This window comes from Notolepis coatsorum (assembly GCF_963971535.1).
Source record: "Notolepis coatsorum genome assembly, chromosome: 2".
In the NCBI taxonomy this organism is placed as follows: Eukaryota; Metazoa; Chordata; class Actinopteri; order Aulopiformes; family Paralepididae; genus Notolepis; species Notolepis coatsorum.
This window is the reverse complement of record NC_140166.1, coordinates 202,840,251-202,910,064: the sequence shown is the minus strand read 5'-3', so window position 1 is coordinate 202,910,064 and position 69,814 is coordinate 202,840,251. Positions and strand designations below refer to the sequence as shown.

At 43.7% G+C, this 69,814-nt stretch overlaps 2 protein-coding genes across 3 annotated transcripts; both read right to left on the bottom strand.

The window, feature by feature from the left end:
- Nucleotides 1-20,953: 20,953 nt before the first annotated feature.
- On the bottom strand, nt 20,954-27,668 carry ptger3 (prostaglandin E receptor 3 (subtype EP3)). 2 transcript variants are annotated; one of them, XM_084307854.1, is made up of 3 exons: nt 27,592-27,668; nt 26,082-27,085; nt 20,954-23,428 (listed from the first exon to the last, which is right to left on the bottom strand). In XM_084307854.1, the coding sequence occupies exons 2-3, from the start codon at nt 26,955-26,957 to the stop codon at nt 23,090-23,092; spliced, it is 1,215 nt and encodes a 404-aa protein (XP_084163980.1). In that variant the 5' UTR covers nt 26,958-27,085; nt 27,592-27,668; the 3' UTR covers nt 20,954-23,089. The 2 variants fall into 2 exon arrangements, with proteins under 2 accessions (XP_084163980.1, XP_084163979.1); XM_084307853.1 differs by having other exon boundaries at nt 26,082-27,088; nt 27,592-27,627.
- Nucleotides 27,669-29,807: 2,139 nt separating this feature from the next.
- Nucleotides 29,808-42,447, bottom strand: zranb2 (zinc finger, RAN-binding domain containing 2). Its single transcript, XM_084307921.1, has 10 exons — nt 42,313-42,447; nt 41,571-41,623; nt 41,351-41,459; nt 41,161-41,243; nt 38,751-38,827; nt 36,793-36,912; nt 33,147-33,433; nt 32,444-32,497; nt 31,338-31,610; nt 29,808-31,004 (listed from the first exon to the last, which is right to left on the bottom strand). The coding sequence occupies exons 1-10, from the start codon at nt 42,378-42,380 to the stop codon at nt 30,938-30,940; spliced, it is 1,191 nt and encodes a 396-aa protein (XP_084164047.1). The 5' UTR covers nt 42,381-42,447; the 3' UTR covers nt 29,808-30,937.
- Nucleotides 42,448-69,814: the final 27,367 nt, after the last annotated feature.

Here is a 69,814-nt window from a genome sequence, read left to right as displayed (position 1 = left end):
CAAAAACACTCTCCCGGAGTTCTAAGCTAGGCTAGTGGTCCATATCTGCTTCCATTTGATTTACGCTAAGCTAGGATGTCGGGTGTTTTCACAAAGCAGACAAATGCTCATCTTTGCAATTTTATAATTCCTTTTTGCTTTAACTTCACGTTAGCTTTCCGCTGACACGACGAGTCAATTGGTAGTTCGATCAGAAAGGAGAGGAGAGGAGAGGCCATCAGGCTGCTAAACGAACAATAATCGCTAACGAACAATAATCACTATGCAACAACCATCAAATGCACACAGCACACACACCCACACGCACACACTCACTCAAACAAACAACACACTGCAGCACCCACTCTCCACACTTTAGATCACACAAACACACTTACACTTTATATTTATTGATAAAGGATTTGCACTACAACTCGTACACCTACTGTGAATTGTACCTAAATTGCACCTCGTCCCATTTCTCCATTTCTGCCTTGCACTATATAGTATTGTATATTAGTACACTGCACAGTATTGTATATTGTATGGTAACTACGTCTATTCTGCATCGAACATTGTACATATGTCTAAACTGAACACTGACCTCTTTTTTTTTACTTCTAATTTTACTATGTTTTATTTCATACTTATCTTGTCTTGCACAGTCTCTGGAGCGCAACAGTAAGAAGCATTTTGTACAAAAGTATTCTGTACTTCTGTATGACAACTATTAAAGAAACTTGAAACTTGAGGGAGGGAGGCGTCCAATTTGTATAGCTCGGTCCTTCTAACTGATGGGAAATTAAGTTATTATTATTATCACTACTGGAAAAATGGGCTGGTGCAGAATCAAAGTGGGCAGAGGACGCGTCACTCTCAACGGGGCTGCTCAAACCTAAGAGAGAGTCTCCTCCCAGCAGTGATGCCACAGATTACTTGTAAAAATTATCTGATTACTGATTACTGATTACTCCTTTAAAAAGTAATCTAGTTACTTTACTGATTACTTGATTATCAAAGTGTAACTAGGTTACGAAGTTGTCGTCTTTTTTGCTTCTGCGAAGCAACATCACACGTCTCATTAGGTAAGTGATTACCGTTATCCAGTCTCTCTCTCTCTCTCTACCTCTACCTCTCTCTCTCTCTCTCTCTCTACCAAATCCATTCTGACACAACGGACTCAGTGCATACTCCGCAAGTCACGCATAACATGAATCTCTCTCTCACTCTCTCTCAAGTAGCCAAATTACACTATAAAACGATAGTTGATTTAACTTCATGCTGAAGCCATTCTAAAATCAGCTATAAACGTAAAACGTGTGTGCGTGCGCGAGCGCACGTCCCATCTCCGGTCTAGCTGACTGTACCCCTGGCTCTCTTATCATCAGCATTATGAGATAGTAACTAAATAGTAATGCACAGCCACTTGGAAAAGTAACTGTAATCAGATTACTGGCTTGTAAAATGTAACAAGTTAGACGACTATTTACTGAAAAAAGTAATCCGATTAGAGTAACTAGTTAGTGGCATCACTGCCTCCCAGTGACCTCCTGGTTCCTCCTAACAGCGCCCCTTGCACTATGACCTCTCTGAGGAAATGCAGAATGTGTGGGGGAACAAATATGCAGTAGACTGCAGTTATCATCCATTCAACCAGAACTCATACACACAGACATACCCATGTTGCACACAGATATGTATACACAAATGTGTGTTGTTTATACATGCACCCGTTTGCACACATGAGACACACACACACACACACACACTCAGACACAGGTTTACACATAAACTAAGTGAAAGGACGGTCAGATTTGTCCGATAACATCAGTCAGTCGGGTGATGAGAACACTATATGCTCTGGTCATTCCTCCACGGCATCTCTACCTCACAGGCTCTAGGAGCCGCGCCGCACGGGCAAGATAACAGAATCGAGCTAAGATCTATAAGACAATACTTTCTGGGAGCGTTGGAGGGTTTGCAATCTGTTGAGGTTTATGATGCCCTTTCATTGAATTCATGCGAGTTACCAGTTAAACATCCCCCCGTCCCGCCCCCCCCCCCCCCCCCCCCCCCCCCACACACACACACACACACAAACACATTCACACGCACACACACACACGCACACACACACACACACACACACACACACACTAAGAAGCGGCCTGCACCACCTCCCTACACACACAAGATCCTTTACTCTCCTGCTACTTGGCGTGAATCACTCCCTGACAGCCTAACCATGTAGACCATAATGGTTTTTGAAGGAGACAGGCGCTGTACTAATGGCTGCCATCTCCTACACCCCCCCTCTCTCCCCCCCCCACCCCCCCCTCTCTCTCTCTCTCTCTCTCTCTCTCTCTCTCTCTCTCTCTCTCTCTCTCTCTCTCTCTCTCTCTATCTCTCTCTCTCTCTCTCTCTCTCTATCTCTCTCTCCGAGTGCTCATAGAGTATTTTTCAGAAGTTACCCCAGTTTGTTATTTTTTAACTCAATATGATGTAATTGCTACTCGCGGACACCTTCTGCTCTCTCCATTTGGCTTCGCAAGTTCACGGCAGGAAGCCAGACAATGCCGCTGAGCTTTGGAGGATATTAGTCTTGATCTCTGCGCCGCTTGCTGTTGTTGTTCGGCGACAGAGAATACAGCTCCCATTGTGTCACTTACGACTTGTACCACCTATTAGGAAGAGCAGGGGTGTATTTACAGGCGAGGGAATGCAGTGCGCCGCCGGTCTCCACGGGACAAACACAAGGCGCCTCACAGTTGTCTGGGCTGAACTAGCATGTTCCTTCCCCCACTCTCTCTCTCGTTCTCTCTCTACGTGCGTCTCACAGTGGTCTGTCCATTCCAGTGGTATCGGCACACCCATTAAATCTTGGAGAAACTGAATTATGGATGCCAAATGGTCGATATATTATGTAAAACAAACTGGGACTGGGCGAAACCGCGAGGCGATTGGCCGTTTCAAGAAACGATCAAACTGCAGACCATAAATCAACAGCGTATCTGATTTGGTTACTGTGTACATGGTCAGCATGTGGGCCTTCCATCGAAGCCCAGTCCTTTTCGAAGCACGTTGAGTTGCTCATTTGAAGAATCTCTCGCCACGCTATTAAATGACGTCTTGATATCTATGTTTTATTGAAATTGTTTTTGTACAAGAACAACCCTCCTACAACGAAACAACAGGTCTAAATGAATTCTTAACACATTCAGCTTCGGTGAAACGTACAGCCCTCCACTTTGTTTTGAGCGATCGATACATTTGCGCTCGGCGCTCGTGGCTTGACATGTCATTTTAGCTCCACGTTTCGATACGAGGTCAGCTGTGCGAGCACACATCGCTCCACGTCAAACCCCCAAAGTGAGTCGGAGAGGCGCACCAGAAGCGCAGAGGAGGGGCAGAGGGCTGTTATGAAGATATATAGGCGGCGTGATGTAGCCCCTTAGCCCCTCACCGCCTGGAAGACGGCAGGATGTCGAGCTCATCAAGTCGGTTCCAGAGCTGCTCGCACTGCACATCACAGCACACAAGCGCGGGGGAGAGCGCATGCGGAGGAGAAGAGTGCGGGGTATACGTACAGTAGGACTGTTTGAGGGCAGCCAATTTAAACATCTAACAGATGGTGAAATGAGGGAGGGCGGGACGGAGAGGTTATTTCATAGGAATCGAGCTGGAATGTTCTAGAAAGTCAGACAGCGTTGTGGGGAAGGATAATTATAGCTTGGAGCACAGTATTGAATAAAAAGGTTGAATCAAATGAGGGTGTTTATTGCAGTAGCCTCAAGAGAGACATGGCGGTTGGAAAATAATATCGTCGATTCTCATGTTCTGTTCACATTATGTTAACTGAGCACCGAGGATCCATAACTGTAAATTTGTATGATGTTTTCAGTTGCTCTACTATTTTCGCTGCATAAGAATCTGTCAACACAGGCTATGTGTTTGATATGGATTGTTCTAGGCGTCTTAAAACTTTATAACCCAAATGCATCTAGATACACTACTCATCTGTTTTAGTCCTTATTCACAAAATGCTCCATCATGAAAATGCAAATGTGGTTGTGTGTGTGTGTGTGTGTGTGTGTGTGTGTGTGTGTGTGTGTGTGTGTGTGTGTGTGTGTGTGTGTGTGTGTGAGTGACGTGTGTGTGTGTGTGTGTGTGTGTGTGTGTGTGTGTGTGTGTGTGTGTGTGTGTGTGTGTGTGTGTGTGTGTGTGTGTGTGTGTGTGTGTGTGTGTGTGTGTGTGTGTGTGTGTGTCTGTGTGTGTGTGTGTGTGTGTGTGTGTGTGTGTGTGTGTGTGTGTGTGTGTGTGTGTGTGTGTGTGTGTGTGTGTGTGTGTGTGTCTTTGGTGGGGCTCTCCATATTGACCACAAACAGTATTCAATCCATGCATCAGTGAGGAGAGGTGAGTGATTGCAGAGGTCTTGAATACAGTAGCAGTTGGCCGACCCACAATCAATTGATTACTTTATCTTTTTTTTGTACTTATTCAAGTCTTTCCTTCAATCATCTCAGACAATTATCATTCAATGATGTCATAATACATCTTCCTTACTTTGAGAGCTCATTAATCTAAAGTTTTTTTTAGAATAAGCCCCCCCCCCCCCCCCCCCCCGCCCCCCAGCAGAGTTCCCCCTTAAAATTGGAAAAACAAAACACAACATACGCTGTGGTGCATTATGAACGAATCCATCTTTCCTCAGGAATTGGGAATCATTTATTTACGTAAACACTAAATAATGTATTTACCATTTACGTCAATGATGCCAACGCAGTCAAACTTCCGTGCAGGGTGGCATGAATGAGTTATTTCACTGCCGGTAACAAACGAGCGGCGATTACCATGGCAACGGACCACAGCGGTGAATTCTGCCGTTGTGTTGTCTCAGAGCAATGAAGTGAGAATGTTTACTCTAGCCTAATCCCATTAGTGCTCAGCCCTCACAAACCCACGACGAGGGACAAATCATCCCGTCTCCTGTCTCATCATCATTCCAGCTTTGATTCGGCATCACCGCCGTGCTGATGTAAGTGACGGAGGGTCACGGAAAGTTTTATTGGCAAACAAATAAAAGACAAACAAACACGTATCACCTTGCACCCTCCCGTGATTATGCATTATACAACCCCATCGCCTCTGAATACCGACTGTCATTTGTGCATCACATTGAAATGTTGTTGATGCCCTGTGAATAATAAGGTCACCATAATTTGTAGCTTTTCGTGTTGAAACTCTGGGAGATTCTTCCCATGGTGAAGCTACTGTATTGTCAACAATGTTCTTTTCAGGGGTAAGGGTTTTGTTTCTCCAATCACATCCCAGGGTATCGACTTAGAGTTGGACAGCATAGGAGTGTAATATTCTATGTAATAAATTGAATCAAAGCATTGAGAAACAGTTGAACCGAAGAGCTTTAAAACATTACCTCTCAACTCAAAATGCACAGTCAAGAAGTGATAATGATAAGTGGTTTGTCCACTTCGATAAAAGTAATAAACAAACAAAAACTAAATAAATGTCTACTAAACTGTGGGTGATTTAAAAGGCCAGATTGGATTGTCAAATGCATTATGGAGGTTGTTCTGCTATGCAATCGGGTTTTACTTAATTTCAAACTAGATTTTTTTTTTTTTTTTAACTTCATTTTTTAGCGTTTATCGCTTTTCTGGTCAAGCATGACCGACAGATGTAGGGTGAACCGGGAGAGAGAGCAGGGGAAGACATTCGGCAAATGACGGCGAGTCCGGGAATCGAACTCGGAGTCAACCAGATCCGTGACGCAGCACGGTATTCCGCGACGCAGCGCGGTACATGGTGTGCTACTGGAGCACCCCAAACTAGATTTCTTACTGATGGTGTAAGCTGTCTCCGGCAGCACCGCTGAATAATATGATTATAAAAAAAATAGAAACCTTAAAACCACCCAAGTCGACATCTTTGCTAAGGCAGGCTGAGATTGGTTCATAAGACCCTGATGCGTTAAAGCCCATAACACGCTCTGCTCAGCCCACCAACGTCATTCAAGTTTCATTCAACCCACTGATGCATGTTGCCTTCCACCTTCTACTGTCTCTTTCCCCTCACAGATGGCCTGACTTTCTTTCTGAGAGATGGAAACTTTCTCCTCGACATGCTCAAAAAGAATTCCATTCAGACGTTGTGGTTTGGGTTAGCTAGCCATCCATCCATCTTGTGTTTCCAAGCTACTGTAAACTGCTAACGAGTCAGTCGCAGTCAACCAGCACCTCCAGTTTCAAGTTTGTTTATTAATTATCACAATAAAATACACGTACTTTACGGTGAAATGCTTGGTTCTGTATGAGCCCCTGAGAGTGTAGTAAGTAAGAAAGTAAGTAAAGAGGAATATACAATATACATATATACAATCTAAAGTACAACCTAGGTAAAATCTAAGTACAGTGAGTAAAAACGGGTCTGACCCTTTAGCTCAGCTGGTTAGTGCGGCCGCCTGTGGATCCTATGGTCCCAGGTTCAAATCCACTCGCTTACATTGGTGACAGCGGTGGGATCTCACTGCCCTGTGAATCTGTATCCAGGTTCACGTAGCAATGGGGGTGGGATCTCAGTGCCTTAACCCTGGGAAAGTGTGCGCATGGACGAAAGAACGTGCAAGGACATACTTCTTGGGGGAGAGGACGACTGTAAACTATTAACGAGTCGGTCACAGTCAACCAGCACCTGCTAACTTTCTGTGTGGAGTTTGCATGTTCTCCCCCCGTGCTCACAAGGGGAAAACACATGCAGAACAGATCGCTAACTGCTGACGAAGATGGACAGAAGCACTTGGATTGGTCCCCAGGTGCCGCCCCACACCACAGCCCATGTCTTTTCCCGGCTGTCCTTGGGGGGAAGGATGACAACCTTCGGGAACACTTACCTCAGTGTGACTGTCCTCCACTCCCCAACATTCGGGAACACTTACCTCAGCGCGAGAAGCTCCAGGATTTTCAGGTGTTCGGATTGAAGAGGAGTGCGGTCATGAAAGGGACTGCCATGAAGAGGATGCTGATGAAGAGGAAGGTCCGCCGTCTAGTCCAGCTCCTATAACAAGGACCCATTCCACAGGGAGTTTATGGAGATGAGATGATGTCTAGAGCCGTTTCCAAGTATTTTATGGCCTGACCTGTCCTGACATCAAGGAGCAGGTTCGGATGTCATTCACAACAAACAGTTGCCCACTTGATTTTTTTTAATAAATTACACATACTGTATGAGAACAAAGCCATGGCTATGGCTTGGAAATAAAGGTGGAGTATTTTATCAAATCAACACAAAGTTATATATTTCATTAATATCCTATCCTTATATCCAGCTCCTCTGGTCAGCCATGATCCTCGTCTCCCTCACTCTGGAATGTGACAAGCTACAAATAGATATTGACCACTGGGTACTACAGATTATCTAAGATAATCTAGTACAAACATACAGTTAGACTTGCCGCATAGATTGCTCCATTGGTATATAATATTTAATTAATATCTTACACAGAAACCATAGAAGCATGCAATATATTTGTCTTATTCTCCCCAATCAAAAAGATACTCGGTCCAACACATTTCCACACCATGCACCCAGGAATACATTGACATTGGCTTCGGTAAGTCAGATCACGCATCAATTTTTCTTACACCGAAGTACAGACAGAGAATTAAAAGTACTCCCGTAGTCTCGCGAGAGGTGCAGAAATGGGATGTGACGTCAGAGGATACGATCCGGTCAGTGTTTCACAACACAGACTGGAATGTGTTCCGCGACACAGATAACATTAATGCCTACACGGAGACAGTGCTGGACTATGTTTGTACTAGGGTGAAAGAAACAATCCCCACTACCAAAATGAAAGTTTACCCAAATCAAAAACCCTGGGTAGACAAATCCGTCCGTGAAGCTCTGAGAGAGCGCACCAAAGCATACAACGACGGCCTAGAGGCAGGCAACATGAATGACCACAAGGTGGCGCGATACAACGTAAGGAGGACTGTGTCAGAGGCCAAACGACGCTACAGGGATAAAATTGAACTCCAGTTTGAACAAGCTGACTCTAGAGCTATGTGGCAGGGGCTCAAAACGATGACAGACTACAAAGGCGCCTCCCTCAAACTGAACAGTGACATCTCCTTAGCAAATGACCTCAATACCTTCTATGCGAGGTTTGATGCTGGTAATAACAACACCAGCTCACAAGCCTCGGCAATGGGGGGGGGGGGGGGTCGGCTGCTGATGGAGGCGCAGTGTTCAGGGTAACAGAGCATGAGGTGAGGCGGACCTTTAAAAAAGTGAATATCAGGAAGGCAGCAGGTCCAGACGGCATCCGCATTTTTACGATGAATTGGAAATGGGGGACCCTGGTGGAAACAAGACGAAAGTCTTTCTCTGGTCTGCATCCCCTTAACAATTGTATGTATTGAGCTGTACTGCACTGTACCCATTCTGCAATCTGTTAATAAAGTTTTCATTCATTCATTCATTCATTCATTCATTCATTCATTCATTCATCCCCGGCCGCGTCCTAAAAGTCTGTGCCGACCAACTGGCCCCAGTATTCACTGACATATTTAACCTGTCCTTAGAACAGGCTGTCATCCCCACCTGCCTGAAGAAGTCCACTATTATCCCTGTACCCAAAAAAATCCAAGCCTGCTTGCCTCAACGACTACCGCCCTGTAGCTCTCACCTCCATAGCCATGAAGTGCTTCGAGAAGCTAGTAAAGGGCTACATCTGCTCCTCCCTCCCCATCAACATGGACCCCCTGCAATTTGCATACCGCCCCAACAGGTCCACGGAGGACGCCATATCCCATGTGCTGCACACAGCAGCATCACACCTGGACAAGAGGCAGGGGAACTATGTGAGAATGCTATTCATCGACTACAGCTCGGCATTCAATACCATAGTCCCCTCCATACTCATAGCCAAGCTCAGGGACCTGGGCTTGGGCTATGACCTCTGCCAGTGGGTCTTGGACTTCCTGACTGGCAGACCCCAGGTGGTGAGAGCAGGCAACTGCACCTCCTCATCCATCACCCTCAACATAGGGGCCCCCCAGGGCTGTGTTCTGAGTCCCCTCCTCTACTCCCTGTACACACACGACTGTGTGGCTCAGCGGAGTAGCAATACAATCGTCAAATTTGCTGACGACACAGTGGTGGTGGGCCTGATCTCTGCCAACGACGAGAGGGCCTACCTGGAAGAGGTCAAGGTCCTGGCGGGATGGTGCCAGGAGAACAGCCTCTCCCTGAACGTCAGCAAAACAAAGGAGATGATTGTGGACTTCAGGAGGTCGGGGGTCAAGGACTACAGCCCCCTCAGCATCGACGGGGCACCGGTTGAGAGAGTCAACAGCTTTAAGTACCTCGGAGCCTACATATCCGAGGACTTGACATGGACCACACACATTAACAGTGTTGTGAAGAAGGCACGACAACGCCTCTACTTCCTCAGGCGCCTAAGGAAGTTCCAAGTCAGCCAGAAGATCCTTAAGAACTTCTACTCATGTACAATAGAGAGCATCTTGACCGGCAACATCACCTCCTGGTTTGGGAATAGCACTGCACAAGACCAAAGCAGACTACAAAGAGTGACACGTTCAGCCGAACGCACAATTGGAGGGGGGCTCCCCACCCTCCAGAACATTTACTACAAGCGTTGCAAGGGCAAGGCTAAGAGAATCATTAAAGACTCCAGTCACCCGAACAACTGCCTCTTTGAACTGCTGCCGTCAGGCAAGCGATACAGGAGTCTCAAGGCGAGCACAGAAAGACTCAGAAGAAGCTTCTATCCCCAGGCCATCAGGCTGCTAAACGAACAATGAATGAACACTACACAACAACAACCACCAAACGCACATAGCACACACATCCACACGCACACACTCACTTTAAACAAACACACTGTAGCACCCACTCCACACACTTATAGCACACACCCACTTTAAACAAACACACTGTAGCACCCACTCCCCACACTTTATATTTATGGATGAAGGATTGCACTACAACTCGTACACCTTACTGTAAATTGTACCTAAAATTGTACCTCATCCCATTTCTGCTTTGCACTAGATAGTACTGTACATTAGTACACTGCATAGTATTGTGTATTGTATATTATATGGTAACTCAGAACATTGTACATATGTCTATACCGAACACTGTGACCTCATTTTCTTCTTCTAAATTCATGCTATATTATGTTATTATGTTATTTGATACTATCTTGTCTAGCACAGTCTCTGGAGCGTAACAGTAAGAAGCATTTTGTATGAAAGTATTCTGTACTTCTGTATGACAACTATTAAAGAACTAAAGAACTTGAACCTGATAACCTGTGTGACCTAACGACCGGTGCCTGTATGGCGCCTCAGGCCACCAGCCACTGAGGAGGAGCAAAGATGAACATAATATCATATTCAGCGCCCGCTCACATATACCCCCACATATGACCATCTACGACCAAGCCTGTCGGATCATCAATTATCAACCAGTCAGCATCCTCTCTAAAAATGGAACTCCCAGAATGCATAAAGCCGTGTTTGTTTCTGTTTATCATTGGCCTTAGCCCGTGGAGGGCTCTGGTCAGAGGACTGTATTCTTCTCGTGTGCTCCAGCAAATAAACCATCGATTGAATTTGCGCCCCGGGCCTATTGGGCGCAATATAAATAAATGTATCATATCATATCATCATATCAATTTCACCCTTGACTCCTGATTCAATTCCTACTCAGCCGCCTCATAATCACCAAAAGATCTCAGCGTATATTTAAAAATCTATCATGTGTGTGTGTTCCTGTGTGTGTGCCACCCCATCGCATGTGTGTGTCACTGCATGCCGAATAAAGACTTCTTCAAAGTCCAGTTATTATTATTACAATACGATAGAAGAGCTATGAACTGCATTGCAGTTCGTTCATCAATCCACATCCTTTCAGGTCGTGATTTGGCTTGTTTCGTTTGTATACTGACACTCTCATTATTCAAGCTGTCTTTATGAGTCTTAAAGTCCCTGCCTTGTTGGGTCAGCAATGCATGATGAACAGGCTGCCGGCTGTAATTAGTCAGCAGGTTCAAGGTGGATTTACGGCTTTCATTTGCTTAGGTTTGGACAGTCAAATTGGAATAATGTCTTCAGGATGCAAACGTTCAGATACGGATCTCTGTATGCAAATACTGTAGGTAGCAATCAGCAAATATTGCATACAGTGCATACAGGTGTTTTAGCTAGTGAGTATTTGAGGTACACTGTACTGTACTCTGTACACTGTTTACATTTAATTAATTGTATCCTCATTGTCCTCATTGACACAGTAGATGGCCAATCACAGGCCAGCACAACACCCTGGCATGCAGCCTGATGATGTGGAATCATTTCACCAGATTATGCATAGAGGCGGAGTCTTTGATTAAGGGTAGAGTTTACTGACAGATTGACATGTTGCAACATGGAGACATTTTGTAGAAGGGAGAGCTAACAGACTATGAGTTATAGATATGATATGCAGACTATGAGAAGGCTATGTGGACAGCAGGCTGTGTGTGTGTGTGTGTGTGTGTGTGTGTGTGTGTGTGTGTGTGTGTGTGTGTGTGTGTGTGTGTGTGTGTGTGTGTGTGTGTGTGTGTGTGTGTGTGTGTGTGTGTGTGTGTGTGTGTGTGTGTGTGTGTGAGAGAGAGAGAGAGAGAGAGAGAGAGAGAGAGAGAGAGAGAGAGAGAGAGAGAGAGAGAGAGAGAGAGAGAGAGAGAGAGAGAGAGAGAGAGGGGGGGGGGAAGAGATTGAGAGAGAAAGTGTGGTGGCTGAGAGGAGGATGAGGAAAAAGCTAGAAGCCATCCTGGAGAACCCCTCCCACCCACTCTATGAGGAGCTAGCCAGAATGAAGAGCACGTTCAGCGAAAGACTCATCCCCCTCGACACACCACAAATCGCCTGGGCTCGGACGACCGGCTCTCAAGTCAAGTCAAGTCAAGTCAAGAGTTTTATTTGTCACGGCATACGAGTATACAATGAAATGCGGGTGGTCTTGCCCGCAACGATGTGCAATACAGTGGGTACAACATATAATAGAATCCAGTACAAAAAAATTGTGCAATAACAGGTAACAGGTAACATGGTGTGACATCAAAATTGGTATCTGTACATAGTTATTTACAGAGCATATAGGACATGCTAGGTAGCTTTGGTAGTGCAATACACTGTTACTGTTGCTAATACTGATTTAAAGTGGCTTTTCCTTTTGGCAATAAGTGTGAGTGTGTGCGCATGAGTGTGTGCCCGCTCATGTTGAAGTGTTAAAGTGGCTGCTAGTGTGTGAGCGTGCACAGCGTGCGTGTCGTGTGTGTGCTCATGTGTGCTTATGTGTGGATAGTTCAGTGTTCTGTGGTACTCAATGTTCATTGTTCAGGACTCTGATGGCCTGGGGGAAGAAGCTAAGCCTAAGCCTCTCTGTCCTAGTAGCTGGGGTTCGCAGGCGTCTGCCTGACCTCAGCAGCTGAAACAGGCTCTGCTGCCAGAACTATCGCTGTCAGAACTCGGGACATGATAACTCATATCCACGTGCACTCATTGTACTTTTTGTATTTTGTACTTTTATATTGTATTTGTATTTATATTTTATATTGTATCTATAGTGTATATAGATACTGGACTGTATAGGACTGTGAAGCTCTGTATCCCCTCCCCCCATGTATCCCCCCCCCATGCTGCTTTGACTCTTGAATTTCCCCAAGGGGATTAATAAAGGATCATCTTATCTTATCATCTTATGTGTGTGTCTGTGTGTTATGGTTATGTAAAATATGGGAAGGTTATGTTGATGTAAGTGTGTGTGTGTGTGTGTGTGTGTGTGTGTGTGTGTGTGTGTGTGTGTGTGTGTGTGTGTGTGTGTGTGTGTGTGTGTGTGTGTGTGTGTGTGTGTGTGTGTGTGTGTGTGTGTGTGTGTGTGTGTGTGTGTGTATGTGTGTGTGACAGAAAGAGAGGCAGAGAGTGTTGGAGAGAGATACGAGTGAAGGCTATGTATCATGTGTGTGTTAGAAAGAGAGAAAGAGAGAGAGAGATGAGTGAAGGCTATGTAGTATCATGTGTGGGTATTAGAAAGAGAGACAGAGAGAGACAGATAGGGAAATATATATGAGTGAAGGCTATGTATCATGTATGTGTTAGACGGTGAGAGAGAGGGAGAGAGAGAGAGAGAGAGAGAGAGAGAGAGAGAGAGAGAGAGAGAGAGAGAGAGAGAGAGAGAGAGAGAGAGAGATGAGTGAAGGCTATGTATCATGCATGTGTTAGATAGAGAGACAGAGAGAGACAGATAGGGAGATATATGAGTGAAGGCTATGTATCATGTATGTGTGTTAGAAAGAGAGAGAGATGAGTGGAGGCTGTGTATCATGTGTGTGCTAGACAGAGAGAGAGAGAGAGAGAGAGAGAGAGAGAGAGAGAGAGAGAGAGAGAGAGAGAGAGAGAGAGAGAGAGAGAGAGAGAGATGAGATGAGTGAAGGCTATGTATCATGCGTGTGTTAGATAGAGAGACAGAGAGCAGTGTGTTGGTAAATCTCCCTGTCACAGCCACAGCATATATTACCGACCAATATGTTTGGGGGGCATTACATATCCATCTCCTCAGGACAAAGATTCCAACATCACCCACAGCAATCCGTCTGATGGCACCATTCTCTGGTACTCAAATCACTGCGCCGCACCATCTGTGCACTCGCTGGATGACAACGTGTGACCCACGTTTACCCCGTCCTAAATGGTAATATGGTAAATGGACCTTCAGATTGCCAGACGACAGCCCTACTCTCCTGAGCCCCTGCCGCCCCCTACCCATCCTATTAGGAGAAGGGGCTCCATATCCGAAGAGAGGGTGCACCACTATAAGATAAGATAAGATATTCCTTTATTGATCCCCTATGTGGGTCTTTTCAGAGATTTACCTCCTCCATTCATTTCGCAACCAAGCCCATCAACTTTGCCTTGTCATACATACAGTACAAAGTGTTTATTAAAAGCATGAGCGACGTAAAGCAAAAGCATACGTCAACCAAGTTGATTAATTCAGTTCGTGGCGTGTCTCCACTCCTCAGCGAGGGCCCCCGGAGGAACAATTATACCGTTTAGACTCGAGGACGGGGACATCCATCTCCGTTCGCTGAATGGTCTGTGGAGCAACGATAGGAAAAGTAGTCTGAAGACATCTTTCAAACCTGTCTTGACGCTCAGCTAAAAAGTTAACTATAGGACTCTTGTGTCTATTGTAATTTAGCGCTCTGCAGATTATAGGGACCTTAGAAACATATCGTCACTCGTCTGAGTATAGCCCTTAATGTAGAGCACTTCTATTGCCCCACCAAGATAGAAGACTTATATATGAGAATATATATAATATTGCCTTTCCATCGAGGTGAATCGCCACTGTTCAGCAATAATGTGTATTTTTTTTGCATTTTCATGGCAACATTTCACATATAGAAACACTTTGTGGTAATTGACAATGCTTTACATCTGTCCTCTGCATTTCCTGTCATTGGACAAGGACACTATAAAAGAAGGAAAGGTCATCACGTCATTGTGTAGCACGTGAACGCACATTGGTGCCAAGTGTGGAAACTTCAATTTCGACTGACATTGAGTTTAATGGGATCAGCCATCTCCTCGTTTATGATCCATCATTTAAACAGGTTATTACCTCGGATGTCAGAATCATCGCAAATTGTTGCAATGTCAACTAGCAAATGTTTTATATATTGGTTGATAAATATTTCCTCAGATAGCTGGTATATTTTGAATATTAATACAGGCTTCAATAGAACTGGCACCAGAGTCTGACACCATGCAGAGCATAGATCACTGATATTCTGACGTGATGACCCTCCCTTCTTTTATAGTTCCCTTGCCATTGCAGAAAGACCCTTTTGTTAAATCAAACATTTAGGAAGATCTTGGAACTCTAAACTGGCTGCTTTAATTTGTTGTTTTCGGTGTAGGCCAATTGAAAAACCTGAGAATGTGACCCCATTTACCCTCAAGCTAAATTAACATATAAGGAAATCTGTGGCTATTTACCAGCTTAACACATCCTTGTTTGAACACTCATGAATAGCTATTTACTTATATATTAATACCAATTTAACAAATATCTATATCATAAGTTATGATGAAGATGGTCTTCACTCACACACAAATATACATCCTCGGTCTATGGAGCTGGACATAAATGAATGATGGAATAATAAAAGGATTAAAACCCTTACCTAAGGATTAAAATTCGTCTGGTGCAAGTCCTTATTCAGCAATAAAATGATCCAATGATGTGCAGAGCCAAGAAAGAGGCAGTCAATTTATAAAATGTGCTAGTAATTGAATTACCTTGAATTGAGTCTCTCCTTCCCAAACTCAAAACCTACAGTGCTAAAACTCAAACGTGTGGTGTCACCAAGTACTCCAGACTTTATACTTGATGACATCACAAGTTTGAGTCTTACTTCTCTTGTTTCTGGCTTTGGGAGAGAGTAGCTCATGTTCACAAATATTGATTGAACTTTCCTAGGCCATGGGAATAACATATTGGAATTCTTAATGTGGGTGTTGTTCTCTTCTCCCACTGCCACGCTGTTTTCCTATCTCTACTCAATGGCGCCAGCGTTATTGACCATTTTCGCGATGTTTCCGGACACATTGTGTGTTCTGTATTATAGCTATGGAGACAATAGTTTGGCTCATTTGACAGGCATTGTTTATAGTCCAACACTGAATAACCAGTTCATTTCTACATACTTTAGTTTGTGCGCTATTCCATGCTAAACATCGCCCCTTTCCAAAATAATCCAGTATTTTTTTTCTAGATTGCGAGATATGACGTGTTATGTGCATTATGCCCAAATCGTTCAGGTTGCTCGCCTGAAACTCCAAATATTTCCAAATCAAAGGTATATACTATATATATATGTTTCTTCACAAAATCATCAATGGGGGGGGGGGGGGGTCGTTTTACCTCGAAACTGTGATCGGTACAAAAACATGTTTTAGGTTAAATACCAGCAGGTTACCTAAAATAGACCTTACCTTAGTCAGAAGGTGCTCCAAAATGAATAAATCCCAGTCGTCCCATCGTGATCGCAATTACTCGTGTATTGGGCATGGCTATCATACGGGAAACAATAGGTTTGAGGCAGTGGTGCCCAACCAGTCGATCGCGATCGACAGGTAGATCGCGGGCGGATTTCAAGTAGATCTTGATGAATAAAATTTGATTATTAAAAAAAAAAAAAAAAAAAAAAAAATTTTTTTTTTTTTTTTTTTGCTAAATCAACTCTTCCTCTCCTTGTTAACTACAACAAGCAATGCTGTTTGTTATTTAAGATGAGGTCGGACTCGGCACTGACAGATTTGTGTTCATTATGCTGCTTTTATAAAGCCTCAAATGACTGCTTACAATATACAATTTTGGCTGGTAGCTCTCGGGCTAGGTGGTAAATAAAAAAGTAGATCTTGGTTCAAAAAAGGTTGGCCACCCCTGGTTTGAGGCATCAAATCTCCGACCGATTGCGATGTCCTGATTCACTTCCTGATTCACTTCACACTGAGGGGGAAGCAGCCGGAGGTACCTCAGTACTGAAAGACAACTGATATCCCCAGTTCAAGAGGTCTGCGATACTGCCACCTGGTGGGATTCGATCGCCATTGCAATTTTTACGTAGGCAGCGGTGCCAGGGAGACACAGGGGATCAAAGGAAACAAATCAAAGGATCTAAAAACGAGAAAACTCGTTTTTGGCGCTGAGGGGTTGGTGACGAAACACGAGAATACTCGTTTTGGCGGCCAATGAGTTAAGACTGTTTCTTAGCAATTCGCCTGTACTTCAATTGGTAAAACAAGACTTTAGATAGACATGTATTATTTTAAAGACTACAAAATGGATCTGCGTGGGCATGTGTGAAAAGTGAGCACCTACATTAAAGGGAGCACCTATCACACACCAGACCATCCCGGTCGAGGGTTCTCTCTTACCACCTAAACTGCACGGACTACAATGTATAATGTATGACGTATATCATGCCAGTTAGGGTACTGCACCTGTGTATACTGTTTACTTTATTTACTCATAGTATATATTCAGATTCTAAGTGTTTTATTGGCCATATTTATTGTAACATATAACATAAATGATAGGCCATACAGACCCTCATCTGCACTGTTTACTTGCTCATATTCTTATATTCAGAATTAATGCTGCTGCTTATTTTTATCTGTACTACAATTTTATTGGCTATATTTATGACTTCTACTATTACCCTGCCCATACCTGTACCCTGTAACTCAAAAACCTTGGTGTGATATTTGACCAGCAAATGCACTTTGATCACCACATTAGGTCTCTCACACGTACTTGTTTTTTCCATCTGCGAAATATTGCTAAACTTCGATCTTATGCTTTTGTTTCATCCCGCCTGGACTATTGTAACTCCCTGTTCACTTGCCTCGATGCGTCCACTTTGGGCCGGCTACAAATGGTCCAGAATTCAGCCGCAAGGCTGCTGACTAGGTCCAGAAAGTCTTGCCACATCACTCCCATCTTAGTTTCCCTTCACTGGCTCCCCATCAAATTTAGAATTCACTTTAAGGTTCTGGTCATCACCTACAGAGCACTCCATAGTCAGGCACCTGCCTACATCTGCAACCTACTGCGTCCTTACATCACGAGTAGATCGCTCAGGTCGTCTGACCAGGGCTTGCTGGCTGTCCCCCGGTCTAGATTAAAGACAAACGGTGACCGAGCTTTCGAAACCGTGGCCCCCAGGCTATGGAATGCTCTGCCCTTGGACCTAAGATCTGTGGCCTTGGTAAACACCTTTAAAAAGCAGCTCCCCCATGCTGCTATGACGCCCGAATTTCCCCAAGGGGATCAATAAAGGAATATCTTATCTTATCTTAACATATCTTATCGTAATATACAGTATACTATATATATATTGTGACGAGCCTGGTGGTGTTCAGGCTCGGCACAGTTCAAACCAAACAAATTCAACTGTCCACACAAGCACAATTTCAACTAATAAAATATATTTATTGAATAGAAGCTAAAATTGTCCGATGGGCAATTAGAGTAGTCGGATAACAGTCCAGGGTCAAAACACGTATCAGGCTCTCGTACAAAAAGGGAATGTTCAATACTCAGGGTTTGTCTTCCGGTCCAGGGTCAGTTTCACAGCCAGTCTAGGGTCCAGTACCACGAACACCTTCTCACTTTCTCCTCTCCTTATAACTACCTCTCACCTCACAAACTCTGTATCTCACTCTCTCTCTGCACTCTGCTACTTCCTCACCTCCACTCAACATTACTCTGTCTTACCTAGGGTTTTATGTTATGTGTGTCTGGTGTGTGTGTGTGTGTGTGTGTGTGTGATGTGGGTGATCACGTGGTGCACAGGTGTGTTCTATCAGTCCTAATCAGCTCCCTAATTGACTCTCCTCTGCCCGTGGCAGTAGTATCTCCCTTCCTCCACGTAGCCATGGAACGGGGGATGATATCTGCCACAATATATATATATATATATATATAAATCTGCATTGTTTATTTAATTGAAGTATTAGTGTTGTATCCTGGCTGACACATAGGGCCATCCTTCAATTCTTTGTCGGCAAATTTGCCAATAAGCCAGACAATAAGCCTTCATTCTGCAAAACACTGGTGAAGCACAGAACAACGTGCTCAGGTAGATAACATCTGCATGCTGCTGCGGTAAGATAGACGACGGGCTGCAGTGCAGATACAATTCCAGTCCACAATATGTAATGGACCAATATTCTGTTGTTGAATTAGCTGCCTAACCATACTATAGCTGCCCAAGGGGTGGTAGTACTATGCAGCCAGTAACCTATTTTAGTACAGACCTAGTCGTTTCCAAAATAAATAAATACATACATAGATAAATAAATAAATCAAAAAACAATATTGTCATATTTTAATTGTATTTAATAGAATGTCCAATAGTACACACAGACATAAGCCATAAGGCCATAACATAGCATGGAAATTAATCAAAAGTGCCTGGCATGTCTATTTCATATCTACACAAGTAAAGTAAGAGAGCAAATGACATCAAGTGCCTAAAGGACACTTTGATGCTGGGTAGGTGTACCCTTCTCCTCACTTCATCAACACGTTACATAAGCCTCCCCACAGCAAGATATCAGGCAAGACAACAGTACATCGACATGACCTACAGGCAGAAGACGTGAGGCTGCATAATTTACAGCATTCCGCACCTCGTGTACAGGGTAAATGACACATGGGAGGACACATGACGGAACGAGATACACGTGTGAACACACCGTGTCTCAGAGGAGGAACAGGTCACTCGTAGTGCTGCGTGGCATTCCTGTTCAGAAGCAAAGAGACAAAAGAATGATGACGTCTCCCGATAAGCGTGTGGAATTGATCTACATTCACGGGTGGAGCGCTGGTCGGCTGGTGGACATCCCAATATGCAAGCTGAACTTTGCTCATGTCTATTGCATGTGGCTATGACTGTGATTTACTCTGTGTCCATGTGTGGAAAATGTTTTATTGTTAAACAACTCCGACAGTGTGATTATAGTTTTTCCTACTAAACGTTATTGAATTAGGTCATAATTGCAATAAAAACCACAATAGAAATAGAGACCATATTATTTTTTTTCTTTTCTTAGCGCAAAATATTGTTTGCTAAATAAATCCATTATGCCAAATCACAAATCCAAAACGTCTCACCACAAGCTACGTTTTCTTTCTTATCTCTCCTGAGATCCTTGAAGTATTTCTGTCAGGTGATTGGTGAACTCACGAGGTATAACAGTAGATCAGCTCCATCCATGCATGAGTGACCTTGAAGGAGCAACATGGAGCCAGATGGCAGGATTCTCTGGGCCTCATAAATAAGCCATATTCACAAACAAATTATGTAATTGTGCTATCTCTGTGTCTTGAAGACTGGAGCAGGACTCACTGGCAGGTAATTTCTGGGCCAAATGGCTCTGCCCCTTGTACTGTACCCATGTGTGAATCAACATTGACAGGCCTGATAATCAAAAGCTTGGATAATATTCAACATCAAAGTAACACTTCTTGTCTGTAAACGGTTTAAATATTACATTTACAAAGAATCGACTACCGACCATGTGGTTTGAATGATTCATTAAAAAGTATACTTTTGTCAAGTGTAACCAAATCTTGCAGCACGATATGAGTGAAAACAAATTAAACACAAACACAGATGTAGCTGAGTATAGCCAAAGGTTAGCCGATAAATGCTGTTGACTGCATCTCGGTCAGGAATGAGGCGATTTCATAACACCATCTCTCTGCTTCTGTGATGCTGGTGCTATTCTACATTCATATTTTATGAGTGCAAATTGTGTACTCCAAACGCGTATTTTCCAATGACGTGAACGCAGGCCATTATTGAATCCATTAAGGAGAGTTTAAATGGACAGTGCTCCATCTAAAAGCGGGGATTACTTTCTCACTGTGGACTGTGTGGAGCAACACGGCTGCTGGTATTAACCTCTTCGGTGTCTTGAGGATGTGAGAGCGTGAGGCCTTGGACGAGTCAACAACAACACACATGGCAAATTAGTGAGCATTAGAGGATGTTCCTTCACATAATCACTTGTTCTCTTGTGCAGGGCGGGAGGCCTCAAAGTCTGCTGGAGAAGAACTTTAGCTAATTACGTGACTTGAGTTCTATTGGATTCTAATTATGTTCATCTCCCAAACAATCACACCCTGTGACAAATTGTGAGTGAAAATAATCACACCGTTATGCATGAAAGTAACCCTGGATCTAGTCCTTGATTACAAGTTAATTGCACATTAACTGTCGCATAATGCAAACATATGCTTGGAATGAATGCAACAACACAAATACGGCTAATCAGCCATCATTAGATTGAACACCTATCACATACAAATGAAAGAAAATGAGTCCTTGTGAAAGAATAAATTAATAATTTTATATTAAACACCTATTTACAAGCAAGGTACATCATGTAGATCTGATTTGCTTATTCATACAATAGCAAGCGATGCGTTCAGGAACAACAGGAAACTGAGCAAACCTCCCCTGAACTGAAGAGACTAATGCAGCACAGCTACCACAACAATAACAACTGAATATTTTTTTATTTCTCGTCTCTCACCTGTCAAGACTAAACCTTTGAGCTGGTTACTGAGGTGATCTAGCTAGACAGTTGTTGGGGAAAAAAATTATAATAAACATTCCACATCTGTACTATCACTGCTGGCGGGTAGACAGCAATCGCTGACATGGAAACAATCGAAATAATAAACACAATCTCCACATGGCGGTCTTAACGAGCTTGTGAGTATTCTCACATTTGAATGGCATGATAAGGCTGTTGTTAGCTGAGGCAGTAATAAACAGATGGGGAAGGGAGGGGGATTGTTGACTTACTACAGTACTCTGTGAACCGTGATCTGTCAAAGAGAAAAACTACTAATTTGACAATAGCTCATTCTTCAGGCGAAGAACCATATAAGTCTGTCTTAGGTTCTCAGACGAACCGTGTTTTAAAATCTAATTATCTAAAGATGGTAAGTTGGAGTGTACATTCATGAGGCTAAACACTGTGGGTGTGATGTATCACATTCAAATGTCAAGTGATTTGGACTGACTTCACAACCGCAAATATACGTGCGAGCCATTCCGACGGGTTCCAAATGTACTTATATGGTTCTTCATCTGAGGGGTACAACTGGTACTCAGGAGAAGTCAAACGTCCTCACAACACAGCGTGGTGACTTCGCGCTAAGAACCTCAGAGAAACGGCACTGTACATGTCGAAGGCAGCGTCAGCAGAAGCTGCGGTGATCAGTCAGCAATTACTGTAGGACAGTAGAACTGAGAACGTATCAAAGCACCAGAGACAGAAGTAGCTGATGACCAGGGTGATATTAGCTGGCACAAGTGCATAATCTCATTTCCCACTCCCGTTGGCTTTCATGTGAGTCGGCTTCAATCCCATTATGAGAAGTATTCTATTAAGTAAAGCCTCACTTAGCTACATATTCACCAGGGCTTAGCTCATGATTTTTCATTTTCAAGAGGGAGAATGGTATAGCAAGATAGAATTTTCACATTTCATTGGGGACAGGTCAGTACTTAATACATAACACAATTACAAGAGCTCACGTCCACATCATCTCCGGCATTCACCACAGAAACAACAAATGTGTTACATTTACAATGTTTACCACGAATATAAATAAATAACTCTCACAATCATTACGTATAGCACGCCGTCATTGGCTTCAGTTTTGGGTTTGCGTTTCAACTTCATCCCTTTTTATTTCCTTTTTTTTTCTTTTTTTTTAATTCTTTTTTACAAAAAGGTTACAATTCAAATGAGATACGTAAAAGCAAATGAAAACTGGTCACAAGCGATATACAGGCTCATCCTTAATTGAAGTACATTCACAAAAAAAGTCACACAATCAAGCTGTCCATTGAATTTGTCCATGGTTTTTTCATGCAGCAGATGATTCATTTTGGCACAAGCAGCTACAGACGTTAGCAGGCACTGAGAATGAACAGAGCGTGTGTGTGATGCACCCCTTTCTTTTACATGAGAGAGTTAAGAGCTTCCTTGTCCACAAGGAGAGTCCTGGTCCACAAGGTTCAACAAAACCGCCATTGACAAGATCTTTGAGACCAGCGGCTTGTTTCGGTACAGATCTTCTGGCACCTACTCTATTCTTCATGCCATATTTGGTCGGGTCTGAGCGACTGTGTACTAAATCCCCCCGGAGTAGATAGACTCCGACAGCCTGAGACCCGGGACGGCGAGGCCATGCGTCCACATGCAGGTTAGGTGACTTTAAATGGAATGTGTTGAAGCAGAAAAGCAAAGATAAGTGCCCATGGAGACATCGCCTGTTCACAGTGCGATGCGATGAAGACTGTTCATTGCGGGATATTCTTCTGTGGGCGACACAGGAATAAGAAGATCCAATTCCTAATCTCCCAGAAGGTATCCATCTTCATATCCACCGAATCCTTCTGCTCTAAAAGATGAAAAAAAAGGACATCTTGCTACTCCGCCTCCTGCTTCGGGGGGCTGTTGTTGTCGGCGGGACTCGGTTTGTTGAGGGCGTCCAGGGCCGCCGGGGCCTCCTTCTGGTCCTCCACGGAGCAGTTGGCCACGGCGTTGGCCACCATGCAGAACTTGCGGAGGAGGATCTCCCGAAGCAGCAGATAGACCCAGGGGTCCAGGATCTGGTTGAGGGAGGCCAGGCGGATTGCGGTCAGGAAGAAGTTACAGTCCAGCTGGTGGTCCTGGCTGAGGGCAGAGGAGGAGGAGGAGGCCGCCGCGAAGGCCGACTTGCAGTGATGGGAGGAGGTCTGGGTGGAGACCATGCGCAGCATCAGCACCTGGCAGAGGAGCGGAGACAAGGGCAACTGTCAAAAGGGAGGGTTACAATTCTTCTCTTCAAACTATTTAATTTTTTTTTTTTTAAATAAAACAAACCTTCTTACTGTCTTTTACTATTATGTACCTTACTACTATGCTATTATACTTATACTACTACCTATTACTTTACTACTTCTTTATTATACTTTAAGCTGTGGGTATCAAACAGGAAAGACCGTCAGGTTTTAAACAGTTTAAACAGTCATTCAGAACTGCACTATTGCATTATTTTACTCTGTCTATTCTATTTTCCTAACTATTTTATTGCACTGCACTATTGAACTATTTTGCTGCTCTTTTATTACTGTCTATTTTTTTATTGTCTATATTATGTGTGATGATCAAACCGTAAACAAAGAGGCCTATTGGGATATTAAATCCTAATACGAAGAACTGTGATTTGGTGTTCTATGTCTTACCTTGACTTTGTCTATTTTGATGCTCATTTTATGCCTGTCTTTTTTTGCTGCAATTATTGTATGAAAGGTGCTATACAAATAAAGTTTATTATTATTAAGTGTATTACCTATCATGCTAATATTATGTCTATACTACTATGCACTCAGAATGTAACACTCAAGTTCAACAGCGAACAATGTCACTGAGCATTAGCTGCCAGAGATGTACCCCTGCTGCTGACTTGTTGTTCACAATTTGTAAGTCGCTTTGGATAAAAGTGTCAGCTAAATTACTAAATGTAAATGAGAGTTGTGGAAAGAAAGATCAACAAAGTCGTGGTGCTATTCAGTGACGTGTGTATTTCAATGTTCTAAGATTGTTCTAAGATTTTCTTTTTCTCAGGAAGGGAAGACTGCACATCTATTGCCCGAGAGGTTTTGCTTTGACAGCATTTCCTTGGCATTTAAAATGTGCCTGACATAGAGTCAGCTTGGCGAAGAATATCACATGAATATCTTCACACACACCACCACCATAATCTCCACACTCTCAACACAAAGGTCCTCACACACACACCACCACCAGAATATCTCCACACTCTCAACACAAAGGTCCTCACACACACCACCACCAGAATATCTCCACACTCTCAACACAAAGGTCCTCACACACCACCACCACCAGAATATCTCCACACTCTCAACACAAAGGTCCTCACACTCACACACACCACCAGAATATCTCCACACTCTCAACACAAAGGTCCTCACACTCACACCACCAGAATATCTCCACACTCTCAACACAAAGGTCCTCACACTCACACCACCACCACCAGAATATCTCCACACTCTCAACATGAAGATCCTCACACACACACACACCACCACCACCAGAATATCTCCACACTCTTAACACAAAGGTCCTCACACACACCACCAGAATATCTCCACACTCTCAACACAAAGGTCCTCACACACACCACCACCACCGTCACCATATATCTCCACACTCTCAACATGAAGGTCCTCACACACACCACCACCACCACAATATCTCCACACTCTCAACATGAAGGTCCTCACACACACCACCACCATCACCATATATCTCCACACTCTCAACATGAAGGTCCTCACACACACCACCACCACCACAATATCTCCACACTCTCAACATGAAGGTCCTCACACACCACCATAGTTCTGTGGCTTCTATTAATATCCCTGTGGGACTCTAATACATGTGATGGACAGTGCATGATCTCATCGCACACTGAGCAGACCCCCAAACAGGTCTTGGCTAAGTGGATTCTCCCTAATGAGGAATGGCTTCAGAATATCAAAGGAAGCACACAGGACTGCAAGAGACTATTCATATGCAGTATTGTGTATGATATAGATAGATAGATAGATAGATAGATAGATAGATAGATAGATAGATAGATAGATAGATAGATAGATAGATAGATAGATAGATAGATAGATAGATAGATAGATAGATAGATAGATAGATAGATAGATAGATAGATAGAAGGATGTATAGTTAGATAGATATATAGCTAGATAGATAGAAGGATGTATAGATAGATAGATAGATAGATAGATAGATAGATAGATAGATAGATAGATAGATAGATAGATAGATAGATAGATAGATAGATAGATAGATAGATAGATAGATAGATAGATAGATAGATAGATAGATGGATATATACATAGTTAGATAGACAGATAGATAGATAAATAGATAGATAGATCGATCGGTCAATATAGGGTGGATAGATACATAGTTATATATATATAGCTAGAAGGATGTATAGATAGATATACTTTTTTTTTTTATCTTAATCATATTATGGTTGTACTAGCAATAATAATTATGCTCTTGCTGCCTCTTGCTCTAAAAGCCACCAACAGCTCAAGAAATGAGGCATCTCTGAGAGGGACATATAGATCTGTGACAGGGGGCTACTGCATGTGACATAGTAGAGCTGACAATAAAACATGTTTAGACTGGTCGTGGAATGTGAATTATAGCATTATAAAAATCATATTCAGCAGAGGGCTGTCACTGCTATTTAGGTACCATCATAGGTCAAATGTGAGCAACCTTATAACATACTTTATACCTGATAGCCTCGGCCTGTGTAATGTAATTTAATCTCTGTAAGTGCAGACTCTGTAATAGGAGAAGTGTGGGTATAAAACATACCAACAGAGGAGACCAGCATATGAGCAGGACGCACATGATTCCTAACAGCTGAACGACCGTCTCCGTGGTCAAACGCTCCCACTGCTTTGAGGTCTGGGACGATTGGCCAGATTTAGTTTTGCAACGGATGATTAACGCCCGGATAGTCACCACGTTGCAAGAGAAAGTGACAAGCAGGGCGAAAATCCCGAGCAGGGCGAAAGTGATGGCAAAGAACATGTTGCCCGACACTTCTCTGTCCCCCGTGCTGATAAAGCACCAGGTGCCGGGCCACTGGAGCGTGTACTTCCCCACACCTGCGACGGGTAGGAGGGCGAAGAGCAGCACCAGACACCAGATGACGGCCAGGGTCTGCTTGGTCACACTGGTTGTCATGTGGTTGGAATACCAGTGGGGGCTGGTGATCGCCAAAGCCCTCTCGATGGCCATGGCGCTGGCCAGGAACAGAGAACACAGGCCAAACGTGGTCATGACCACTCCGAAAAAAGCGCACAATCTGCCCGATGGGTCAATGCGCTCCCACTTCAGACCGGCCCGGTACACCGAGATCACAACCGGACTCGTCAGAAGCTGCCCGAACAGGTCCGTCAGTGCCAGCGATCCGATGCAAAGCAAGAACGACCTTTTCCGTCTATTCTCCTTCTTTCTGTAAGATATATACACCAGAATAAGAGCTAGAGAGTTGCCCACCATGCCGGTGAGCATCATAGTAATCGGGAAACCGACTGATACGGATCCACAGCTGCTGCTTTTGGTGATATTGCTCTCGCGCAACGGTTTGGAGACGTTGGAGCCCAACATGTCTCCAACGGAGATCTTCCACGTGTCGAGAGGCTCACAGAGTTCCGAAGTCATCCTCTCGGCGAGGATAAGCATATATACACAGCAGGTGTCCAGCAGGAGAGCCCGGCATCCTCCAGCGGTCCGAGATGCCTGGATCAACTGGAGTGAAGAGTGCGTAAAGGCGCGTCAGACCGCTTCAGCGCTGGAGGAGGAGGGACCACCTGCTGCGAGGGGAGAAAACAACATAAAAGCAACACTAACAGGCTTAAATATTGCAACACTATAGAGCATTATTTAACACTACAGCATATTTGTATCTATTTATTACAAAAGGATTTACACTACATCCATCCTACCTCATTTTTGCATTTAAAAAAGAGTTAGCATTTTGTACTTCTTTTTTTGTACTTTAGTTTGTATATATTGTATAGTGTGGCTTTATTCTTTTTACTTGTTACTGTAGGAAGCACAACCCCAGGGGGCTCATACAGAAGTTATGTAACATAACCAAGCATTTCACTGTAATGTACATTGAATATAATAATAATATGATGAATTGAAAATGGAGGACCCTGATGGAAACAAGACGAAAGTCTTTCTCAGGTCTGCATCCTCTTAACAATTGTATGTATTGAGCTGTACTGTACTGTACCCATTCTGCAATCTGTTAATAAACTTTTCATTCAATCAATCAATCAATCAATACATGATGTAGCCTGCTGCCTACCTTATATGTGACAAATAAAACAAAACTTGAACAACACACGACTACGGGTCTTTTATTTTATTTTTGCGCAGACGAAGTCATTTCTCCACTTAGGACACCTACCCTATGCGTGCGTAAACACCCACGTGAACGGGCACAACAAGCACGTGCGCACACTGCAAGAGATTATCATCACGAGAATGTGATCATATCTCAGTCAGGGAGTTAAAACAGGTTACATTCTGTCACTAGTGAGGATGGAATGAAACTATACCATCAATGCCCAGACCCGCTTAGGAACAACATTGCTCCACCAAGCTTTTATTTCATTGTTGTGTTCCTATGGTCCAGAAGAGCTCGAGAGTTAATTTGTGAACTATACCGCTTTCAAATAAAGGTTATTTGACCCATGCAAAATCAATAGCCTAACTAATAACTATACACTGGTCTGCCAACCCTTAACAATTGTGTGTATTGAGCCGTACTGTATTGTACCCATTCTGCAATCTGTTTAATAAAGTTTTCATCCATTCATTTACACTTCAATACACTTAAACGGGCACTTCAGCAAACAACTATTTATTTCGCACATATCTCACACATCCAAACATTAGTTATGCACACATTCATTTAGTTATCGAGAGTAAATGAGTTTGAATATGGCCACCGGGGACATTGACTCCCTGTGTTGTTAATTACAGCTTCATGGAATTATTTAGATGAAAAATAGCAATAGGGACTGCTACCTTATCATTTCATTGAGCTGTAATTAACACAACGCAAGGATTCAATGTCACCGATGACATCACGGGTCGCCATATTCTAACTCAAACAAAATGAATGTGTGCAAAGTTAATGTTTTCGGATGTGTGAGATTATGCAATACATCCCCACCTAATTTTTAAAAGTTTGTATATTAAATATCAAATCTTTGGTGAGACTTTAAACAAAAAATGTGAGTGTCTGTGTCAGTGGATAGTGCCATTATGCTACTTGGGAATGATTCCAGTGAAACCTGAACTGGACTCTTCAAAGTGGAACAAGTGCGACACCACCTGCTGGCGGAACGCGAGGTACAACTGTGCAGGTGGTGTTGCACTTGTTCCACTTTGAAGACTCCAGCCACTCCACCTGCATGGCAGAGAGCAGCGACTGTGTGCATCTGCGGCCTTATTGTATGAATGGTCAAATAAAAAGGCAAATGGTGGATTTATATATCCCTTATATCCAAAGCGCTTTACAATTTTGTTCCTCACATTTTCCCCATTCATTCACAGCGACGGCGGAGGCAACCATGCAATGAAAATCGTGTTTTTCAATCTAATTGCATTTAGATATGTTGATCATGTACAATTGCCGAACATGTTAGAACTGTTGTGGAAATTGTGACTAAAGGCCATTTCAGATATCTAATCTGCTTCCCTGAAGATATTGCACAATTTACTAAGATTACCCTGGTTGGCCCATCAATCGGTATATAAAGGGTATTAACTAGCTAGTACACAAATAAGTCATGTAAATAGTTAGCAACTATTTGAGTTAATTTTAGTTGTTCAAAAACATCCACAGCAACTGTGAATATGTATGTATCACCTGCTAGAACAGTAAACCAATGCTAATCCCCCATAGCAACCAACCACACTGGTCCCATTAATTATTTTGTAAGCTTCAGGTATCGATACTAAGCTTTTTCTGACTTCATTACCATTGTACTGGTTCTTTAAGTGTTTTCCCCCAAAAAAGTATTGATGCTTTTTCACATCCCTGTTAAATATTTAATCCAACTGCTATTGTTATTTTTATTCCAATTAGTGTATGTACTCGACCACATCGTGCAGAGTTGTACGGCCCTGGCCCATAACATTTTACTCTACTTCTATTTTAAATTAGTTAATATTCCATTTTATTATATTCTAGTCTGTCCATTAATGTCGCACCAAACGACCAAATCAAATTCCTTGTATATGTAAAAACTACTTGGCAATAAATACCTTTCAGATTCTGAAAACACTGAATTCAAATAATCTGAGCATCATCAGAAACATCTCTGGCATCATGAATAGAGGACTGCCATTATTACGAGGGCCAACATTCACTTAAAACACAAAAGCCGCTTTCCACTATATTGATAGAACCTAAAACTTGATTGGCAGGCAGCTGGAGGACTTGTAAAGACAACACTGACCTTTTCTAGGCACATCAAATAGTTGGAAGGGGGGAAAAAATTATAATTGAAATAACTTTTGAACAGTTGTTTATTTACATGTTGTTTACATTTTAGTTCATTTTTTTTAAATCAACAAAAAGACCCCATTAGGCTACATCATTCTGTCATTAAAAGGAAATACCTAATCTGATATGTTATTCCTGCTGCACATGTCCATTAAGTGTTTACATTAAACTAGGAAAGATGCAAAGAGAGAGAAAAAAAAAGAAAAGAAAATGTAAAAAAAAAAAAGGAATACTACTACAAGTTATAAACAATAACACTATAGTGAAAAATCAGAGATCATTCCGTCAGGAATCCCTGGAGAAGCTGTTAGACAGGCAACACGACAGCCTATGTCGGGAAGGTGATGATTTGACAAGTTTTAAGACTGAGATCCAAATTATGTTTATCATCCTGAAGCCAAAGAACATGTTGAGATTCCTTCCACTTGGTTTAAACAAGAAATATAAAAGAAAAATAAATACTTACCTTCAACGCAAAACAAATGTTACTGAATTCGACAACCTTAACAGGTCTTGCTAACTTCGGAAAACATTATTCGGTAACGGTGGCTGTATGACACTGTAAATACATTTCCTATACTCTTTGAAAGAAGGCTTTGAGACATGGAAAAACCGATATCGTGGAACGATAAACAAAATAAATCAAAATCCATCCACGGCTCAAGAAAAGGTAAATCTAAAATAATAAACTATAACCCCCCCCCCCCACAAAATTAGTGGAATTTAATCCTAACGCTACCATGACATTTGGCAGGATCGATTTAAAAATGGGATAAAAATCTTTTCACAGTATCATTGTTTCTCTTTATGGAAGCAGACGTTAATAGGTCTGTTGGACACCTTAGGTTAATACACACACTGGTTACAGAGTGGGATGGAGGCGTTGTCAAAAAAAAGAAAGAAAAAAGAAAAGGCAGCATGTAAAAGGACAGGTAACAAGAGAAAATTACGCTTCACCGCATTCTTCTTCTGAGGAGAATAACGATCAGGTGCACTGCAAGGCTCTACTAGAATGAACAGCATAATGAACGGATCCGTTTTGTTTTTTCCTTTTCTTAAAACACAACATGCATTTTTACTAAGGTTCACCCCCCCCTCCCCCGTCTTAAAAGGGCCGTTTTTTGTTTTTGTTTTTTTAAACGCTTTCTTTCTTTTTCGAACTGGAGCCAGAGTGGGAGGAGCCGGAGGACTGCCCGCCGCGCCTGAAATCGAGACACAAGAACCACGGGACGATGAGTGAGGCGGGGCCTGGGTTGAACAACTCACTTTCAGATAAACGTTAATTAGGACATGCACAAGGTATCGAAAGCATTATCGTTATACATGGCAGAAATATCAACAACTAAATCTAAAAGAATCCCGTAAGCAAAGTGATGGGAAGCTAATAAATCATGATAATAATAATAATAATAATAATAATAATAATAATAATAATAATAATAATAATAATAATAATAATAATAATAATAATAATAATAATAATAATAATAATAATAAGTCAGTACACCATTGTGGTATTCCACTGTAACCCAAACCTTTCGGACGATCGTGATCTAGAACGCTTCCGCTTCCTCCCACCGGACGACGACCTGGAGCGGCTGCGCTTCTCTCCCCTCTCCGCCGAGGAGGGCGACTGGGACCCCTTCCTGGAAGAGGAGCCCTTCCTGGGAGAAGAGCCCTTCCTGGGAGAAGAGCCCTTCCTGGGAGAAGAGCCCTTCCTGGGAGAGGAGCCCTTCCTGGGAGAGGAGCCCTTCCTGGGAGAGGAGCCCTTCCTGGGAGAGGAGCCCTTTCCAGACCTGGAGCTGGATCTTTTGGAGGGATAAACCATGCAGCAAAAGTCAGTGACGCCACGGCAGCACTGAGCCAAGGCAGCACTACTGAGCCAAGGCAGCACTACTGAGCCAAGGCAGCACTACTGAGCCCAAGGCAGCACTACTGAGACCAAGGCAGCACTACTGAGCCAAGGCAGCACTACTGAGCCAAGGCAGCACTACTGAGCCCAAGGCAGCACTACTGAGCCCAAGGCAGCACTACTGAGCCAAGGCAGCACTACTGAGCCAAGGCAGCACTACTGAGCCCAAGGCAGCACTAGAGCCCAAGGCAGCACTACTGAGCCAAGGCAGCACTACTGAGCCAAGGCAGCACTACTGAGCCCAAGGCAGCACTGAGCCAAGGCAGCACTACTGAGCCCAAGGCAGGCGTTTCTCCGCTTCAGGGGAACTGATCTAGGATCGGTCTGGTCTGCCCCCCCCCCCCCCCCTCGAAAACATAGTGACAGCACACAAAAAGGGGACCCGATCAACAATCCAGTCGTCACTATGACCGCTATGGCAGGCTTGATATACAAAGACCCAGCAACGTAGAGTTTAATGTCTGCAATACTGATAGCTCAATAGGACAAAACACTAATTCAGCCAGGGCAGTGGAAATAAAGAGTAGCTTATGTTTGCATTTTACCATTAGGGTTCACACTAAAACTAGGATCTGCCTATCAGAAGAGGGAGGCTGTGGTACACAGTAGGTCATCACGGTACAACCTCTCCTACACTAGGGTGTGGCAGCTTCTGGAACCTTTAGGCCCCCCCCCGATACTGTACATACACTCTCTTTAAGGGTTGAGAGTGCATGTCACCTCATTCACCTGGAGTGGGACCTGGAGCGAGATCGGGAACTGGACGAGCTTCTAGAACGGGATCTGAAAGACAGGAAACGGAACTTTTTCCAATATTTTCCAAACAGAGGGGGAAGAGGAGGGGCTGCATGGTGCACGTGACGTTACGTTGCACGGCAGATTAAACTGCACGTCAATTTACAGCAAGCAATACATTAAAATAGAAAATAATTGTTTTCACACTCCTGTGCAGTTAGAAACCAAGAATAAACCTACGGTATAACAAAACGCTGAAAATTACATTACACTAATTAAAAAGCAGAAAAGAGGCACCACTAACGCCAGATAACAACAAATTCCATGAAGCAAGTTGTGGAATGGATAGAGAGAAGTGACCAACTACAACACGTTGATTGAGTTGGAATATAACAATATGAACTCAGTTCCTCACATTTCAAGTCATAGCAAAAACCAAACAAATATTACAATCAAGATAAAAAACAACAAAAAAGGTATTCTGAATAAAATTTCACCAAGTGGGGAAGGGGGGGGGGGGGTCATTCAATTCCACACACAACACAATAGGGAAGGGCCATAAAACCAAAAACAAAAGGAATGAGCGCAAAAAAAAAAACAGGACATTTATAATTCACGTGGGTCAATAAAGTTAGAAGGAAGATTGAGCTGATACTGACATTTTGCCTGGAGTTACCCTTGACCTGTACCCTTTTACCTGGACCTGGACCGAGACCGGGAGCTGGAGGAGCCCGAGGAGGAGCCTGAATGGGACGAACCCGACTGGCTGCCCTTCTTCCCCTTCTCTTTCTCCTTCTCCGTCTCTGTTTCCTTGTCAGTCTCCTTGTCCGTCTCCTTGTCCGTCTCCTTGTCCGTCTCCTTCTTTATCTCCTTGTCCGTCTCCTTCTCCTTCTTCTTGGCAGAGGCCGCCGCGTCCTCGTCCTCACTGGCGTCCAGGTCGTACTTTGACAGGTCTCCATCTTCGTCATCATCGTCATCGTCATCCTGAGGCGGCAAAATGTAAGCAATTAGTTGTAACCTCTCAACAGTCCTGCAAATTTTGCATAAAACGCCTGTCGATTGCATAGAGTTACAGAGGTTTGGGCTGACCTTCGAATATTCTTTTGGCATTCGAAGCTTCGGGGCCGAGATTAGATTTTAATTCGAAGCTTCGAGATAGAAATTGTATTATTTTGTTTATTAAAAAAGAAAATATGTTGAGACTTGTACAGCACTTTGTTCAACTTTGTTGTTTTTAAATGTGCTCTATAAATAAAGTGGATTGGATTATTTAATTAAATTAATAATGAGTCGGGAGCTGCACTGCCTGGGCGGCTGCTCTCCGTTACACAGCCAACAACATTACATTACATAATTATTAAAAACCTTCGTCTATAAAGCAAACAATTATATACATATTTATATGTAGTTAATAGAGACAAAGGCAGAATTCGATTTATTTTTTATTAAGACATGTTTTTATATGGGTCGGGACACTATAAAAAATACTATAGAGAATTGTCAGTGCTGTAAAGTTTAAAACTTTTTAAATCTTAGACAAACTAAACACTTTGCTTTCATGAAATATTGTAAGCAGTCATTTGAGGCTTTATAAAAGCAGTACAATGAACACAAATCTGTCAGTGCCGAGTCCGACCTCATCTTAAATAACAAACCAAACGGCATTGCTTGTTGTAGTTAAAGAGAGGCAGAGTTGATTTTGCAGGTAAAAATATATATAGTTATTTTATTTTTTTAATATCGAATTTTATTTTCCCATTCGAATCCCATGCCCATCGAACGAAGCTTCGAAGTATTTAAGACAGCCCAACACACTGAAATAAACGTTTTAAAATTTTCATCTGAATTATTTTGCAAACAGATCCCTGCAGATCCATCTACTCTATAGTTATTAGCTGAAACACCGCTGGGGCCATAGCATGAAGTCTTACCTAGAACATCTCCAAAGTCGATAAAAGAAATTATGTTTTACACATCTTTATGTAATGCTATGTTTAGGGGTTTTTCCAAAAAAGTTGTGAGGAGTCAACACTACCTCAGTCCCCTCTCCCTCTAATGTCTTGTCACATACACCACCCCACCCCTTCCCTACACATACATAAACAAACCCTCAACCGCCAGAGGAGCGACAACAATAGATCAGCCCAATTTGCGCTCCGGAGAGATAGGTGCACGTTCATTCTCTTGCGTACGGTACGCTTTTACCGCTTATCGGTCTCAGAAAACCAATAAGATGTCATTCTTTTCTACACAAACTGTCAATCATTTTCAGCATCAGTGGTGATTTGTCCGGTCATTGAGAGGTGAAACCGGAGGTGGTCACTTTTTCGAAAAACTGACGCTTGTTGGCCGTTTGGTCTTATAACCCGAGATTGGAAGCACATAATAGGTCAAGCAGTGTGTCAAACGGCTGCGATTTTTGCTTTCAACCGATGCGTTGGTTGAGAGACAATAACACAGTGTCACACCGACCGAGAGCAGGCCGCCACAACGTTAAGTGGTTAAACAATTTTATATTAAAGATTAAATGTTGTCATTGTACAGCACAACAAAAATAAATGGTAAATGGTGCATTTATATACCAGCTTTTATCCAAAGCGCTTTACAATTTAGTTCCTCACATTCAACCATTCACTCACACACTCACACTGACGGCAGATGCGACCATGCAAGGTGCCGACCTGCTCATCGGGAGTAGTTAAGGGTTAAGTGTCTTGCTCAAGGACACTTCGACACGCTGACCGGGAGGAGCGGGAATTTAACTGGCTCTACCTCCCGAGCCCACTGTCGCCGCTGGTTAAGTTGGCATATAACCAGAGTGCAAGGGAACAGTAAAGTGCATAACAATATACAGAGTAACAAGTGATATAACGAAGCTACCGAGTAAATATGCAAATCTAATGTATGTGAGGGAGGAAACCGGAGTACCCGGAGGAAACCCATGCAAACACAGAGACCTTGCAAACTCCCCACAGAAAGGCCTTCCACCGGGGTTCGAACCAAGAACGTTCTTGCTGTGAGGCAGCAGTGCTAACCACTGTGCCACCAAGGATTCAGACCCAGGACCGTCTTGCTGTGAGGTCGGGGTTCAGACCCAGGACCGTCTTGCTGTGAGGCAGCAGAGCTGACCACTGTGCCACCTTCTCAGCACAGTCCATGCTGTTCCTCATACTAGTGCGTACAACTGAAGCTCTACTGAATCTACTCCACACAGTGCACACAAAAAAAACATTTTCCAGTGAGCTTTAGGCCCCGTTTAGACGAGCGTTTTGTGAACAGAAACCGCAAAAGTCATCTTGCGGTTTCACTTTTAATTTTAAGTTTAGACGAGCGTTTTGGAGTGGAATTCTCCGTGCAGACGACGCTGTAACGACGGAGACCCGCTGTCACACGATTGGCGCATATGTCACATGACGTGCTGTGAAGACCCGCCCTACTCTGCCTCTGATTCGCAGACTGTGGATGGGGAATGTGATTGCACCAAAGCAGAGTCACTCACAGACAGTGGGTCCACTCACGCCGCGGGACAGATTCTTGTGTATTTAACCCTTTCACTGCCACACGACAGCCGGTTGTGTGATAGTAAAGGGGTAACCTTCTGTCGTGTGGCAGTGAAAGGGTTAAAAGTACTGCCAATGTAGCCTTCAGGTGATCTCCGTTGATATAAGTCAGACATACTTGCTTTGTTTAAGTCTCGGCTACTGGCGCATACCTGCTACCTGTGACGTAAGCAGTACGCGCGACCAGAGCCGTGACAAACCTTTCGTCATCGTTTTATCAGATTTATACGTTTTAACAGTTTAGACGAGAGCGCAAAGCTTTTGCGTTTCTAGGAATTCCACCCGTAAAAACGCCGTTTCCGTATAAACGAAAGGCACATCCGAAAAAATATTTTTGCGGATTCACCTGCTAGCGTTTCCGTCTAAACAGGCCCTTAGTCAGCTTGTACAGAGCGTGTCCCCGTTGATTTTTTTTCCCCTCAGTTTGTGACTAACTAGCTCGATTGTGCTAGTTAGCTGGAAGGTGGCACAGTGGATAGCACTGCTGCCTCACAGCAAGAAAGTTCTGGGTCCCAACCCCGGTGGAAGGCCTTTCTGTGTGGATTTTGCATAGTCACTGCGTTTGCGTGGGTTTCCTCTGGGTACTCCGGTTTCCTCCCACACAATACATAATTTACACACATTATCATATTTACTCAGTAGCTTCGTTCTATATATATTCCACTTGTTACTCTGTATATTGTTGTGCACTTTACTGTTACCTTGCACACTGGTTGGATGCCAACTTATTTGAGTTGTACTGTACTTTGTTTGTTTTTAGTTTTTCCTGTTTGGGACACTCACATCCAGTTTGTATTTGGAAAGGTCTCCTTCCTCATCGTCGTCTTCTTCCTCTTCATCGTCGTCATCACCTGCCTCCTTCTTAATATCATCTTTACGGAATTTCTTCTTTTTCCTGCCAAACTGTGAAATGGTAAAGGACACGCCCCTTATTAGCATAATCGGTCTAGCATTATACTGTGTATTAAGGGTGTGTGTGGGGGGGTCGATTCACATAAGAATCTCAAATTCCAAGTTTTCAGTCTTGTAATCAGATTTGGATTATTTTATTGTCACATCTTTGAATGTGCATACATTCAGAAAAACATGGCTGTAGTAGATTTGTAAACATGATACACAACGTATATTCCATCTATACAAACTATAACTATATAACTATTAGTCAATGACTACTAATCGATGACTTTTATTTTTAATTTGACTGGAAGTCTAAACGATTCTGCTGTTCGCTTTTCTAAACGTCCAGCCTGGGCCAACTCTGAACGGGCGAAGAGTCGATAGCCTATTCATTAGATCTGCGCCCCTACAGCGTTGTTGATAATAAAGTTGATGATTACTGATCCAGTAATAAAATGCCAGATTATTATGTTTTTGTTGATACATTTCTCATTTATCAACACATATATAACATCGCCATGTAAAAAACAATGGTTGCTATGTTACAAACAGCCATGATGGAAGAACTACACAAACATTCTGTGCAAGGCCTCTATTGAGCCCAGGCATGTCATCCTGTCTGTATTTGACTTGATGTGGCTGCAACATGGAACAGCACGGTAGGCAAGGTTTACATATGATGCGGTGTAATTATTGTCTTCCAGACTTATTAACCCTGTCTACCGCAGTCAAATTTACTCAAAACCAGCAATCTAGAATCAAATATCCATTCTGAATCTAATGGGAATCGGAAGATTCCCAAAGACCCCCTCCCCAGTATGCATACTTGATAGGTCAGCGGCTTTCAAAACGCATAACTAATGAATTTATATTTTTTGATCCACTTTCTCCTTATTTTCCTGTTTTTCTCCCATTCCAATTTCGCCTCGCCAATTCTCCCTTCAATTCTCCCCTCCCGTCTCGAACGTTGCTAGACTATGCCTCCCACTGGTCGGCTGCAGTGTGGACGAAGCCTTGCATCACGTGTCCCCTCCGGTACACGAGGAGGCAGCCGTCGCATCTTTTCACCTGAACAGCACAATCTCTCAGTAGCGAGGAGTAACGCGTGGGAGGCTCACGCTGCCCCAGTTACTTCCTGATTCTGCTGCACAGGCGCACCAACCGACCTGTAGGAGTCGCTGTCCACAACGTCCAATCCCCACCCACCAGCTTTCCCACCCCTAACACTGCCAATTGTGTTAGTATGAACGACCAGCCAAGCTGGTAGCAACGCCGAGAGCTGGGCTCAAACCCAGCATCTCCTGCATTAGTGGCGAGCGTCTTGCCCACTGCGCCACTTAGCCGCCCTATAACTAATCAATTAGTAATCAATAGGGATGTCCGATATTATCGGCCAATATCGGCATTAAAATGTGATATCGGAAAATATCGGTTTTCAAAAACATTTTATTTTTTTTATTTTTACATTTCTAGAACCTTTATTTACCCAGGCAAGCAAGTAAGAACAAATTTTGATTTTATTTATTGTCAAAAGTATGCATAATGTTGTGATAATTCCACAACAAGAGATATGTAATGTTAATTACCTGAAATTATTCAGATTTTTGGGGGGGAAACCCTGCATATATCGGTATCGGTTGATATCGGTATGGGAAATTAAGAGTTGGACAATATCGGTATAGGTAAAAAAGCCAATATCGAGCATCCCCAGTAATCAATAAACACAGTTGAAGTTAGCATACATGGTCAATCCTCGGAAATAGACTAAGGTGGGGCTGAATCTCAAATGTATTGAATTTAATTTGTTTGATTTGATCATAGTAATACAGATTCAGTATATTCACCTCATCATATTCACCATCAGAGTCCTCTCGTTCAATGTATTCCACATTTTCCCTTTCATTGAAGCCTCCGCCGTAGCCTGAAAAACAGATAAGGATAAACACGTTAAGATAAGATATTCCTTCATTGATCCCCTTGGGAAAATGCAGGCATCATAACAGCATGGGGGAGGGGAGGTACATGTATGGGCAGCGTGAATACTTTCCCCAAGGTGGTTGTCCTTCCGCGTTCGGTTTACGCGGCCTGATTGGCCACTGACGCTTCTCTCAGCGCCCAATCGTGTTACTCCTAACTCTCGCTCCTAACTTTCAGAACTTCTCAGTTCCACAAGTTCGTCGCATCAGCTACCTACCTGCATCAATATACTACTAACTATCAACTAACTCGCTACCGCCGTGCATCAATATACTAACTAACTAGCACATCAATGCACTAACTACTACCGCCGTGCATCAATATACTGTAACTCACTACCGCCGTGCATCAATATACTAACTAACTAGCACATCAATGCACTAACTACTACCGCCGTGCATCAATATACTGCTACCGCCGTGCAATATACTGAAAACAATAGGTTATTTATATTGATGTGATGTCGATTGATATGAATAGCGCGTTACGTTAATATAAAGAGATGAAAACAATACGTTATTTATATTGATGTGATGCCGATTGATATGAATAGCGCGTTACGTTAATATAGAGATGAAAACAATACGTTATTTATATTGATGTGATGTCGATTGATATGAATAGCGCGTTACGTTAATATAGAGAGATGAAAACAATACGAGTAAATGGGCTACGTTAACACTATTGGGACCGGCCACGTATAAATACGTGTTTCGAATCCATGCGTTGTGGACCAGAGGCACGTATATAGCCGTGGCAAGTTGTTATTGTTTTATTCCATATTAATAACCGGATCAAGATCCCCGATCGACTCTGCAGATCTACCCTCGGCAACATGCAATACCGGCCAGATCCTCTTAGGGGCGCCATCGCTCCACTGCAGTATCATTGTCGGTGAATGGATTTTTTTTCTTCTTTAGCCTCCAACGGAGTATCACATTACTCTGATCCCAAAGCAACATCATGCACCGTGTATCACGTTTCGAATCGCAGATCTCACCATGGAATAAGGGGATTATCATCAACCAATGGACATATCGATCTACCAGATGCCGATCGATAACGGGGAAATGCTGTAGGGTATCCCACCGGCTGACGGTAAGACCTTATTCACCTAAATTACAGCCGTATCAGACATTGTTGTGAGACGCAAGCATTCGATCAGTGAATGTGGCTACTTACACGGACACTCTATTGGTAATCAATAATACTAATCGACGTTCCCCGCCGCCCCCCTTTCATCCATAGATGCTATGGGATAGTCCGGATCATAAGCAGTTTGTGTTATTTCATTAGCACAATATATACAACAGAAATGCTGTTGAATATAACGTTAGTAGCCTTTAGCTCTATAAGTAGCTTTCCAGAAAATATATGAGACGAAATCTGCGATAAAGCTTATATTCACGGCGCTATAAAATGACAACCTATTGATGGATTATTTTTTTCTTTAAGCCATTTTTAAGGAACGGTTTATGAACTCAAGTGACAATGAGAATGGACAGATAACAATACTATAAAGTATAGATATAGCTCTACAAAGACACATCGGTTTGTTGACAAACCTTGGTCCTCTAGCACCATATTAGACGGCGCCGAACGGTCGTCAAAGTGTTAATATAGAGATGAAAACAATACGAGGAAATGGGCTACGTTAATATAGAGAGATGAAAACAATACGAGGAAATGGGCTACGTTAATATAGAGAGATGAAAACAATACGAGGAAATGGGCTACGTTAATATAGAGAGATGAAAACAATACGAGGAAATGGGCTGTGGAACTGAAGGACTTGGGCTGTGGAACTGAAAGCTAGGCACAACACGATTGGGCACTGAGAGAAGCGTCAGTGGCCAATCAGGCAGCGCAAACCGAACGCGGAAGGACAACCACCTTGGGGAAAGTATTCACGCGTATGGGCAGGGTAATACGGTAGTAGAAAGACAAATATGGGCAATCTAATTATAGTACGGTAGAAAAGTTAAAATAAGCAGTGTAAACAATATAATCAACTCTGAATATAAGCATATGAGTAAGTAGGCAGTGTAGTCATAGGTGAAGATGAGGGTCTGTATGCCCCATCAGTTATATTATACGACACGTTACAATAAATATGGTCAATAGAACTTAGAATCTTAATATATACTACGAGTAAGTAAAGTAAACAGTATGTATAGGTGCAGTAATACATAAGGTACCCTAACTGGCATGATATACGTTATAGTCCATGCAGTTTAGTTGAGTCTGAATCCTCAGCCTTCATTTCCATCCGCGTACCTGTTCTCTCTTCAAGCTTGGCGTACTTGGGTGTGTTGCACATGTTGCACTCCGACCGCCTTGCCCAATTCACGTTGCCACACCTTCGGGAAGAAAGAGCAAACAGTACCGTGAGGGTGGTTTGTGTCACAGCCTACGAAGATAAACATTAATACGTTACAATGCAAACGTTTTAACACGGGTCACGTACGTTTTACATTGCCAATCGTTTGCACTGAAGAGGCCTCTGCTCTTCTCAGCCAGGGTTTTCCCAATCTCCGTCCCTCCTGCTTTCATCATCTTTGCTTCCGTTGTCTTCTCTGTACAAAGTGGGAACGCAGTCAGTAGTAATAATAGCAACTTGACACATTGGGCTGTGTCTAATAACACTTGCAGCAAATCTGTTCTCGGTTTAGTACAGGGTCATTTACCTCTTCCACATCTGTTGCAGCTTGTTCTTCTGGCAAAATTCACATTTCCACACCTGCAATGACATGGGGCATTGGTTAGATAGTCGTGCATGAAGTCTATACTAGCAACTGTGACCAGCTAAGTTTACTTATTGATTTTGAATGGTATTATTAGCAAATAGCCTGTCATTAGATATCTAGTGACACAGGCCTAGCTTGTATTCTAATAGTTTGACAACTGGCTTACCGTCCACATTAGAGTTTTTAATGTTACTAAACAATGCCAACATATTTGATAAACTGACTAGCTGGACACCCCATTCGTAAAACATAACGGTTCAGTGCTTTTGAAGGAAACACCCACATTGAACTGTGAAGAGCTGCGGATATTCAACCCACAAGCCCACCTCTAGAACACTAGCTTGCCTCTAACCTAGCTCATGTAGCCGCCCAGATGGTGAACGTTAAAACAGTACTGCGCCAAAGCATCATCTTTTCCCGAAACTCTCCACATCCATCGAAATTAGTACATTAAGTTTGCTCCAACGTCACGAGAATAGCAAGGAGGCTGAACTCACTAGCTCACGTTAGCCACAGACACAGCAGCAGCGTGAACACACTGTAGGCCTTGTGTGTTTAGCACGTTAGCTAAGGCTAACCGCTAGCTAGCCTGTTAGCAAAGTCAGTAAATTATTAACACTGTGTTGGATTAGCAAAAAGTGACACGTAAAGACTTTTATTTCGCCCTGTGGGGATATCTTACTTCTTATCAGGGCAGATCCAGTCCCCGTCGCTCACTCGGAAACTCTTTCCCGATCCCGATCCCGACATGTTTTGTTTTGTGTCCAGCAGTAGCACGCTAGCTAGGTGTGCTCAATCATGTGTGTGAGAGGATGCAGCGGTCTGGACTGTGACGTGAGTCAGCCTGTCTCTGCTCTCTCTCTCTTCAACACCCCTGGCGGTCAGCACCGGGACTTCTGACTGGAATAGATTCATGTTATATTGAAATTCTTTATTTGGAATTATCCCTTGAGATGAACCATCTCGTTTTCAAGGGGGTCCACACAGCTTACAAAATACATAAATTACATATCTGTATTAAACATAACAAAAGAATAATAATAATAAACAGGTTCAAACAACATCAAACAAGAGGAACATAAGACAAAGACACAGAGCACATATTCACAGTGATTGCTTCAAAGATTATACTATTATTGGTGGAAACATGAACAAGTAATCTCAAGGTGAGAGGACAGCGCAGATTTAAACAGTTGGGAGGAGGTTATAGATCGAATATGAACTGGAAGATTATTCCAGTCAGATGGACCTTTGAACATGAATGATTTTTTGCCAACTGAGGTGAATGAATGAATGAATGAATGAAAACTTTATTAACAGATTGCAGAATGGGTACAGTGCAGTACAGCTCAATACATACAATACAGGTGGTTACATTTGTTGGAACTTTAAAAAATAGCTGTGTTGTTGTGCATAGACATAAATACGATATAATGATCTAAATTATAGGCAGCTCGTCTTATTATCACTTTATTGAAAGGGATGAATAGCGGCAACAGTATTTAGCTAAAAGGGAGAGGCTGAAAGCTAGTTTGAAACCAGACCCTAAAACAAATAGTTATTGTTGTTATTATTATTATTATTATTATTATTATTATTATTATTATTATTATTATTATTATTATTATTATTATTATTATTATTATTATTATTATTATTATTATTATTATTATTATTATTATTATTATTATTATTATTATTATTATTATTATTATTATTATTATTATTATTATTATTATTATTATTATTATTATTATTATTATTATTATTATTATTATTATTATTATTATTATTATTATTATTATTATTATTATTATTATTATTATTATTATTATTATTATTATTATTATTATTATTATTAGTAGTAGTAGTAGTAGTAGTAGTAGTAGTAGTAGTAGTAGTAGTAGTAGTAGTAGTTTGATTGATTGATTGAACACTTTATTAACAGATTGCAGAATGGGTACAATACAGTACTGCTCAATACACACAATTGTTAAGGCGGATGCAGACCAGAAAAATACTTTCGTCTTGTTTACATCAGGGTCCCCCAGGAGTAGTAGTAGTAGTAGTAGTAGTAGTAGTAGTAGTAGTAGTAGTAGTAGTAGTAGTAGTAGTAGTAGTAGTAGTAGTAGTAGTAGTAGTAGTAGTAGTAGTAAGTAGTAGTAGTAGTAGTAGTAGTAGTAGTAGTAGTAGTAGTAGTAGTAGTAGTAGTAGTAGTAGTAGTAGTAGTAGTAGTAGTAGTAGTAGTAGTAGTAGTAGTAGTAGTAGTAGTAGTAGTAGTAGTAGTAGTAGTAGTAGTAGTAGTAGTAGTAGTAGTAGTAGTAGTAGTAGTAGTAGTAGTAGTAGTAGTAGTAGTAGTAGTAGTAGTAGTAGTAGTAGTAGTAGTAGTAGTAGTAGTAGTAGTAGTAGTAGTAGTAGTAGTGGTATTATTGGTGGCACAGATAATTGTGACCATGCCTGTACTGGGATTGGATTGGGATTGGATTGGTGGCACAGATAATTGTGAGCATGCCTGTATTGGGATCTTCACCATGATTGATTGATTGATTGAAAATTGTATTAACAGATTGCAGAATGGGTACAATACAGTACAGCTCAATACACACAATTGTTAAGGGGATGCAGACCAGAGAAAGACTTTCATCTTGTTTACATCAGGGTCCCCCATTTTCAATTCATCATAACATGACATACATGACCTACAGATAGACAATACTGCTCATCTATACATTTATGACATACCAGATTTACAAATACAGTACTGTTTGTGATACAAAAGAGAGTCTGAAAAGAGAGTATATATATTTTACGAAGAAACTACATTGGAGGAGGTTGGATAGGTGGGGTGGAGGGGGGGGGTAGGTGGGGGGGGGGGGGGGGTGAAACTGTACATTGGAGGTGGTTGGGTGGGTGGGGTGGGGGGCGGTAGGCGGGAATGCAGATTCTAGATTTAAAATACAATATCTGGAATCTTTAAGGGGAATGCCACCCATTTTAAGAAATCACATGTTATTCCCGTGCCTCAGGACAGTTCAGTCAATATTTGTGAACACAAACCACTCAGTCTTATAGGCAGACATCAGCGAGAGAACCCTTGAATGTGTGACATCACTGAATGTAAAATCTGGGGATGCCGATGCACAGTGAATGGGGCACCGACTTTGTGAGCCCACACATTTTGTGTGAACTCAACACCCAAATGAGGTGTAAATTATGGTTCAGACATGTTACCAATGTTGAATATGAACCTTGTTTTGGTGTGAGAGCTAAACCTTTTGTTTTATGGCGACACAAAATCAGTGCTGTCTATTAGAGTGAATGAATGAATGAATGAATGAATGAATGAATGAATGAATGAATGAATGAAAACTTTATTTAACAGATTCCAGAATGGGTACAATACAGTACGGCTCAATACACACAATTGTTAAGGGGATGCAGACCTGAGAAAGACGTTTGTCTTGTTTCCATCAGGGTCCCCCATTTTCAATTCATATAGTTTCATATAGAGCACCTTTTTACAGACAGAATTTCAGCTGAAATAACAAAATCAAGGGGTTTCTCTATTGATTTCTAACTTTAGGTGTGCGTGGTGCATGTTCACAAACGTTGAATGCTGAACTCTCCTGGGGCACAGAAATAATATGTGGGGATTCTTAGAATGGGGTGGTGTTCACCTTTAAGCCCCTGCAACTCCTCTAGTGGCCACTAGATGACAGTTAATGCCAACTCTTAACGCAACAAAATGTTCAGGGATCCTCCTTCCCCCCCTCTGTATCCCAGCCTATCAGAGCGTGTCTAGTTTGTGCCTGTCCACCCCTAGATCACAGCTGGACAACTATGGTGGGAGCCAGAGTTGGCTTGTCACTTCACGAGAACCAGAAGGGGTGTGTGTGGCTTTGAACTCTTTGGTGTATGCATACACATGCAAGCGTATGTGTGTGTGTGTGCGTGTGTGTGTGTGTGTGTGTGTGTGTGTGTGTGTGTGTGTGTGTGCATACATGTGGGTGTGTGTGTGTATGTGTGTGTGTGTGTGTGTATGTGTGTGTGTGTGTGTGTGTGTGTGAGTGTGTGTGTGTGTGTGTGTGTGTGTGTGTGTGTGTGTGTGTGTGTGTGTGTGTGTGTGTGCGTGCGTGCGTGCGTGTGTGCATGCACAAGCCTATTAGTCTATGAAGTCAACATATGTAGTAAGCCTGTTGCTAGCTAATCTAGAGCCAATAATACATAGATTTGGAACCAGAAGGGGTGTATGTGTGTATGTGTGCATTTGTGCGTGCATACATGTATACATGTGTGTGTGTGCCTTTGAACTATCTGGTGTGTGCATACATGTGGGTGTGTGTGTGTGTGCGTGCGTGTGTGTGTGTGTGTGTGTGTGTGTGTGTGTGTGTGTGTGTGTGTGTGTGTGTGTGTGTGTGTGTGTGTGTGTGTGTGTGTGTGTGTGTGTAAGCATGCACAAGGCTATGGAGTCGACATGTGCAGTGAGTCTGTAGCTGATATGGGGCCAATGTGCACAGATTTGCAGCCAAAAATTTCAGATGGGTTGGGAGTTGCACATCATTTTCTCTACTCCAGTATCTGTCGCATAGACTAACAATGCATAGCTAATGAGAACATTGCATATTATGTAGGCTATTGAGCAGATTTATTATCATTACTATTATTCTTATTCTTTTAATCTTTATTTTTTTTAAACGTTTTAAATTTGACAATCAATCAGAATACATTTAACCAAGCATTTAGGAATATTATGTGAGCAGCAACTGCAAAATAGTGGTCTGACTTGAAACATTTTCAGAAAATAATCAGTTGGGTAATATGATTTGTGACACTTGCATCAACATTTCATCAACATCTTGTGAAATCATCTTCATAGAAGACAAATCCCCCAAACGCTTTACTAGTCCTATGTCTATGACATTCCAAGTCACAATAAACCCTGCAGACAGAAGGAGAGAAGAGTCAATAGTATAGAAGAGGTAGGGAGAAGCTCCACTCTGTTCATCTGACAGATATAACTGAGCTTAAAAGAACACTAACGTTTTGGGAAATACACTTATTTGCCAGCTCTCCCAGTCAGACGAGAAGATTGATATCGGTTTAATCTCTGTGTGTCCAGTAGCCTCAGAGAGAGGTCCAGGCGCATGCTAGCCTAGCTTAGCACAATCACTGGAAGTAGTAGGGAGCAGCTAGCCTAGCTTTGTCAAATGTGGAAAAAAATACAACTTCCAACAACTCTTGATTTTGTTTTTATTCAATGTTTAACACATATACAAACAAAGCAGACAGAACAGACAAAATCAAGACATCAGATATGTACAACGACGATAATAATAAATAAATAATAATAATAATATATATACCCCCCCCCCCTCAACAGAAAGGAAAAAAAGAAAAAACAAGACAACCAGTCACTCCTTCATGCCTCCAACCAGTGTTAGACATATCAAGTCTTAAAGATTGAAAAAAAAAAAAATATATATATATATCTATAGTAGACACAAAGTCTTTTTACATGGCTTTGTGTAAGAGACAGCTTCACAGTTGCCATTCAGTCCACATAGTCCAAATATAATCCTTGTACCATCATGCCATCAAGAGTCCCTTCAGTTGAATTTCGAACAACTCTTACTGTAAACTGACGCACAGAGATCAATTGATATCAATCTTCTCGTCTGACTCTGGGGAAGATGACAAATAAGTGTATTTCAAAACAAATTGGAGTGTTCCTTTTACTCAGACACACATAGACCCATTTTAGTTTTCTTAGGGGGGGGGGGGGGGGGGCAACCGCTAGGTCAACAGTAGCTGCCACGTAGAAGTGGTGACATCACCTGAAAGCTGGGAACCTGAAGATTAATTTGTGATGCAGCTCAGCACTGTGTGTCAAGTTTTTCTAGTCAAAAATCTGTAATAAACCTTGAGTTGTGGTTAGGGTTTAGAGTGTATAAGGGCTTAGAACATAATGGTTGAAGCGTATGATGCTCAATTATGTCCCATGCTCAATTATGTGTCATAAGTTGCTTACATTTCTGTGTTATTGTGACTGAGAGCTTGCTCTCAGTGATCTTTTGAGATTAAATTAACGAATCCCTGACTTTGTTACCGACAGTGTAGCTGTTGAGCTCCCTTTGGGCTGAAATCACACACCTCCACTCGTAGCGTTAGTACCTGATGGGCCCCAAAAAAGTGGAAAAAAGCTTTCATTTTAGATGTAGGCAACCCTCTTTCACAAATCTCGAGCTAACCTTCCTAGCCAGATAGCTAGTTCCTGTTACATTGCTTCCATCCCACCCCCAATTTCTTTTCAACAAAATATTGATTAGAAGAACTCACCAGCTGCAAGGGAAGATGTAACCAGAGCCAGCACAACTGGATCACCGCCGACCAATGTTCCCAAGCATTGAAATGCAAGAATGTCACATTTTACTTTTGACACTCATGATTATTAGATAGATAGATACAAGAATACAAGAATACATACAATGCAATCCCTGAAGTAGAAGAAATACTCATGATTATTAGTAATGTTTAGTTATTAGTAATACTTTTATACTTTTATTCAAGTAGAATTTTAATCTAAGTATTTATTTACTGAAAGTAGGTCATACTGGCACACTAGAACTCCATGTGTTCTCCGTCTCCCAACAGAGTTCTACAGTCCAGCCAGCCAACAGCATATGGCCCAGTTGATCTGGGTATATTCCTCCTTCTGTCTGTCCTGACGTTGGCTCTTGACCTACCAGAGGGCCAGAGCACTTTAAGGAGTGGGGACTTTGATACTTTAACCAAAAGATTACATCTTTTTTATTTCACTCGTATCAATAGAAACAGGCCCGCCCACTCACAGGGCCCCCGAATTGACAAAGCAACAGGGGCGACAGTGGCTCAGGAGGTAGAGCAGTCTTCTGGTAATCCCGGTGGTTCCCGGTTTGATTCCTGCTCCTCCTGGGCAGCATGTTGAAGTGTCCTTGAGCAAGACTCTTAACCCCTAACTGCTCCCGATGAGCAGGTTGGCACCTTGCATGGTCGCCTCCGCTGTTGGTGTGTGAATGTGTGAGTGAATGGGTAAAAATGTGAGGAACAAATTGTAAAGCGCTTTGGATAAAAGGTGTTATATAAATGCATTAGTATTTACCATTTACAAAGCAAGTGCGCACTGTGCCAACATGGATAACTGGGGCACATTGGAAACGCTTGGAAAGACACACCACAGACACCACCAAGACTATGCCACTGTGTTCACCTGACAGATATATAACTGCACTTAAAAGAACACTAACATTTTGGGAAACACACTTATTTGCCAGCTCTCCCAGTCAGACGAGAAGATTGATATCTGTTTCATCTCTGTGTGTCCAGTAGCTTCAGAGAGAGCCTAGCTTAGCACAAGCACTGGAAGTAGTAGGGAGCAGCTAGCCCAGCTTTGTTAAAAGTGAAGAAATACAACTTATTATACAACTTGGCATAGCCTTTCACCTTGCAGAATGAAACCTTGCATTTATGGCCACAAATCCACATGAAATAATGGCAATTCTTGAGGTCTACTGGAGGTAGGAGGTAGACCAGGTTGGCTAAACCATATAATGCAGGACCTGTTGCAGATGTCTTTATTCGGCATGCAACGACACTCAATGTTTTTAGTGGTACACACAGCAGTTAGTTTTAGCACACACAGCGGTTCACACACGCATGCATTGTCTCTTTAGGATCGCCGATGCGATTCGTCTCTGCGATTAACCCATCCCGTTGTCCTTCCCCCCCAAGGGCAGCCGGGAGCAGACAGGCGTCAACGTGAGCCGCGCCAGGGGACCAATCCAAGTGCTCCTGTCCGTCTTCGTCAAGGACGCCACAGCGTTAGCGATCTGTTGTTGTGCATGTTTTTCCATTGGGTTTATCTTATCGGGGGGGAAACCCTTGCGAGCACGAGGAGAACATGCAAACTCCACACAGAAAGGCCTGGGAGATACCCCACCTGGGTACCTGGCATCATGGAAACCTGGTCCCCAAGCGGGAATCGAACCCTGGACCTTCTTGCTGTGAGGCGACAGTGTTAACCACTACACCACCATGCCGCCACACCATGTAGGGCAGAGCTGGAGCTATTGTAACACGTGAGTCCTGTTCCCATGTAGGGGAGACCTGGAGCTATTGTAACACCACATGGGTGCAGATGTTACATCATCATTATAATGTTGTTATAATATTTTGTCTGGTGAAAGTAACTGCATAGGCCATTTGTTACACAGATTTGGCCCAAAATGTATATATTTTTTGACCACTCGAGAATTGATAAACATGGTCACAAAAATCACTCCAAAATACCACATTAAGACACCAAGACCTTGAGGAACACCATAGTAAATTCATGCTGTGATTTGGTATAAAAAAACCTTTGACATTTGGAGGTTTATATAAGAATAGCATTTTCCGGCAATTAGATGGTAGGCACTTCTGTTCTGGGAATTACTCTGAACCCCGCCCCCCCCCTTATGGTAAGTAAATCTAAGAAAGCCATAATACTCTGAATGACATAGGTCTCTAGTTTGTGGTTGTAAAGCTTCATGAGGCTGTTATTATCCCAGAGGTCATAGGTCATAATTTTATACAGTGAGGTCAAGCTTCACTACAATGAAAAGGCTACTATGGGGACTAACATCACACACATGAATACAATTGAGCTCATTGGATCCACAAGAGTCATACAAATTCAAATGTCCTGTAATTTACAAAAATAACACATTTGTACGAACATGTTGAGTGTCTGGTAATCGGAAGGTTCCCGGTTACCCATAGAACCCATTTTCATTCCCATAGAACCCATTTTCATTCATATATCTTGAGGTGAGAGGTCAAGTGACCCCTTTGAAAATGGCCATGGCAGTTTTTCCCTCACCAAAATGTACCCTACCTTTGGAGCATTATTTACCCCCCTTCCCGACAAGCACATGGTTAGACTAGGCTGTCTAGTGAGTGACATATGGTATCAGTATCTCCCCTCTAGCCCGAGCCCCCCGCAGCCTCTGAAAGACAGTCCCAGAGGGTGTTAACATATAGTCTGCGACTTGAATGCTTAATTTCCTCTCCTCATCTATAGCCATTTGTCTCTAATTATACCACTCTGATACTAAGCTCTGCAAAATTATTTGTTTGTCTACTTGACAGGGACACGGTAGGCCTACTTCCCCGGTTAGCAAAAACGCACATTTTCATCTGTAGTTTTTGATGCCAAATCACAGTGTGCATTTTCTTTGGTGTTCCTCAAGGTCTTAATGTGGTATTTTGGAGAGATCTTTGACCATGTTTATCAATTCTTGAGTGTGTAACAAATAGTATCAACCCAAATATTGCTGCAACAACCTATGAGTTGTTGCAGACTATCAATTGGTTTTGATAGTCTATCAGTGAGCTGGATGCAATCCTACCTTGAGGGGAGGGAACAGATGGTGGAGGTAAACGGTACCCTATCCCCCCCCCTCACAGTGAGCTGTGGTGTTCCACAAGGAAGCATACTAGGACCGCTACTGTTCCTAATTTATGCAAATGACATGTCGTCAGCTTGTGACTGCAACTTGTTCCTGTTTGCGGACGACTCAGCCCTGCTGGTCTCTGACAAGAACAATTTACAGGTTGAAAAAACCCTCAGCTCGGAACTAGGCAGAATCTGCATATGGCTCGCTGATAACAAACTATCATTACACATGGGCAAAACAGAGTCCATTCTCTTCGGTTCAAATAACAAACTCAGCAAGACCGACGGCTTCTCAGTTACAGTGGGTGACAATATTGTCACAAGGAAAGATGAAATTACCTACCTGGGTTCCATCCTAGAGGCTAATCTCTCCTGTGACAAAATGGCATCCAATGTAATAAAAAAAAGTCAACCAACGAACTCGATTCTTGTACCGGATCTCCTCTCTGGTAAACAAGAACACCCTGAAGACTCTGGCAGGAGCACTCATTCAGGGGTACTACGACTATGCTTGCACCTCATGGTACCAAAGCACCTCAAAGGCGCTAAAAACAAAATTACAAACATCTCAAAACAAACTGGTCAGACTACTGCTTGACCTTACTCCTAGAACCCACCTCACCCCTGCCCACTTTGACAACCTAGGATGGCTTAGAGTAGACGACAGAGTACAACAACTTGCAATGGGCCTGGTCTACAAGATACACTACACGACCAAGGTACCCATGTACATGTCAAAATACTTCCCAAAGGTCAGTGAATACCACGATCACAACACCAGAGGGAGCTCCACAAATCATGTTAAACCCAGATTCGGCTCAAATAAGGGACTAAACACGTTTCGCAATTATGCCACATCAATGTGGAACGCCCTACCTAAAGCTGTAAAGGAATGTGGATCACTACCCACTTTCAAAACCTCTCTCAAGGGACACCTACGGGAGACTGCAATTCAACACTGGCCCCTGTAAATATCCTAACCCAACCCCCTCCAATGTACAGTCATTTACCTAGTATGGTTTTGTCAATAGTTCAATGTACAATTGTGTTTGTTTGTACAGTGTCTCCTCCCCCCCCTCCCTCAATGTACAGTGTTACTTGTTTATACAGTGTGCCCCCCGCCCCCCCCCCCCCAACCACCTCCAATGTAAATTACCCAGTATGGTTGTCAATATCCCAATGTACCCAACCCCCCCCACCCAACCTCCTCCAATGTACAGTTTCTACGTCAAATGTATATACTCCCTTTTCTTGACTCCTTCTGTATCACAAACAGTACTGTATTTGCAAATCTGGTATGTCATAAATGTATAGATGTAGCAGTACTGACTATCTGTATGTCATGTATGTCATATATGTCTATATGAATTGAAAATGGGGGACCCTGATGGAAACAAGACAAACGTCTTTCTCAGGTCTGCATCCCCTTAACAATTGTATGTATTGAGCCGTACTGTATTGTACCCATTCTGCAATCTGTTAAATAAAGTTTTCATTCATTCATTCATTCATGAGACATAACTGAGACACTTCGACCATACGGTTCTAAGCCCTTATACTCTCTAAACTTGCCAAACCAAAACACAAGGTTTATTACAGATTTACGACTAGACAAGCCTGCTATATAGAGCTGAGCTGCATCACAAATGAATCTTCAGGTTCCCAGCTTTCAGATGATGTCTACTGTTCTCTACTGTTGAACTGCTATCTCCCCCAAAAAAAGAAAAATGGATCTCTGTGGGTCTCAGAGGGTTAATTCACACAACAATCAGTAGCAACTGCCACTACACGGGTGACTCAAATAGAGACCAATCACATCAGAGCTTTGGATGTTCTGGACTTGCCCTTGCCCACCAGTCTGCTGTCTGTCAAAGTCACAGCATTGGAGCTCTATGTCACAGCTGGTCCATGACCACCGGACCACACAGGTGGCCATTTGTTTTTTTCAACCACATTCTATGACTGATTGCTTTCCACTGCCTCTCTCACAGTTACTCCTCTTTGCTTTCAAGGGAATTTTATTCAGGCATGTCCATTATGCCATGGATGGGACTTATTCATTTAAAAGAGTGCACTTGAGAAGAACTGAACCCAGGTTTAATATTTTTTTAATCATACAATGTTTTAATCATCAAATATCTGTGAAGGAGACATGCACTTGATTTATGATCCGTGCGTGAGATGAGATTGGTGGGGGAGCAGGGGGTAGAGAGAGGTAGAGAGATAAGACACCTGAGGTGAGGGAGGCGTCCTTCATAATTCAGCCTTGCGCTGTCAGAGGAAATGATACCTGGAACGTCACCAGCATGCCTTTATAATCCCACGGGTGGAGTCTAAAACGTTGAGGTTACGCAAAAAGTACCTGCTTCTTCACACACACGCGTCGTTATTTCGTACGCCTCTCTTTTCATCTCGCCGCTAATGTGGCAGCCATCCCTACCTCGCAGGTTTCCGCTGAGGCTGTACCTCCCGACTAGCTCGACATCGCTGAGCAGAGAAGAGATACGAAGCAAAAGCAGCAATGAATAACTCATGAGTAGACGCTGCCAATACTGGTGGTATGTGTCACACTCCCAGGTCAGGTCAGACCTGGGAGAGAGAACGCCACAGCACTCCCAGGTCAGGTCAGACCTGGGAGAGAGAACACTACAGATATGATGTGAACATTGGTCTCCTACCTGCTGACATTGGTTCCCTGCCTCCCTCTAGTGGCCAGACTAGCCTGATGGTACAGGCGGCCATCTTGTTTTGGTTCCAAGTGATAGAATTAATATCTAATTATTTGTTATCTTGGGCCATCCCTGTCTGTGTGTGATGTTTTCTCCCTGTCTGGTTGTTATGTGTGATTATGTCTTCTGTGTCTAGTTTGGTGTATTCCTAGTGTGTTTATCAGATTTTGCCTTTTTGTATTATTGCCTGGGCCCTCATTTATCAACGTGACGTACGCACGGATATGTGCTTAACCCGTGCGTACAACCATTTCTAAGCAAAGTGTGGGATTTATCAATTTGAACATGAACTTGACTTTGTGCGTATGTCTGCGCACAGCCCAGAGCATGCTTAGCTGACGTGTTCTGTATGACCCCCGTAATTCATTATAGTTCATTGTGAAATAGCGATATTAGTGTAATTATTGTCAAACCCTAAATAGCATGTGGAATAGGTCTTTCTCTCCGAATGAATGCAGGTTTATATATAGCGTTATCGGGTGCACTGACTGCGCTCGCAGGAACTGTTTTCAGAGATAGCATCAGATAGGGATGAATGAATGAATGAGGGGCAGTCTAATTGCAGAGAGAACATAATATTAACTAGAGTCCACTACCCGAGACACCTCCTTCATTTGTACCGCAATTTGGCACCCAAATTGGAGCTATAAACTTAAAAGCTTTTCTGTGCTTATTTGAGAAGGTCCAGCTGCAGAGCCGGAGAGACAGACAGCAGAGAGACAGACAGACAGACAGATAGACACTGTTCCACAGTGTGTGTGTGTGTGTGTGTGTGTGTGTGTGACCACTAGTCCTAGTAGAGACCCCCCCCCCCTCTGGACCACCTCCCAGTAGAGACCCCCCCCCCTCTGGACCACCTACTAGTAGAGACAAGTTTTCTGAAATGTATGTTTATATATGCAAATGAGGCACTTCCCCATTAAATATGTGGACATTTATGGATGCAATAAGGCAAAATGAAGTAAAATAAACAACTAAATGTGTGTTATTGACGTTTTATTGTCACTAGTTTCATAGAAGACATATATAACAAAATATAACAAAATCTCAAAATCAACAAAAAAAGTATATTTGCCTATTCACCTGCAGTGTCTCGCCTTAATCCTCATCTTCGTCTTCTTCCTAGAGAAGTCTCTACTAGGAGGTGGTCCAGAGGGGGGGGGGGGGGGGGCTGAGTCTCTACTATTAGACTAGTAGTCACACACACGCACGCACACACACACACACACACACACACACACACACACACACACACACACACACACACACACACACACACACACACACACACACACACACACACACACACACACACACACACACACACACACACACACACACACACACACACACACACACACACACACACACACACACACACACACACTGTGGAACAGTGTCTGTCTGTCTGTCTGTCTGTCTCTCTGCTGTCTGTCTCTCTGCTGTCTCTCTCAAAATAGTATAAGTGCTATCTTGGCCCTGAGAGTTGCTCTCCGGCTCTGCAGCTGGACCCTTCTCAAATCAGCACGAAAAAAGCTATAAGCTTATAAAACGATTTAATATGCTAAACTTCGTTTTAAATTCTTTAATTCACATTTGTTTATTTCATAAAGATTTTCCCGACATAATGCTACCTGCCCCGACCAGATCCGTGACTCTGTTGCGATACAGATGAATTATCTACTCAGAAAGCTTATAAAACGATTTAATATGCTAAACTTTGTTTTTAAATTCTTTAATTCACATTTGTTTATATCATAAAGATTTTCCCGACATAATGCTACCTGCCCCGACCAGATCCGTGACTCTGTTGCGATACAGATGAATTATCTACTCAGAATAGTATTATAAAGTGGCTATCTTTTATGCTGTAGATCACTGCTGGTATGTGCGTGCAGAACCTTTATTTCAGCGGGGACTGTAGTATTTATTTGACGTTACTGTACAATATATGTGTATTAAAAGATGGAGCTGTCTTTTATTGTATTATAATAATTATTAATATTAAAAATAAATGAAGAAAGGCATTCTTATTCCAGCATGCATTAATGACACCAACGGGCAACGGCAAAACAGTGGTTAATGGTCTTTATTAGTGTTTGCGGTGTCCAGGCAGCAATGGTCTTTTAGGAAGTTAATAGATATAATATCCGACATCACTGTGTACAACACGCTTCCCTCGGCTTAGTCCACTTTTCCACATTTCATGGGGGTGTTCCATTACCGTATATGGTTAATCGGGGCGGTTCTGGTATGCAAATACTTAAAACAGTGCACAAGCTCCAGCTTAGGAGCAAGGTGATATTTATCAAGACAACTGTGCATAGGACCTGTGTACGCACGTGTGATAAATCCAGTTTTTTTTTGTGCGTGCACACATTCTAAATTCTGTGCTTACGTGTGGAAATAGAAGGTTTTCTAAGAAAACTTGATAAATGAGGGCCCTGGCATTTCCCAGCTGTTATTCATTACAATCAGTGGTAGTATTTAAGACCTGCTTGTTACTGACTTCCTTGTGGCGTCATTGTCTCATGTACCCTCCTTGCTACCCTCATTCCTCCAAGTCCTCGGTGTTCCCCTGCCCGTCGTGTCTCCTGTCGTCTTCCTTGCTTTGTTGTTTTGTATGGAGAAGTGTTTTGTAAGTAGTTCTAGTATTTTGTTTGTATTGCTTTGGATCTCAAGTAAACATCCATCTTTCAAGCTTCGCTCCTCATCTCTGCCTCCGTTCCCTCTCTGCAAACTGTGTTCTCACCTTCATTTAGCAACCCCATCGTAACAGGTATGTTTGTTTGCCAACGGTAGCCCCTTGGTGTAAACTTGGTGTACTGTCTATCTGTATGTCATGTATGTCATATATGTTATGATGAATTGAAAATGGGGGACCCTGGTGGAAACAAGACGAAAGTCTTTCTCTGGTCTGCATCCCCTTAACAATTGTATGTATTGAGATGTACTGTACTGTACCCATTCTGCAATCTGTTAATAAACTTTTCAATCAATCAATCAAAACTCACCCCTCAAGTTAAATACCCTCCACTTCACCACCGACTCGGCTCCCATTCAGGCGGCAATAATGATGGTGTGTGCGACGGTGTGTGCGGTGTCGTCGCACAGTGCCTGTGAGCGGAGGGTGCGTGGCAAGTGCCCGCTATTACCCGGTGACCGCCGTTACCATCGCGTGAAAGATCCAGAGAGGAGTCAGGCGATTAAACAGCACTTGAGTAAACAACCACATTACAGTGGAATCATCATCGGTAATTTTCCAACTCGTATTTTCCGGCCAGCGCCTGATCGCGGGATCGGGTCGGTAGCGTTAATAACCGGCCGTCTGGCTAGGCTGATGCCGCGTTCCAGCCCAGCAGCCGGTTACGGCCTGGAACTTCAGCCGCTCACACGCGGCCACATCGCCTGACGGGGCGCGGCAGCCATGTATGCAGGTTTGGGGAAAAACCTGCTGAAAAGCAATCAGGACTTTTTCCAATACTGACAGATGGCAGCAAGCTTTCCGGTGGGTGCAAGGGGAGGTTGGCGCTCTCCCCACCCCCACCTCTCTCCCATCTCGACGTCATGATTCAGCTGTAATCAGGGCGCCATGTATTCCCCACATGCAACATAATTAACAGCGGGCCTGTTAGTTAATTGGATTCAATTTGATTCTCTGCCCTTGCGAGGTGAGACATGTCAACATTCTGCAGCGTGTGAGTTCCTGTGTATTGAACACCTGAAGTGTTTCACATGTGTGTAATTCAATCGGCGGATTCCAATACAGTACGTGTGTAGATGGTAAATGGTGCATTTTATATAGTGCTTTTATCCAAAGCACTTTACAATTTTTGTTCCTCACATTCACACATTCACACACCGACGGCGAGGTGCCAACCTGCTCATCGGGAGCAGTTAGGGGTTAGGTTCGACACGCAGCCCGGGAGGAGCAGGAATCGAACCGGGAACCCTCAGATTACCAGACACTGCTCTACCTCTCGAGCCACTGCATACATATATGCGTATCCTCCAGGCTCCCGCCGTATGGATTCAGCAGAGGCCGGCGTGAGTGGTAGGTAGTCCGTGTGTGTTCACACGTCACTGGTGATGAGTGGACCGGGAGACGCACAGCATCAAACCCAGAGCAGAATGACATCACTCACTGAAGCTACTAGCGACGGCAGCGGCGCTGTACCATGTCTCCTTTCCCCGCCGTCGAAATCGCTATCGCCGAAGCACATTCATTATCAGAGCCAGAGAGCATGTCTCTTCCAATCCCAGTCAGACGACTTTTTATGGAATGAAATCTACGGCACAGTGGCCTTTGTGCACTTACTGCACATGAGAGGCAGAATTCAAGAGGGAAACAGTGGCAACACAAAGAGGGAGATTTCATTAGTTGTGATGCATAAAATGTCTTCCGGATTTCAAAACCTTTTATCTACAACCGGCGCTGATGGTTTATAGCCACACTGTGGCATTCTTGCACACACCTCTGGTCCATCGACACCACTTCTCTCTGTAGGAATCTTGTAGAGTGGACTATGGGTTAATACTGTATGGCCTTTGGCTGAATCTTGTAGAGTGGACTATGGGTTAATACTGTATGCCCTTTGGCTGAATCTTGTAGAGTAGACTATGGGTTAATACTAGGGGTGTAAAGGTACACGTATCCGTACCGAACCGAACAAGTTTCAGTGTGTACCATACCGAACAGCTGTTTAGTGTACCGAACGAATACAACGGTATGTTAACCACTAATGACCGCCCACCGGGGGCTGTTTATTTCACAATCTAATATAATTATTATAATTTTTATATTTCTTTTAGAAGTCGATTATTAATTTCAATATAGAATATTCGTTGACAGCCCTACAAGTACAATTAGTTACTGCACACATCACCCCTGAGTGGAACATGGAAAGCCAAACTTTCCCCCACTGTACCGAAAACCGTACCGAACCTTGACTTCAAAACCGAGGTACGTATCGTACCGTAGTTTTTGTGTACCGTTACACCCCTAGTTAATACTGTATGCCCTTTGGCTGAATATTGTAGAGTGGACTATGGGTTAATAGTTAATACTGTATGTGAATTTTGTAGAGTGGACTATGGGTTAATACTGTATGTGAATCTTGTAGAGTGGACTATGGGTTAATAACTGTATGCCCTTCGGCTGAATCGTGGCTACGTGTTCCTCAGAATTCCATTCCACAAAAGCTTCTTTCAGAGGAGTTCACACGATGCTCTTGAGATTGCAGGTGACTTCTTGCCATCAATATGTGTCAAGCACAACAGCTCTCGACAGAGCAGAGAATTGGAGGGTGAGGGTGGTAGGATGTCTAAGAACAGATATTGTTCCTCAAATGGAATTGGGGAATTCCACAGATAAAGTGCTTACAGATTGAGAAGCGATCTCACTTGACGATGCAAAATGCGATATCCCCCCCCCTCCTCCCTGCCACACACACACACACACACACACACACACACACACACACACACACACACACACACACACACACACACACACACACACACACACACACACACACACACACACACGCACACACACGCACACACACGCACACACACGCGCACACACACACACACACACACACACACACACACACACACACACACACACACACACACACACACACACACACACACACACACACACACACACACACACACACACACATCCATAAAAGGGCCTCTGGGACACCCTCCGTTTCTCAAGCGTTTTTGTCAGGCCTGTCATGCTGGCTCTTTAATTGCTATGCGTCACTTTTAGGAACCACTTGAAAAGGCAAGAAATCAATACATATGAGCTCTGCCTTCCGGTTCCAACCCAGACGAAGACAAAATATAGTGGTACTTAGTATTACCTTCAGCATAGCAGCCACCTCCATGTTCCTGCACAACCTGACGCACAGTGGGAGAAACAAAACCTTATCCCATGTTGTTACGTCTGGTACTCTGGCGAGTAAACCAGTGTTCTGACTATTGCGACCAGTGTTCAGATTCACGTTACGGTGCATCTGGTTCAGTTGAGTAAAAACCATTAAGCTACAACAACGTGTTGTCTGATTATTCCAACATAACATGGCGACGAGAGATGGCTGATTTTTCTATCCCACCACCCCCACCCTTCCTACCTCTGCCCGGTGAGCCGCCCGTGCCGTGGGCGCGCTGGATTTCTTCGTTCGAGACGTATCTTCTGGCTGCGGTTTGGGTGAAATATCCCCGGAGAGAAAACGGGCATTACTACTGCACTGTTTAGGTGTGGAGTGGAGGGACAGCGTGTGTGAAACACTCGGCACCTTATACATCGGTTGTGGCGCTCTTAAAGGGACATTTCGCCACTCCACAGTGTGCACTCCTCCGTCGAGTTGTATTCCGACGGAGACATCAACGTACTGGCGAGTCAATAAGGCAGTATGTCGCGGACCTACAGGGCTTGGCTAGCTCTGGGGGCATTACAAAATGAAATGGTTAGAGACCAACTCATACTGAACACTATAGTGATAAGATCAGGGAAAGACTACTGTTGGAAAATGATGAACTGACATTAGCAGGAGCTATTAGCCTAGCAGTGCAGGTTGAATCTGGAGCCACAGTGTCTCTACTGAATTGGGCGACGTACTCGCAATTCTTCTCCCACAAGCCACTGGGTCCACCCACCACCACCCTGCAAGGCTACACCAACTCCAAGATCGACATCGTTGTCTCCCTCCAGCTGCCGGTGCAGTACGGAGAAAAGACACTGCCTGCCTTCAAGTTCAACATTGCACACCGAGGGACCAACCTCCTCGGCCTCGACCTCTTCAGTGGCCTTGGTTTCTCTCTGCTGGACACCACAGGCTCAGAGATCCACACTGTCGCCGCTGTCTCCTGGCAGCAACAGTGGCCTGCACTGTTCAACGGCGTGGGCTGCCTCCAGGTTTTCGCCCACCAGCCCCTGCTCGATCAAAAAGTGACTCTGGTCATCCGGCCCCTTCGCCGCTCCCCCCTCCGTGATGACATCGCCACATACAGAAGATGCTGGACGACGACATCATCATCGAACAGGTGAACGCGTCGCCCTGGATCTCTAACTTGGTGGTAGCAAAGAAGAAGTCAGGGGGGCTGCGACTCTGCGTGGACCTGAGAGCGGTAAACAAGGCCATCATCCCTGATAAATACCCTCTGCCGACCACAGAGGACCTCACCGCCCAGTTCCACAGGTCCAAGGTGTTTTCCAAACTGGACCTTCGTCAGGGGTACCTCCAGGTGCCACTACACCCAGAGAGCCGCAACCTCACAGCGTTCATCACCCATGCTTGCACCTCATGGTATCAAAGCACCTCAAAGGCGCTAAAAACAAGATACACTACATTACTACAAGATACACTGGTCTACAAGATACACTACACCACACAGGTACCCATCTACATGTCGAAATACTTCCCAAAGGTCAGTGAATACCATGCCCACAACACCAGAGGGAGTTCCACAAATCATGTGCAACCCAGATTCAGCACAAACAAGGACTGGGTAAGGACTGCATGCTGCCCAATGAGGGGGCGTGCCGAACATTCTACCTCACGCACTTGAGAGTGGTTGGCAATCAGCTCGTCGGGAGACTACTAGTACTGCTGGTTGCCTTCCACTCATTGCCAGGTCGTTCTGTATGCTACCATCAACCGCCGCGCTCCTGGTGAGACATCGTCTTCGCTCTCTATAATCCCACGGGAGGATTTCCTATGTTCTCACTGGGAGACGTCGTGCCATCCGTTGCTACCATCTACCGCCGCGTCTCTGGGGTGAGACGTCGTGCCATCTACTGCCCTACTCCCTCTTCGTGGACCTCGTTCCCGGGGTGAGGCCTCGTCATCGCTCTCTATTGTTCCACAGGAGGATGCCCGTGTTCCCACTCTGTTCCCCTTGGACCCCTGTTTGCTGCGTTGCCTGTCGGCAGCGTTCTGGTGAGTCTGTGACCAGACTCCGAACTTTCGTTTTCATTCATGGACTCAAGAAGAGATTCCTGTGTACTTTTTGTTCGCCCTTTAAAGGGACAGTGCTGCATTTTTGTTGTTTCTTGGACTCTAGTGTATTTTACCCTTAATCATGCCCTTGTTTTTGGCTAAACTCTGAATACCTGTCTGTGTCGTGCTATTGGGGTCGCTTTACAAACCATAACACGCTCTTAAAGAGCACCTATGGGAGGCTGCAATTCGAAACTGGCCACCGTAAATGCCCCCCCCCACCCTCTCCTAATGGACAGTCTCCTCCCCACTGTATGTATATATTTTCTCCCACCCACCCACCCCCTCCTAATGTACAGTCTTCTCCCCATCATATGTATATATTTTCTGTTAGGATCTCTGGGTAACAGTACTGTATATTAGCATATCGTATGTCACAAATGTAACAGTACTATATACCTCTATGTCATGTATGTCCCTATGCGATAAATGTCATGATGTCATGTATGTTGATGTCATGTATGTTGTGTATGTCATAAATGTCACTATGAATTGAAAATGGGGGACCCTGATGTAAACAAGACGAAAGTCTTTCTCAGGTCTGCATCCCTTTAACAATTGTGTGTATTGAGCCGTACTGTATCGTACCCATTCTGCAATCTGTTAAATAAAGTTTTCATTCATTCATTCATTCACAGGGGGGTCTTCCGCTACAAACGCATGGCTTTTGGCTTAAGCTCTGCCCCCAGCTGCTTCCAAAAGATCATGGCCTCCGTCTTCGCCGGGATCCCCAGGGTGGCCATCTACCTCAATGACATCGTGGTGCACTTGGCCACCGCCGAGAGTCACGACGCAAGCCTCCACAGCACCACCTCACACTCAATGGTGAGAAGTGTGTCTTCGCCACCACGATCATTGACTTTGTTGGGTTCCGCCTCTCGGCTGACGGCATGTACCCGCTCCATTCAAACACAGAGGCCATACACCATGTCCCAGAGCCCACCTCAGCTGCCCAGGTGGCCAGCTCTTTCCTGGGCATGACGGCGTACTACCTCCGCTTCCTGCCACATTACTCCACCACAACTGCACCATTGCGGAAGCTGTTGAAGCAGGGCGAGCCCTGGCTCTGGACGCATGCCTGCTCAGATGCTGTGCGCCTCCTCAAGTCCCAGCTCACCTCATCACCAGTCCTGGCGTTTTTCGACCTGGACAGCACCACCCTCGTCACGTGCGATGCCTCCGCCGCAGCCGTTGGCGCAGTACTGTCACAGCTGCACGGGGGAGTGGAGAGGCCGGTTGCTTTCGCTTCACGGGCCCTCAGCCCCACAGAACAGAGGTACTCAGTTGGGGAGTGAGATGCCCTGGCCTGCATCTGGGCATGTGAGGGCTGGCATATGTACTTCTACGGCCACTTATTCATGCTTAGGACGGACCACCAGGCTCTCACTACCCTCCTCGCCACATCAGGCACTGGCCACAAACCGCTCCGCCTCCACCGTTGGGCTGACCACCTGCAGCAGTACAATTGCGGCTTGCAGTTCACGCCGGGCTGGGACAACGTGCGTGTGTCCTTGCTATGGTGCACGAGGGCCACTTGGGCATAGTCAGGCTCAAACTGGGGTGTCGTGACTTGGTGTGGTGGCCAGGCATTGACAGGGAAATCGAGACCCTGGTCAAGGACTGTACTGCCTGTCTTCTGAGCGGGAAGAGCAGGGCCCCCACCCCACCCCGCCCATGCAGCCGTTGGACTGGCCGTCCCAACCCTGGGAGCACCTGCAGCTCGACGTCTGTGGTGAACTGCAAGGGGTACCGCATCACCAGCTTTTCCTCGTCGCGGTCTACGACCTCCACTCCAAGTGGCCTGAGGTGGCGCCCGTGGGCTCGGTCACAGGCGGGGTGCTGATTGACATTCTCGAGTCCCTGTTCACTCGCTGGCGCCTGCCCAAGATAATCACGACCAACAATGGCCCCCAAATGATCTCCCATGAACTGGCCTCCTACCTGGGGGGTAAGCGGATACGCCATATCCGCTCATCATTCTACAACCCAGCTGCGAACGGGGGTGTGGAACGGCTGAACCAATCCCTGAAGAATGGCATCAGGGCCCATCTCGCACAAGGGTGCACATTCATCAACGGCCTCCAACAGACGCCTCTGGACTACAGGGCTACTCAACACGCCAACACAGGCGTCTCCCCAGTCTCCCTCATGCTAGGGCGCGAGCTTCAGCTGCCCCTGGACAGGCTGCGCCCTACTCCGGCTCAGGCTCCGGCCCACCCGCTTCAAGCCACAGTCTATCAGACAGCAGCTTGGCCCAGCCTCATTCAGGCTGGCTGATGGCACGCGTTGGCATGCTGGCCGACTGCGCAAGGTGCAGGCTCCCTCTCCCCCGGGACGGGGTGTGCCAGCGGCTATAGCTCTGCAGGACAGACAATTCAATGATGTTGCAGCCCCAGCACCCGCGGCTCAGCCTGAGGCTGCGGGACCGCCGCCTTTGGCTGTTGCAGTGCCCAGGCCTCGCCCACTCCGAGCGCGCAACAGGCCCGCGCACCTGAATGATTTTGAGACTGAGTATCACTCCTAGGTTGAGTGAAGGGGGGGAAATGTTATGTCTGGTACTCTAACGAGTGCCAGCACTTAAACCAGTGTTCTGACTATTGTGACAGTAGGGCTGACCCCTATTAATCGATTAGTCCAGTGGTTCCCAAAGTCGGGGTCGCGACCCAAAGGTGGGCCGCGAGCAGCCACGGGAGGGCCGCGAGATGATAACTAACTTGAACTAACTTAATATGATTGAAGTGATATTTGGCTTAAAAAATCGGTCACCTGGCAAAAAAGAAATAAAAAAGAAGCCTGACGATGTGCATTGGGCCGCGGCTCTCTGACGCCTTATTTTCTGGGTCCCGGCCTGAAAAGTTTGGGAACCCCTGGATTAGTCGACTAATCGGTCGAAAGGAGCCGTAGTCGACTGGCCAACCTCTTAGTCGAATATAATAAAAAAATATATATATATATTATTTTTTTATTTTTTTTAATCATTCTTTCCAAAAGAAAAGAGGCCTAGAAGCGTGGCTAACGCTAATGGCACGCATACCAGAGGCTAACTGCTTACGAAAACAGGCACAGATGCACTGAAAGAGGATTTCACCCATCTAATGAACACACTAGACTAGACTATCAAGATGTATCCATCAGTGGACCAATTGCATGCTTTTGCAGAGGACAAGAAGCCTTCAGTTGACTCCTTCAGACATTAAGCACCCCCACAACCCAAATGGAATGATAAAAAATTATCATTTTTATTTAATTTTTTAAGTCGACCAATAGTCTACTAACGGCAAATTTTGGCCAATCCTAGTTGACCATCCAAATCCTTAGTCGGGGACAGCCCTATGTGACAGTGTCGTGTTCATGTGTTCAGATTCACGTTACGGCATATGGCCCGGACGTGACGTTGGCGTTGGTGTTGGTGTTGTATGTACGTTACCATGCATCTGGTTCGGTTGAGTAAAAACCGTTAAGCTACAACAACGTGTTGTCTGATTATTCCAACATAACACATGTGTCAGTCAAAATTATGAGAATTTCAAATTCATTATCCTGGGAGATCTTTTTTCTGCCTGTCATTTTATCAAGGTAAATTATGTTTAGCACACGTTAACATAAAAGAGCTATCGAGACACAGACATTTCCAACCAGTTGATAATAATAGGACATTGAAGGTGCTTCAAACCAGGTGCACTAGTAATTTTAGTGTTTGAAGAAATACCCCAGATAATTATTATATTGTGTCTTTCTGCATCTTTCGGCATAGGGCTCAGCACTCACATTATTCCGGTATCTCCAGTGTGTACCGTCGTCTATTCAGGCAGGAGAATGAGAGAAAGATCGAGGGACGAGAGGGACTTCGGAGCAAACAATTAAGTGACCTGACTTCAATTAGAAACATTATGTGGGCAAATTCTTGTTCTAGTTCTCTTCGACCCGCCCCATTTCGTTGCTCTTTATTCAATGTATTTGTTTAATGTCACAACCTCATCACTGGCCTAACAATGAGTTACTTAAGGGGGTAATCTGATTGCCATGTTGCCGTGGTTGTCATGTACGGAGACGGGCCGTGGTTCCAGCGTGGCGGCCTGGCCGTGACACGGTCTTGGCGGCGGGTGATTAATGTGATAAATGCCTTGTAAACAGCCAGACACAGCTCTTAATGCATCATCATAATCCAGGATTAGGAGGTGCTATGGCAGGACCAATGCATGCAATTAGGCACTGACTAAATTAATTTGCCCCATACCGTGGAGTTTTCGGCACATTATCTGTTCCTAAGGACGCTCCGGTGTTTTCTGCAATTCCTGGAGTCGCGCGGGATCAGCACGCTTAACACATCCCCTTTAAACCACAACTATCTAACTCAATTTAGGTACCCGTTGTAGGAAATACCCGCTCCGAGTTGCACTGAAATTAAAATAAATATCCATGTTGTGTATCCCTGGAAACGCTGAATTAGCCAACAGAGATAATGAGCTTTACTATGAATATGGACAAATAATAGGATTATGCATACTGATAGTTCACTCTAGCATGTAAACTTTATTTTAAAAGAACACAGCAACATTTTGGGAAATTAGCTTATCGTTTTCTCCAGAGAGAGACAAGAAGACAGATACCAGTTTTCTCTCTGTGCGTTCAGTAGAAAGGCTGCACGTTAGCCTAGCTTAGCACAATTCATTTTTGTACATATTGTGCTAAGCTAGGATAACATGCTGCCAGATAGCTTTCTACTGAACGCACAGAGAGAAAATGGTATCTATCTTCTTGTCTCTCTCTGGAGAAGACGGTAAGCTAATTTCCCAAAATGTTGGCGTGTCCATTAACACTTTGAGTGCCAGTGACGTGTTACTCGTTGTTTCATGCCCCCCGTTGAGTGCCGACGACGCAAATTGTAGTTTCTTTTTTTTTAATTAGCGATCTGAATTCATATTTCATTAACCGAGTCTCCCGTTGGTACAGCAGCCCCTCCAGGAGCTCCGATGGGAAAATACCGCCCCCTATCGTCTATCCCTGTGTAACTGCAGGCGTGGAATATATATTTACAGCAGCCAATAATCAATCAATAAACGCGATCGATATTTGGAATGGCGATCAGGAATTGGAATAATCTTTTTGGAGAACATCTGATCTAAGGTAAGGTATGTATGGGCCCGTATGTGTGTATGTGTGTGTGTGTGTGTGTGTGTGTGTGTGTGTGTGTGTGTGTGATGTTGAGGAAATGAGGTAATCGATTTCTCAGCTCGCCTCTATAGCGTGCATAAGTACACATATACTATCGATAATCTAGCGTTTATTTGAAAACGATTCATAAATAGGCCGACAAATGACACCGTGTCTAGTGTATTCGAGAATATTCCAATAAATGCCGTTTATGAGGGAATCTTTCTATTTTCCGGAAATTTTCTAGAAAACGATAGCTTTTCGAAATGCTATAAAAAGGAAATGAAAACAATCCGTTTAGACAATGTTGACTGCAAACAAGTCATTGATAAGCGACGGGCAGATTAGACACATAGCCATAATTTAAAACATTGATTATGCGTTTTTAACGCTAACATTGAAGTGGGTGGCGGCATTCAAGGGGGTAAAAAGGAAAACACGGCCGGCATAGAAAGTGTTAAGGCCGAAACTCATGCAAATGTCTTCTCCATTCCTCCACACATACGAAGCTGCCCCGAGGAAAGAGAAGGCAGGTGACCGATATATTTTTCTACATAAAATTCTTCTAAGCGTTTAATCAGAATTCAGTTATTAAAAAACAATTTTCTTTTGAAAACGTTGAAGTCTGACGCGGGGACGTTAAAAGGGATCGCCGAGACGACCGCTGTCTCCCCGTCACTCCCATCACGCCTCATTGGCGAACGTTCAGATTTTTACTCACCTCGCTTATTCTCCCCTCTCGGGACTTTGGCCTGATGTTTCTTCACAGACTTATAAAGAGACTCCCTCTCGCTCTGCCTCTCGTTACCGGACTGATGGTCAATTGAGATGATCAATTTGCATAATGGAGCGTTAAATTGGGCCCATCACACCCACCTCTCAGCAGCTTGCTTGCCGCGGAGCGCTCAGCGAGAATGGCAATTGCTCTTGAAGCGGTGACCCTCCTCCGGCACACATGCCATGCTCAGGGGTGAAAAGTACTTTGTTACAATACTTAAGTACTGTTTTTGGGGATTTGTACTTTACTCAAGTATTATTAGGTTTATATAGTTGTACTTTTACTCAATTACATTTCAGAGAAAAAAAACATACTTTTTACTCCTTACATTTAAAATGCAATTTTAATTAGTATATTTGTTTCTCTGGCCGAACTAACATTAACGTTATTAATCCTGCTGCCCCACTTTATTTAAAAACAGCCAATCAAAAAATCCCCATCAATGGAAAATTAACCTGCCCATACACATGCTGATTGGTCCTTGTGCAAGCTACGTAAGATGGTACGAGTGATGAAGAGGAGGAAACGGAACATTTCATTGACCCGGAATAAAAAAAAGTTTTTACTTTTACTTTTGAGTACTTTTAAAAGTAGAAACTTTTTTACTTTTACTCAAGTGTGTTTTTAGCCAGATACTCTGACTTTTACTTGAGTACAATTTTGAGACGCTACCTATACTTTCACTTAAGTATACGTTTCTGGGTACTTTTTACTCTCCTGGCCATGCTACCTATTCGCCGTTCGGTTTTGAAGCATTCCCCCCGGTTAGATATGCCGTCTGACGCTAAATAATTTAGGGCCGTATTCATGATTCTGCAGTAATCTGTCACAGGCTTGAGAAGTCCATGTGAAAGGAATAGTGGACCCAAATGCAGTTAGGAAGGCATTAAATTAAGATATAAACCCTTCTCCCAGAGAGTTGGACGGCTTTCTGGTGTCAAACTTATCTGTTATATTATTATATTATTGTTCCACCCTTATTTGTTAGTCTCTTTTATGAATAAGAACCAGAAATTTGGTGAAAAAATGCAATAATTTTATAATTTCACGGTGTTTGTGCTGCTTTGTTTATTCACTGTGTCCATGGAAACAATCATGAACACAGCCATAAAGGTATGTTTTTTGTATGTAGAAAAGACAGAGAACTATAGTCCATTTACCATTCTGATAATTACACCACTGCATAATAAATGGTATACTGCAATAAAAAATTATAGACGCATTTTCTTTCAAACTAATCTGCTTGTGGATGTCTCCATTTGGTACAGACTTTAGCTCTCTAAGAGGCAGAGGTGTTTAGCAGGCGTTGAGACGGCTCTGTGTGGGCGTGTCCCATGAACCCCCCCCCAAGAAAGGAAATTCAGAACTTCGTGGGAGCTATTCCTTTAAAAGAACAACATATTGAATTTCACTCTCTGGAAAAAGGAACACATTTTTCATCAAAGTGACAAAAGTAATTCCATTTAGTACGCTCCTCCATTCCCATTAACCTAATGATGGAACCTAATTGCGCCGTCCATCCTCGCCGGTGACCAATGGCCATTCTTGGACATGCAGCAGATCATTTTGATAACGCTTCCTAAGGAAATCCGAGCCCCTAGTCTTAGCCAGATTTGTTAAGCTTTTTAGAAGCATGTCAGTGCCTAAGGACCTGTGACAAATTGCATCCAAGGAGTGGTCGTAGCCGAGGCTCAGGGATGTTGATTGATTGGTGTGTGTGTTGAGTGGGGCCGTGGTAAGATAGAGCCACCATGGCCCTTGCTCTCCGGCGTGCTCCTCCTCCTTCCTCTGGGAGGATCAGGACCGGCCTGTGGGTCTGTTGGGTCCTAGGCGAGATCCTGAAAATGCCCCCCCCCCCCCCCCCCCCCCCCCCCCTCGTAGTAAAAAATTATAATCGCCACATTGCTCACATCTGAGAGAAACACTGTAACTTGTGAAATGTATTCACCAGACTGCATTCAATCATCTTTGCAGACACCTTTTTGCCCCCTCCCCTCCCCCCAGGTGACCACCTGTATGGTCTGCAGGACAGGCCGGCC

Coding starts and splice junctions, on each gene's coding strand:
- ptger3 (XM_084307854.1), bottom strand. CDS start 26,957: ATGCTTATCCTCGCCGAGAGGATGACTTCGGAACTCTGTGAGCCTCTC. Junction 23,429..26,081: donor TATGCTGGTCTCCTCTGTTG/GTATGTTTTATA, acceptor CTCCTCTGCCAG/GTGCTGATGCTGCGCATGGT.
- zranb2 (XM_084307921.1), bottom strand. CDS start 42,380: ATGTCGGGATCGGGATCGGGAAAGAGTTTCCGAGTGAGCGACGGGGAC. Junction 33,434..36,792: donor TTTCCAAATACAAACTGGAT/GTGAGTGTCCCA, acceptor TTGCCGCCTCAG/GATGACGATGACGATGATGA. Junction 31,005..31,337: donor AGATCACGATCGTCCGAAAG/GTTTGGGTTACA, acceptor TCTCGATTTCAG/GCGCGGCGGGCAGTCCTCCG.